This window comes from Sprattus sprattus (assembly GCF_963457725.1).
Source record: "Sprattus sprattus genome assembly, chromosome: 1".
Classification (NCBI taxonomy): domain Eukaryota; kingdom Metazoa; phylum Chordata; class Actinopteri; order Clupeiformes; family Clupeidae; genus Sprattus; species Sprattus sprattus.
Window position 1 is genome coordinate 13,424,322 of NC_137920.1, and position 72,089 is coordinate 13,496,410.

The 72,089-nt window shown below is 41.4% G+C and overlaps 3 protein-coding genes across 3 annotated transcripts in view; all 3 read left to right on the forward strand.

Moving 5' to 3' along the window:
* LOC308367536 (NACHT, LRR and PYD domains-containing protein 3-like) overlaps positions 1 to 17,097 on the forward strand; it is a gene marked incomplete at both ends in the record, with an annotated part of 45,607 nt that extends 28,510 nt beyond the window's left edge. The window contains 5 exons of the mRNA XM_080841471.1: positions 9,522 to 9,692; positions 11,030 to 11,200; positions 15,210 to 15,383; positions 16,036 to 16,082; positions 16,565 to 17,097. Of these exons, the coding sequence (XP_080697597.1) occupies positions 9,522 to 9,692; positions 11,030 to 11,200; positions 15,210 to 15,383; positions 16,036 to 16,082; positions 16,565 to 17,097 (1,096 nt within the window). The remainder of the gene's footprint in view (positions 1 to 9,521; positions 9,693 to 11,029; positions 11,201 to 15,209; positions 15,384 to 16,035; positions 16,083 to 16,564) is intronic.
* A 19,041-nt stretch (positions 17,098 to 36,138) lies between these two features.
* Positions 36,139 to 56,205, forward strand: LOC308367546 (NACHT, LRR and PYD domains-containing protein 3-like; the record flags this gene model as incomplete). Its single annotated transcript, XM_080841481.1, has 7 exons — positions 36,139 to 36,439; positions 39,081 to 40,836; positions 41,473 to 41,643; positions 47,264 to 47,434; positions 48,798 to 48,971; positions 50,295 to 50,349; positions 55,672 to 56,205. 7 exons carry the CDS (start codon positions 36,139 to 36,141, stop codon positions 56,203 to 56,205), a joined length of 3,162 nt encoding a protein of 1,053 aa, XP_080697607.1.
* A 14,499-nt stretch (positions 56,206 to 70,704) lies between these two features.
* The window catches only part of LOC308367554 (NACHT, LRR and PYD domains-containing protein 3-like), a gene marked incomplete at both ends in the record, with an annotated part of 30,442 nt that continues 29,057 nt past the window's right edge, over positions 70,705 to 72,089 (forward strand). Inside the window, one exon of the mRNA XM_080841494.1 lies at positions 70,705 to 70,856. Within this exon, the coding sequence (XP_080697620.1) occupies positions 70,705 to 70,856 (152 nt within the window). The remainder of the gene's footprint in view (positions 70,857 to 72,089) is intronic.

The following is a 72,089-nucleotide window of genomic DNA, read 5'->3' on the forward strand; positions in this document are numbered from 1 at the left end:
GTTTGATAACCTGGTTGGGCTTCCCGGTCATTTGGCAGGTGTGACAGGACTTGATATACTTGGACACATCGCACTTGAACCGTGGCCAGTAAAAGTAACGCATCAGATACTCATACGTTTTCTTAACCCCCACGTGGCCCATAGTGTCATGTGCAGTTTTCAAAACAAGTGGACAAAATCTTTCCGGAATAACAACCTGCACCAGGAGTTCGCCACTTTTCTCACCCGTGTGTGAAGTCCACTATCTCACCAAGAAACAATCATGCACAAAGTAGCCAGTGGACACATGGTCACTCTTTTCTTTTGAGTTAACCCGGCTAAACAGGGGTTCTAAGGAAGGGTCTTGTCTCTGCTCCTTCGCTAGTTCGCTACCTAGTTCACTCCCTAAACATGTAATCTTTCATACTAGCATAAAGAAAATATCCTAATTATTCATTAATGTGTATATTTATTCTCATTTTGTCTGTTTGCGGCGTTAGAATTCCTGGAAGTTAGCATTCTAACGTAACGTGCAGTATATCGTGGTATGGCTTGACACTTCCTTGAATCTTTAAAAGGGATTTTCTCAAAATTATTTTTTTGTCATACTCCAAGGATTAAATCTCCACTTCAGTTCAACCTATATACACCAAACTTTCCAGTCTTGTACCCAACTATATTATGAAGACATTAACAGTGGGATTTGTAAATATATTATTCCTAGCCTGAATTATATAACATTATATCCCCAAAAACATGGCGAAAATTGATTTTGTAAGGCTATTGACAGTATTTTCTGATTTACAGGAAAACAAAAGTAGATATCCATAAATCCCTCTGTAAATTGTTCCCATCTAATATGCCAACAAAAGGGAAAAGGATTTTTTTCTTTTAAACAATATGCAAATTAGCGCATATATAATATATATAATGCCTTAAGAATGTACTGTTGATGACTAATCTCTCTCTCTCTCTCTCTCTCTCTCTCTCTCTCTCGCTCTCTCTCTCTCTCTCTCTCAGGGTATGTCACTGTCAGATCTCCAAGGCGGGTTATGTTTGTCTGGCTCTCACACTGATTTTAAACCCTTTCTGTGTGGAAGAACTGGATACACGCAACAATCATCCCGGAGAATCAGCACAGAAGCTGTTGTCTGCTATACTGAAGGATCCTCATCATGAAGTTGAAGCGCTTCAGTACGTACTCCATCAATACAGAAGCATCTAGTTCCACTCTTGGTTTTACACCTAAAGTTTTTATTTTTTGTTCTTTTTTTTTCTTGAGAAAGTTGCATTCACCTCAGAGAGTGTAAATAAAATAACATTCACTAGACACGCTCCTATTTTCTCCAGACTGAATAGAAAATTTGATTGGCAGATACTGAAAAGAAAACACATAAATAGCAATTTAAAACACCTTAAGAAAGACATTGCTTATTTGACATTTCAGAGAAATATTTTTTTCTTTTGTCACAATGTTTTGCAGACTTTCTGAATGCACACTCACAGATAAGTCATGTGGAATTGTGGCTACTGTTCTACAGTCACCAAACCTCCTGACAGAGCTGAACCTGACTAACAATGACCTGGGAGATTCTGGTTTTCAGCTGCTCTCTAAAGGCCTGTCTTGTCCCCACTGCAAACTACAGACATTAAGGTTGGTGTTATACATGTCATTTTTCACAAATGTCTTGATTAGTTATTTAGGCCTTAACCCCTTGTTGCCAGCACCTAAAATGACCGATTTAGGGTGCTTTCAATAAATGCAGTGGTGTAAGAACAGTTTGTAACATATATTAATGTGTGATACATCATTTTAAAGCTAAAAGTATGGAGTACAACACAGCACACAGTTTTTTCATTTTTGAAAATATATATTTTTATTAAAAAATATAATTTACGCAAATTTGTATTAATTATTATCTGAAGATCAAAGTATACAGTTTTATTAAAACATTTCAACGTCAAATCAAAGCATAATCAATCAGCCATATCACTCTAAAATTTCAGCTTGATCTGAGCAAAACCTCAAATGTTACAGCCCAATATCTGGCCTCCTCCACATTATTTACATTTCAAAATTCCAGTATAATTCAGTGTGATCAAATATGGGAGATTGCGTCACCCCACACATAGATTTGAACCTGGGGCTACAGGGTGCCAACATGCACTCTGACTGCCATACCAATGAGCCAGGCAGTCATAGTGCATGTTTGGAGTCCTCTAGAACCAGGTTGATTCATATGGAGGGAGGGAGGGAGGGCGAGAGAGAGAGAGAGAGAGAGAGAGAGAGAGAGAGAGGTGACTTAAGTTCTCTGTTTGCTACAAATGGTGTTAGAGGTGGGATGGCATGCCGTAAGGGCATTGGAGGCGTACCCGTAAAACTGTATGAGGGGAGCCGCTCAAAGCCCTTATGGCCATGTTACATGTAGTAGATCCCAGTGCTTAGGATGGAAATGATAAGCTGAGAGAAGTCAGAACTTTTCTTGACCATTTCAAAGAGCGCTGCAAAGTTCTGCATCAGCACTTTCAAAATGTGTCCATTGAAAGAGAAAGTCCAGATCTGGAATTTGTCAATATATTAAAAGATCCAACTCTCCTGGCTTGTAGGCCTCTTGGCCCTTTCCCTCTTGGTCTCACACCTCTCCCCCTCACTGGTCTTGGGTTGGCTGGCAGATTTTCAGGAGCACCATCATCGCTGCTCTCCCCGTGGCTAATATTGCCATTACCTAAGCTGAAAATTAATTCAGATCAGAAAAAGGAACAGTTCATTTTCTATTCTTCACTTACACACATATATATATATATATATATATAAACTCCTCAAAAATAGTTCGGAAACATTTCTTCAGTCGATTATCCCTCCCCTTTAATAATACCAATTGGTATTGTATTGTATATCGTTGGAAAACCTGATTAGTCACCTTTTTCAACGAGGTATAACTTGTAAGGATCGTGCATTCGTGGAATGAGCAACACAGCTAACCGTGTGGGTAGCGGCCCACATTGTTTTGCCAAAATCCCCTGCAATATTCTTCTGTTGGTATTCACTCTTGTTTTGTGTTGTTTGGTGGATTGGATGATTCTCCCACAGTATTAAGGAAAAAACAACACATATTGACTATTTTTACACTTTATTCATTTTACACTGTCAGGGACCTCAGTAGCATGTGGAAGATCCATACACAGCCACAACAGCTTGGCACCTCCTGTGGGATGGCATCACATTCCTGAACCAGAATTTGTAGCAAGTCAGCCAACATGGTTGCGATGGTCACTCTGGCACGTACTGCACGCCCAAGCAGATCCCACAAGTATTCAATTTGGTTTAGGTCTGGACTCATGGCAGGCCTTTCCATCCTCTCCACTCCCAAGTTCTTGAGGTACTCAGTGATGATCCTGCCTCTGTGGGGGCGAGCGTTGTCATCTTGGAGGATGGAGTTAAGTCCCAGATTCTGGAGATATGGGGTCGCCATTGGCTCCTGAATCTCATTCCGATATCTCACTAAATTCCAACAGAAGAATATTGCAGGGGATTTTGGCAAACATTTTTGGGATGCTACCCACACGGTTAGCTGTGTTGCTCATTCCACGAATGCACGATCCACATGCTACTGAGGTCCCTGACAGTGTAAAATGAATAAAGTGTAAAAATGGTCAATATGTGTTGTTTTTTTCTTAATACTGTGGTAGAATCATCAAATCCACCAAGCAACTCAAAACAAGAGTGAATACCAACAGAAGAATATTGCAGGGGGTTTTGGCACATTTTTTTGGGCCACTACCCACAAGGTTAGCTGTGTTGCTCGTTCCACGATTGCAAGATCCTTACAAGTTGTACCTCGTTGTAAAGGTGACTAATCAGGCTTTCCAACGATACACAATACAATATCAATTGGTATTATTAAAGGGGAGGGAAAATCGACTGAATAAACGTTTCCAAACTTTTTTTTAGGATTTTGGCAAAAAAATGTGGGCCACTACCCACACGGTTAGCTGTGTTGCTCATTCCACGAATGCACGATCCTTACAAGTTGTACCTCGTTGTAAAGGTGACTTATCAGGCTTTCCAACGATATACAATACAATACCAATTGGTATTATTAAAGGGGAGGGATAATCGACTGAAGAAATGTTTCCGAACTTTTTTTGAGGAGTTTATATATATATATATATTAGGGCTGGGCAAGTTAACGCGTTAATCTTGCGTTAATTCATCAATTAATTAACGCCGACAATTATTTTAACGCGCGTTAACGCAGGTTTTATTATTTATTTTATGATTGTAAAAGTCTTTTGCCAATAGGCTTTTATTTTGACTGCTGCGCAACCGGAAAGGAAAAAAATGGCCGGATAAACATACCTGGAGAGGAGAAGGGCACAGACATAAATACAGTTATACTTGAAAGGTTGACCACACGCAAGTTAACACACGAAAGCTAAACTTCTCGAAATAATGTGGCGATGAATTGCCTGTGCATCACCTCCAGCAAAGTTAATGTCAGTGGGCGTTAACCAGTCAGCTGTTTAGCTAGGATAGTTTGTTGTCTCTGAATGATGCTAGCAGAAGCTAAGCAGCTGGCTATCCTAGCCTGTCACCCTACTGGATCTATCATTAAGATCACATCAGGATGACAAGAAAATCAACTATCGAAAATATTATTTCGAGCTTGTTGTGCAATGATATCCCCTGTCCGCCCAGCTCCCGATAAGTTAAGCTAACTAATTTGAACGTGCTAGCTGTCGCTAGCTAGCATGGGGATTTGCCATTAACTAGCGAGCTACAAACGCCAGAGGGCTATGGCAGAAACAACATCATAACCAGGCTGACTAGTTACATTACAGGGAAACCAGCCATCAAGTACATGGAATTGAGTTGTAATATTGTCAACATAACTTTCTGGTGCTTCACCACACTCTAAACATCAATGCCCTGGCAGTGGCAATAAGCTTCCGTTTTGTATTTGTTTTGTCGTTTAAGTTGAGAATTACACAAAGTATTAATTTTATTAAACTGCTACTATATAAAAATGCTGATGTTAAGTGTTTGCACAACAAATGTTGTGGCACTTTTGTTCATATGGCACAACATTTAAAATAAAGTGCGCTATACACTACTTTGGAATTGGTTCTTGGATTTTGTGTAAAAAAAAGGCGATTAATCGCGATTAATCAGGGAAATCATGCGATTAATCGCGATTAAACATTTTGATCGTTGCCCAGCCCTAATATATATATATTATATTGCCCAAAGCCCAAGTTATTATTAATTATTGTACAGGGCTGAAATAACAAGCACACAAAACCTTGAGGTCTCAAATCAACAACAAAATATTGACAGAACTACACTAAAACCATAAGTAAGTCACATGTTTTCATGAATTAGGTAAGAAAAACATCTTGAAAAGAAAATAAATACTCCTTTATCTTTTCTTTTAAATGTCTTGTTAGTCCCTGCTTGCTTATGCCTTTTAAATGCCAAAATGTAAACCCAGTAACATGTTGTTTGCTATTAGTACAATGTCCGTTTGCGTAAGCATTGCGGTAAACGAAACACATGTGAATGTTCGCCCTCAAAAATGTCTTATAAATCTACAAATCTAGCCAAATTGATAGCCGAACACAAAACTAAATACAAAGGTTTGATAAAGTTAATTATTTACTCCGAGAGACAAATGAGGAAAGCTAGCATGCATTTCAGTGACTACTTGTTGGGTGTGTGTATTTACAATGAAACGTACCTTGTGATAGAAACGCAGTCGGAGTAGCCTACTTTTCTCCGGCGCTTTCTCCTTCCAATCCTCGGCAAAAGGTTTTTCTCCACTAGAAATCCATCCAGGACCACTGTGTACATTGGTTTCTTGTTCACTCGTCATTCATTAGAAATGCTGCTTCTTCTTGTGCTGAAAATCGCTGTTTCTCACTGAGGTGTTGCATACTTGCGGACGCCATGTTTGATTTTTCTAACTTCAGTCACGTCACTCACGTAGGTTGATTTGACAAGCTCTGTGAGACTAGCCAATCAATAAAATGGATTTAAAAAGCATGCAATCTGATCGGATGGGTCTTGAGGAGATGTAAAACATTTTTTTTTTCAAAAATATCTACATCACTTGCATCCACATGAAGTTGGAAAGGTTGATCCATGCATGGAGCTGCAAGAACAGGGGTTGAGCAGAGAACAGACTTCACATTATCAAATGCTTGCTGACAGGACAATGACTAGATGCATTTTACTTTACCCTTGAGGTGGTCAGTCAGAGGAGCAACAACCGTAGACAAGTTCCTGCAAAAACTGCGGTTGTAACCCACAAGTCCAAGGAACTGCTGGAGCTCCTTTTTAGGGGTGGGCACTGGGTAGTGCTCAATGGCAGTCACTTTAGCCTGAAGGGGCCGCACAATCTCCTGCCCCACTACCTTGCCCAGGTATCTAACTGTGGCCTTAGCAAACTCAAACTTTGCCAAATTTACAGTCAAACGGGCCGTCTGCAACCGGGAAGGGATCTTTTCTCGGAACTGGAAGAGTAGTCTTGATATAACCAGACCGTGCACAGGTGTGGCTCATCAGGCCAGATGACCCATCACTCCAACAGGACACCTGAAAGACAACCAGCAATAAAGAGAGAAGACACCTAGTGGAGTGGAGGGTCGTCACAATATATGTAATATATGTATAATATATGTATATTATATATGTATATGTGTATATATATATATATATATATATATCTCTTAGGAAGGGATGACATTAACAAGCCACACTCTATCAATCACTGTTTAATCTATTTGCAGACCATTGTTCAAAACTGTTAAAAGTGTCAGCAATACCCTATATGAGCAAATTTGATGTGAAAATATTTGTATCATAGGCGAAAGTTTCATAACGGTAATTTACAGTGTAAGATGTACGATTCCCAGACGAGAAAACTGTCATGCATGTCAGAATTGACAAACAAACTTCGTAAATGTCAATGTCTTCTTAACTGCCATCCAAAATGAGGTCCATTATTACTACAATATACAACTATACAATAGTTATGATTATTTTTATTTTATTTACTATATCAGTATGCTAGTTATGCACTCATTTCCCAAATAGGCTACCAATGCAAATTATATAGGTAGGCTACCCTCAACACTGCATGAAATGTGGGATTTACGACAGTCACCGACCCTGTGTATTGCCATGGAAGCCCAAATTGGTGTGAAAGCCCCCCCCCCTTCCCCTTGCCCAGGCAGAGGTTTTCATATGTTAATTGAATTGACCTGGATTGAAAACACCCCCTCCCCCCTTTGAGGCTTTGATTGTTTTTCTCTTTTACCAGAAAAGAAAAGGAAAGGAACACATAACAAATCATTTCCCATTTTGTAATCTTTAATGTGTACAACATATTTGAATTAATTCCTTTAAATGAAGGTGTAGATGTATGTAAGTTGTGCAGTGCAATGACTGGGCCAAACAGTTCAACACATTTGTCTAGAAATGTCAGTAGGTACCCATCCGCCAGTTCCAGTCTTTGGATAGATACAACTCTGGAACAAAGTACAATGCATGCCTAAACAAAGTCAAACCACATATCATAATGACTTTTGCTAATAAGCCCCTTCAGACAAAACAAGGAGTATATGGTTGTCCAGTTTTTCCATTGATCTGCTGTAAAACATGTGAAGCCAGATGAAATCCGCAAGGGAATTCTTCCGACCTCATATGGTACTAGTCCAACGATAATCATATTTTCCTCCTTAAAACGGTCTTCACAAGGTAAATTCAAAACAACCAAGAAGATGGCACCAACTGAATAAGGCGCATTTTTGAATGGTTGAAACCAGTACACATTCAGCATCAAGGCCAAATGATTTGGCTCTGCTAAAAAAAGGATCTCCATTCACATATTGATAATCCTGCCATACCTTTCCATCATATACATCCGCTAAAATGTTTGCTGGTATTTGACCGATTGGAAACCGTGACCCGACAAAGGAGGCACCCCGTCACTGCTTCACTGATTTCAAAAACCGGAAAGTCACAGGTTCGATCCCCACTAGTGGCAACCATGTCCCAAGTTGCTTCACGACTGTTAATGACTCTTAACAACTGTTATCAGAGTAAGCCTGACTCTGTATAATTACATGCCAGAAACGAATCTCAAGAACATTAAGGTGAAATTAAAGCTGCAAGCAGCATTGAGCGGGCCCGAGCACGCGCGCGCACGTCGGAGAAGGCGCTGGTCGATGGCCGACGCGCACCGCACACCCTTCCTAGTTATACAGTTGAATGGAAAGGGAGAGAAGAGGAGCCTTGGAACCTTGGCGCAGGTGTTAGTGAAGCATAGGTGCAAGCCAGTTTAATGACTCTATTATGATGTCATAATGCCACAGAGTTCTGCCATGCAAGTCTATGGAGAAAAAAGGGGAATAATAGTTGAACAATAGAACAATAGTTGTGCTGAGTAGTAAAGGTTTGAGGGGCTACCACGCCCACACCTTTGAGATTTTCAAAAATCCGTACATACATTTTGATCCCCCATGGCTGAGGAGTATCCTGACCAAGTTTGAAGGAAATTCCATTAAATCTGTAGGAGGAGTTTGATCAGATGTGAGGTGTGTAAAGGGGCAAAAATGCAGTCAAAACGCACATTCCACTCAAAATTGCCGACTTCCTGTTGACCTGCCACCATGGCGTCAATACACTTTTTGGTACGTCTGGTCATGATAAAGGTGTGTACCAAATTTAGTCGAGCTATGCCAAAATAACCCCAATGCAGAGGGGTATTTGCAATTTCTAGGGGGCAATACAGAGCCATTTTGCCCCGCCCGAAAATTCTTTCAACGCAAAAGATCTTAGAATTCCCGGCATAACATCCCATTGGTGTGTTTTCGAGGAAGTTTCGTCAAGAATAAAAATAATAAACTGAGCAATCCTAATAGGGCCTCTCTGCTTTCAGCAGCTCGGGCCCTAATAAACAGTAGAATAACAATAGAATAACAATAGGGCTTCACTGCCTTCAACAATAAATGCTTCTCACAGTCCTCTCCTAAATGCTTCTCACGTCCGTTCTTTATTTTCCATCAAAATATACTCCAAACAAACATAGCAAATCAAATCACATAGCAAATCAGACCGCACCTGGCACACAGAAAGTGAATGAAGGGGCTATTGTAGGCCTTCAGACAATGAGAAAGTCAGGAACTCTTCAGGTCACGGTGAATGCAATTAATATTATGTACAATTAAGAATTGTATATTCAAAACCTAAGGTATTTGGTGGAGAAAAACTAAACTAGTGAGTTGTGCGTATTATTCCTTTTTACAAGCTGCTATGGACAGTAAATTGAGGGAGGTATGCTATTACTGTCATGTAAAATGGAGCAGTGTAATCACAAATCTAAGGTAAAAGTAAGCACCACTTTAACTGGAATGTTTTGCCTCCACCCTTTGATTTATTTCTCAGAACACACCATTGATTTCTCAGAACACCTTAAGAAAGGTATTGCTGATATTTAATTTCAAAGGAATATTTTGTCTTTTGTCACAATGTTTTGCAGACTTGCTAAATGCACACTCACAGATACGTCCTGTGGAACTGTGACTACTGTTCTACAGTCACCAAACTCCCTGATAGAGCTGGACCTGAGTAACAATGATCTGGGAGATTCTGGAATTCAGCTTCTGTCTAACGGACTGTCTAGTCCCCACTGCAAACTGCAGATATTAAGGTTGGTGTTATACATGTCTTTATTGTCATCACTATGTAACAATCCTTCCTTAAAATAACAGCTTGAAAAACAAATTGTCTCGTCAATCACTTTTAATATGGAGAATGGCCTCTCCTCCATCACCATCTGAGGTCTGTAGGGAAATAACTTCAGAGATCAAACATGTAAATTGATCTGACGATATGGTGGGGAGGTAAGCTATCACCTTAATTTCATAGCACCCTCTGTAAAATGCAGAGCATCCCCATAGCACCTGCAGAAAAAAATCTCTGGCACCGCCACTGCCGTCCTCTATTATCCCGTTCTTAGTTTGACTTTAAAATCTATTTCAGTTTTTATGCTTGGCCTTGTCTCTGTAAATATTATACACACATAGTGGATCACACTTAACCAGGCACTTTTTAAGCCAATCAACACATTGCTTCTGGAGCATAGAAAAAAGGAGTATAATATGAATGTATTTTGAGCTCAGTTATCAACAACCTTTCACCAGAATTGCGGACTCTTCCTTTCATTTTTACTACAGAAAGGGAATGAAAGGGTTTATGTAGACCTTCAGCCATTAAGAAAGATCAAATTAATTAGGAGTTAATGTAACAATAGCATGGGAGCTAGTTATCTGGAGCTTGAAGAAGGAGCAGGAAACAAATATGGGACCATGCAGTCCGGAGCTTGACAAAGGTACAGAAGTCCATACACAACAAGACCAAACAATAAGTGAGAGAAGTGAGAAGTGTATTGAATCTGGAGGAAGGAGTGACATGTGCTCATGATTATGCACTCAAGGGACTGGGAATATGATTTAGGCAGGTGAGTTTGATCAGGAGGGTGCGTGGCAGGCTACATTTGAACTTCAATTTTTTGTAGACTGCTAAAATCTGTATCGCATAAATAATTAATTAATCTAACTGATTAAATTTCAAATCCAATACAAATGCTTCTCGCAGTCCAGTCCGTTCTTTCTTTTCCACCAAAATATACTCCAGTGTTTTTATGCTGTCCTGGCTCTGTAAAAGTGAAACAAACATAGCAAATCAGACTGCACCTGGAACACAGAAAAGGAATGAATGGGCTTATTTAGGCCTTCAGACAATTAGAATGCCAGAATATCTTCATGTAACGGTGAATGTAATTAATATAATGTACTTAAATAATTGTATATTCAATACCTATTGTATTTGGTGGAAGTGGCAGCACCACTTTAACTGGATTGTTTTGCCTCCACCCTTTGATTGATTTTTCAAAACACCATTGATTTCTTAGAACACCTTAAGAAAGGCTATTGTTGATATTTCATTTCAAAGGAATATTTTGTCTTTTGTCACAATGTTTTGCAGACTTGCTAAATGCACACTTACAGATAAGTCCTGTGGAACTGTGGCTACGGTTCTACAGTCACCGAACTCCCTGACAGAACTGGACCTGTGTAACAATGATCTGGGAGATTCTGGAATTCAGCTTCTATCTAACGGACTGTCTAGTCCCCACTGCAAACTGCAGTTATTAAGGTTGGTGTTATACATGTCTTTATTGTCCTTAATTTTCCATCATCAGTCATATTGATCTTAACTATGATGTATACTATTATTTTGAGCATATTGATGACCTTTCTCTTTTTGTCTGTTTTCCTCTACGTAAGACTCTATCCATCCATTTCCACAAAAAACTAAATAAACAAATCAATGCAAATTACTTATGGTTACAAATCGTACAATGGCAAAGGTAAAACAGTCTTAGCATTAGTCCAGTAGTCACTATGCTATGGTAGCTGTAAGGTGGAGCAGAGAGAAAATAGTCATATCAATAGGTAGTCTGTGTGAAAGGCTGGAGGAGTAGGTAGTATGTGACTTGTTGTGTTGTGTTGTGTACAACATTCGTTGTTTCCTTTCCCCTTCTGCCAATACAATGACAGTGTAGTTCCTGATTAAACAATACATAAGTTCCTGATAAAACCACAGGTAAGTTCCTGATTAAACCACGGGTAAATTCCTGATTGAATTACAATAGAAAAATTCCAGATGTACCAACAGAGGTGCTGCTCCTGAAATGGATAAACATTGTGAGATGCCAGTTACTATATAGATTTGATTGAATATCAAATATAGCAGCAATCGATGAAGGTCCCTCCACCTGTCACAGAACAGAATAGGAACCATGACATGTTGTGGGAAAAAAGTGTTTAATTAGCAGAAGGATATACAGCACAGAGAACTGAGGATACCGAACGGCTAAACAAGGCACGTTCACTCCAGGGTAACAGTCCAGCCCAGGAGGGTCGCAGGCTCACAGCACTGCGTTGACTAAGACACGGGTACACACGAACACAAATACAAAACAAAGAGACAATCTCTGAAAGTAAAAGGATAAACTTACACAACCAGGAGGGTAAACAAAACACGAGTCACTTTCGGCAAGGACTAACTAATACTAAAGTCGAACACGAACAAAACAAAGAGGGTAGCGAACAAAGGTAAGCACGGGCGAGGGTTCAGTCAAAAACCGTTTGAGCAGCGCTATAACGTGTGGTACCTGTTAAAGTGCGCCCACCAAACAATAACCGACACCGAGTGCAGGGAGAGTGGGGAATATAAAGGGCAGTGACAGGTGTGGGTGATTATGAATCAGCTGAGTGCAAACGGGGTGCAGGTGATCGCTGATGCAGGTGTGAAATGATAATCCCTTGCGTGATCGTGAATGTGGTGGAAACGCTTACAGGTGCAGGTGTAAATGATGAGACCTAATGAGAGTGAAGGTGGTGCGGGTGATTGAATCAGCTGAGTGCAAACGGGGTGCAGGTGATCGCTGATGCAGGTATGAATGATGATACCTAACGTGAATGTGAATGTGCAGTTTGGGATAGTTAGTGAGCTAAAGGGGGCGTGGCCAGAGCAGAGCTCCGTGGGGACCTGACACCACCGACCGACCGCAACCTATAACATTCTACCCACAAGAGAAGGTAGAATTGCGTGATTGGTTGCTGACAACTCTCAATCTCACTATCAAACCAACCCCTTCTCCAGACACGCCCTCCGTCATCCATGTATGACTATCACAATCTGTTGTGCTTCGCGTACTACATTGATTACATAATCTCACATGACTGACAGATAGGTTAATTTCAGCCTATTAATATACCGCTACAATCGATGGGACAATATGCAAGATTGAGTACAATATTAATGCAGTGAAAGCTTATAAGAGGTCATTTGTCAAAGTTTTTACAAATCAGTTTCGGTCTGTCACAGGTGAGTGTATAATATTTGATGTGAACTTACTTTGAAGCAATTATAATAAGTTAAACAGTTTACTGGTAACACAGAGCACTGAAGGGGATCCCTCATCATAAAAAGGTCATAATTGAATATACCAGGTATGGGCAGTATTTATAATAGATGTACACTACCGTTCAAAAGTTTGGGGACAGCCATACAATTTCGTGTTTTCCATGAAAACTAACACTTTTATTTATCAAATGAGTTGCAAAATGAATAGAAAATATAGTCAAGACATTGACAAGGTTAGAAATAATGATTGATGTTCTTCAAACTTTGCTTTCATCAAAGAATGCTACTTTTGCAGCAATTACAGTATTGCAGACCTTGGGCATTCTAGCTGTTAATTTTGTTGAGGTAATCTGTTGAAATTTCACCCTAGGCTTCCTGAAGCACCTCCCACAAGTTGGATTGGCTTGATGGGCACTTCTTCCGTACCATACGGTCAAGCTGCTCCCACAACAGCTCAATAGGGTTGAGGTCTGGTGACTGCGCTGGCCACTCCATTACAGTCAGCAAACCTTCTGCCTGCTTCTTCCCATCATAGTTTTTCAATAATTTGGAGGTGTGCTTTGGGTCATTGTCCTGTTGAAGGAGGAAATTGGCTCCAATCAAGCGCTATCCACAGGGTATGGCATGGCGTTGCAAAATGGAGTGATAGCCCTCTTTATTTAAAGTCCCCTTTACTTGGTACAAATTTCCCACTTTACCAGCACCAAAGCAGCCCCAGACCATTACATTACCTCCACCATGCTTGACAGATGGTGTCAGGCACTCCTCCAGCATCTTTTCCCCTGTTCTGTTTCTCACAAATGTTCTTCTGTGTGATCCAAACACCTCAAACTTCGATTTGTCTGTCCATAGCACTCTTTTCCAATCTTCATCTGTCCAATGCCTGTGTTCTTTTGCCCATACCAATCTTTTCTTTTTATTGGCCAGTCTCAGATATGGCTTTTTTCTTTGCCACTCTGCCTAAAAGGCCAGCATCCCGGAGTGGCCTCTTTACTGTAGATGTTGACACTGGTGTTTTGCGTGTTCCATTTAAAGAAGCTGCCAGTTGAGGGCCTGTGAGGCGTCTATTTCTCAAACTAAAGACTCTAATGTACTTGTCCTCTTGCTTGCTGAGTTGTGCACCGGGGCCCCCCACTTCTTTTTTTACTCTTGTTAGAGCCAGTTTGTGCTCTTCTCTGAAGGGAGTAGTACACACCGTTGCAAGAAATCTTGAGTTTCTTTGCAATTTCTCGCATGGAATAGCCGTCCCCTCTTAGAACAAGAATAGACTGGCGAGTTTCACACGGAAGTTCTTTTTTCTAGCCATTTTAAGAGTATGATCTAACCCACAAATGTGATGCTCCAGAAAATCAAATAGCTCAAAGGAAGGCCAGTTTTTAGCTTCTCTCATCAGCAAAACGGTTTTCAGCTGTGCTAAGATAATGATCATGATTGGGTAATTAGCATGCAAAAATAAGCGCAAAGTGTCCTCCTTTTCACAAACTCAATTTTGCGCAAAGGGGGCCATGGTTTCATAATCCGTCCATGTGTCCATGTTTGAGACAGAGTGCAGAGAGCACAAACAGGAACATGTGTTACAGATTAATATGATACAAAATAATTAAAGTCACTTCAGTTCCTCTGTGACAAAACAGGAAAACAGCAATATTCAGTTATATCATAATTACGTCAATGGAATATTTACTTTGGTGTTCAGGTTAATTGGTCACAAATCACTTAAAACACAAAATATGAATGGCATATCTTTCATGACTCATCCTTATATCATTTTGAATATAAATAAGTTACATTTTATATTTAAAAAGCTATGTATACCAATGTATTTGACTTGATATATTAGGTTCTTTGTTCTCAAGCTTACCCCCCTTTAAGCTCCCTGAGACCCCCTTTTGGGCCCTGGTCCCCCTGTTGAGAACCACTAATTGAAACGGCACCAGAGCATTTCCTTTGAAAACATCAGTCCTAGTTCAAAGTGGTTATGAAGTTCATTCATATTTCAATCAGGTGTTTAATTATTTTTGATACAGATCTTTTTTTCAGTACTGACTGTATTTAAATGTATTGTACAATTATGTTATGAAGGTACTGAAGAGATATTATGCTGATAAGGCGCTAGATAAGGGGTCTGTACTATATTCACTGGCTATCTCCATCTCTGTCCATTTTACACCTGTCCCTGAAAAGTTTTTAGATCATATCAAATTTAACAACTCTCTCTCTCTCTCTCTCTTAGGCTCTCTGATTGTCTTATCTCAGAGAAGGGTTGTATTTGTCTGGCTTCAGCTCTTTCTTCAAACCCCTCCCACCTAAAAGAGCTGGATCTGAGCTACAATCATCCAAGACAATCAGGACTGAAGCTGCTATCTGTAAGACTAAAGGATCCTAACTGTAAATTGGAGTGGCTAAAGTAAGTGTAGAAATAAATCCTAATGTTGCATTTTTCTGCATTGATGTATTTAAATAGCTACTTTATCAACTTAGATATAGGTACATTTTTTGACACAGTGTCTAATATTGCAAATATAAAATGTAATTGTCCAGTTTGTAAAGTGGTCCAGATGAATGATGGAATGATAAGAGGTTAGGCAGGGAATGTGGCAGGCAGGTCAATGGAAAAAGTCTAAATCAATGATATGGTAGCAAAGGGATTAGTCAATAAAAAGGCAGTTGGTAAAGGTAAAAAAATAGTCCAAATTAGACAAAAGAATAAGCAAAATAGGTGTAAAGAACTATATTTAATTTACATTTTCCTGATTACTCTGTCCTTGTTTCTCTGGTGTCAAAGGTCAAGGTCCATCTTAACCTGACTGCCTTCCTTCACATTATTAAACTAAGAGTACAACATGCACAAAATGCAATGAAATATTCACCAGTGCTCCTATAGCCATTTCAATTACTCATTAATCAGATATAACATCTCACAGTAATAAATATTCATCTTTCCTTAAATTATCATTTAGTTTATCTAGTAACTATGAATCATTCAAGTGAAAAGAATGGCAGATCTTATCTGTTTTAGACGAGTATACAGTATGTGTGACCGTGTGTTTCTGTTACAGAACTGACCATGCGTCAGTCAGCAGAGCACGACCACGTTTGCTGAGATGTAAGTCTTAATGGTTAATTGTATTTGGGTTCATTCTCAGACATCTGTTCTGTGTGTTCAGTCTGTAGTCTGTCTTCACTGAATGTTATGCCTGTTGTAGCTGTTATCACTGCATACTTCACAAAGATGCACACTAATGGATGTGTGCGTGTGTGTGTGTGTGTGTGTGTGTGTGTGTGTGTGTGTGTGTGTGTGTGTGTGTGTGTGTGTGTGTGTGTGTGTGTGTGTGTGTGTGTGTGTGTGTGTGTGTGTGTACATGTGCATTGGTGTGCTCTGTTTGGAATGTGAAGTAGCGTGTGTGTGTGTGTGTGTGTGTGTGTGTGTGTGTGTGTATTTATATCTACTGGTTAGCTATGTTCTAAATATGTAGGTGTGTGTTGTGTTGGTGTGTTCTGTGTCTGGAATGTGAAATAGATATTGTGTTTCATCAGCAGCTGTCACTCTCCATATTCTGATGAGATGTTCTCTCTTCTTGTCTGCAGATGCCTGTGAGTTCACACTGGACCCAAACACAGCAGACAGACGTCTCTCTCTCTATAAGGGGAACAGAAAGGTGACAAATGTGAATGAGGAGCAGCGGTATCCTGACCACCCAGAGAGATTTGACTGTCCTCAGGTGTTGTGTAGAGAGGGTCAGTCTGGACGCTGCTACTGGGAGGCTGAGTGGAGTGATCGTAGGGCTGATATAGCTGTGGTGTATAAAAGCATCCAGAGGAAAGGGACGAGTGTTAACAGCACACTGGGACGTAATGACAAGTCCTGGAGTCTGAACTGCTCTCCTAACAGTTACTCTGTCTGGCACAATAATGAACACACTGACATACCTGCCCCCTCCTCCAGCTCCAGAAGAGTAGGAGTGTACCTGGACTGGCTGGCCGGAACTCTGTCCTTCTACAGCGTCTCCTCTGACACACTCATTCACCTGCACACGTTCCACTCTACATTTACTGAGCCCCTCTATCCTGGCTTTTGGGTTCATTCTGGCTCCTCAGTGTCCCTGTGCCCGATCACATGACCTCCCCATGCTGCAGGAACACAGGGGTCACCCATTCTTATTCATACACGTGTGTGATGCTATGATGCCATGGGAATAGTGATATGTGTATTCTGTTTTATACACCACAGCTTTGATGATACTTTGTAAATAGCGATGTAGTATTTTTATATATTTTGTGGATTTTCTGAATTGAATGTGTGGGTTTTAAGAATTGTTCAGCAACAATATGTATTCTGATCTCCTGAAGGTTAAGTTATTTGCTGCATTTGTCTTAAAATGATGCGCTGGTCTCTGGTCTGTGGGTGTGTGTCTGTATGTGTTTGCTAGGCATAGTTATTGTGTAATGTGTGTATGTGTGTGTAAGGCATAGTTATTATGTATTTTGTTTATTATTGTACATCACCACATGACATTCTGAACTGGTTTAACTTGGCTGGCGTGTGTAGAAGCAGATGGGTGCACAAATATTGTGGTGAGATGGTGAGAAGGAAGCTATTGTTGCTGCCTGTTTTTAGTGACATCTGTCCCAAGCTATTGTAGTGGCTGTGCATAATCAGATGTTAGATAAAGTTATGTTATCAGTCTGTTTGACTCTTGCGCACAAGGGGGTGCAACGGCGGACTCGTGAATGTCCGTACAGGAGGCCATTTTAAGGACGGAATAGTTCCGGGAGGGATCAGTGGTACGTTAGGTAATGTCAGTGATCTTCACAATCGTTTACACTCATATCTCGCGGAAATCTTGACGGATTTACAAAGTACTTGATCTACGAACGTCATTACCTTAGTAATAATTCTCGATGCTTGAACATGTTGAAATGTGCAGCTTTATTGTGTATCACGGCTATTGTGTTTCAATCATTTTACATCAATTGGCGAGGCATAATTGTTCTTTCTTTTTAATACAACTTAAGTTGCACATAATAAAACTGATGTTGCACATGATTTCCAATCGGGTTGGTTTGTTAAACATCTACATTATGATTTCCACAGGACTTCATTGCCAATGAAGATGCCAGAATTTTGTGCAGTCTGTTCAAGTGAACGTTCCCTTAAAACGAGATCCCGTGGGATCACCGGTATTTTATTATATCAGTAATATTGCTTTTAAAACGGTGATAATAAAAGTATACATGTATCTCCTGTTGCCATTCTGTATGCTGAGTTTTAGTAGCCTATTGATTTTACATAAATAGCTTGTGCATGTGTATTTATGGCACCTATCTGAGCGAGCTATTCCGTCTCAAAATGGCCGAATTGTGCTGACATTTGACTCCCTCGGCCAGCAACGCTGACAACTTATCTAGCCTTTATTATAGATATCTATGCTTGCACATGGATACTCTAAACCCCCTAGTGGTGGTTGAATAAATTGCAAGCCATTTAATTTTTGTCTTCATGTTGCCTTTTTGTGCCAAAAGACCCTCAACATGTAACCCTGTGGCAGTGTGTTTTTCTGTGTGTGTGCGAATGTGTGTGTGTGTGTGTGTGTGTGTGTGTGTGTGTGTGTGTGTGTGTGTGTGTGTGTGTGCGCGCGTGTGTGTGCGAGTGTGCATGTGGGTGCATGTGTGTGTTAGGGATACTTATTGTGTAATGTTTTTGTGTGACTGTTATAAACCAGCTGTTCTCAACAAATGAAGGACAAACAGAATGGGCTCGTCTCTAGGGAGGGGTTTAATAACAAAAAGGCAACAATAAAACAGAGGAGAATTTGAACGTCAAAATAGGACAACGAGGAAGGCCTGAATAGCGTGGCGGCACGCAGTTTTAGGGAGTGGCTTTACAGTGTTGGATGTGTCTTTATAATTTGAGTTAATTAATTATTAAAGCCAAAACAGTGAGTATTCATTTGTTCTATTTCCTGTCAACTTCAAATGCATAACCGACTTGGCCATCACATGCATTGCAGTAGAACACAAATTAAGGTTACATTTCCACTAGGGCTGGGCAAGTTAACGCGTTAATCTCGCGTTAATCCGTCTGTCATTTAACGCCGACAATTATTTGAACGCGCGTTAACGCAGTTTTTATTATTTATTTTATTATTCTAAAAGTCTGTTGCTTTCAGGCTTTTATTTTGTAAAAGTTTGCTGGTGGCTGCTGTGGAACCGGAAAAGGAAATAATTCGCGATTAAAGACCTGAAATGTGTAGACGGGTACAGAGTTTTTACATGGTACTACTAATGCGGCTGCAACACACCACAATGGTAATCTCACTTAAACATATCGGGTAAACACATTAGAGTTAGGCTACTAATAGACACCACAGTAACGAATACATCCATTATCACACGCTCACTAGTAGACTAATTAACATCCATGTTGCCAACTACTCATTTTACACATAACATTCACATACGCAAGGCATTCTGGGAAGCACACACACGCCAATGTCGCAAATGCAGGGCTCCCTTTCATTCATTCAACGCTGCTCTACATGCAATGTTAGCCAATCAAAGTTAAAAGAAGACCTAAGTTCACCTTTCTAATACATCTTATTACCTCCAGCAAGGAGGTTATGCGATCGGGTCCGTTAATTTATTAGACTAATACACGATCTTTCTCTCAATGTCCCAATACGATATTGATCCTAACATTGCTTCGCGTGACTAACTAAACGTATGTGATACGTTGTCACTGTAATCGAAAACTGTGCATTGGGATCGAGCAAGTGCTTGATACAAGATTTACACTGAGTTTTGGGTGTATACAACGTCACTTTGTGAATACAACGTGGTTGAAACGCAGTACTGCAAATATGCATACGTCAGCACAATGTATGGGAAAATTGTGGTTACCGAGTTTGCTGTTGGTTGATGTAATCTGATTGAACTGTCAATCTCGCTCATAGCCTACTGTAGGACTTTACAAAGGGAAGAGCTATGTAAGAAAATAACATTTTTTATTTACAATCATAAATACAGAACTTCCTTCTATGTTTGCTGTTTCTGGTTGACGTAAATGTAATCAAAGTTTTGGTGCTTCACCACACTCTAACATTAATTCAGTGGCAATAAGCTTTAGTTTTGTGTTTGATACAATTGTTTAAGTTGAAATTAACACCAATTATTTATTTTATTTAACTGCTACTATAGACAAATGCTGATGTTAAGTGTTTGTTTGCACAACCAATGTAATGGCACTTCAGTTCATATGGCAGTACATTTAATATATCGCTATACGCTACTTTTTAATTCATTTTTGGAATTTGCGTATAAGAATGCGATTAATCGCGATTAATCGCGATTAATCAGGGAAATAATGCGATTAATTGCGGTTAAAATTTTGAATCGTTGCCCAGCCCTAATTTCCACACAATGCAAAACTGTAGCATACAGTTAGATGATGGTGGGCAGATGTGAGTGTGTCTCCAGAGTTACTCTTCAGGCAGGTGTTGGAAATAAATGTGTTTATTTCACGTTTAGATGGAAAGCTTCTCCTGTGCTCTGTGGTTTCTCAGAGATCATCTTCATCTCTTCAAAGTGATGTCAGACATCTTTGTTCTTCAGACATGACCTTGGAGAAAATCCATCTCTCATACAAGCTGTCATCATTTCTGTTTTATTATGAAAGACTGATTGTATGTTTTTAGTCCTTGTATGCAGCAGGATGTGTTGGCAGTCTTTTTGATAAGCACTTTGCAAAATAAACATTCTCTCTACTCTCTCTATTAGATAAGGTATGAGGAACAATTCAAATGAATCACACAAAAATCTAAATAAACTACCCAAATGTCTTCAGACACAAACTACATGAGGGCCTTAAAAATGACATTCATTTTCAAATAGAGAAAAAGAAAAACATGAGCATAGAGGTGCTGCAGGTGACAGACTATCCAGCAGTTTGACTGTGTTTGGGTACATTTACAAATAAAGTTTTACACAAACAACAAAGAAACCAGTGTTCATTCAACAATTTTAAACTCACTATCACTATCAAAATCATCATTCACTGCACGAAAACCAAGTTATCGGGCCCGTACACGCTGTGATACAGCCGCAAATGATCACCATTCCTGGTCGATCACGGAAATTCCCCCGAAATATCCATCTGCCGCATATGAACGGAATTTCCCGGGAAGGAACCTGCGAGGGGAGGGGGGGCGATGTGTTTAGCATTCTCACCTCCCGCTGACAGAGGTGCGAAATGCTCTTATTAGCATATTGACTGTCAACAGTCTAGCCAAACACACCCTGCTGCAGCCATTGGTTGAAAACGACAAGGATTTGAATTAAAACGTCGTGTGATGAGACGGAATGATATTCTGTCTATTGGTCAGCTTTCAACTGACAAAACGTATCCCCTCCCATTTACAACAATTGCCCCATAAAAACTAAATTAAAATGTACAATCTACTCGATAATAATTTCATTGATATTCTGTCTTTAGGGTTTTGCTCCGGGGTTATCACAATTCTTGATTTGCCTTCCGTTTTCAGAGTTTCAGAGTTCTGTCTTTAGGGTTTTGATTCCGGGGTTATCACGATTCTTGATTTGCCTTTCATTTTCAGAGTTCGAGGGTTGCAATGTACTTACGAGGCTATTCCACTCATACAGACTGACTGACCCCCAGCAGGTTTCGGGGGATGTAGCCCTCCTTGTCCCCACAGCGGGGCCCACCACCACTGCCTCTCCTCCTGGTCCTCCCTGCGCAGGATGGTCATGCAGTCCCCCTCCCTGAAGGACAGCTCGTCCTCAGCCTCCACCTCATAGTCCCACAGGCCATACATCACCCCTCTGTTCATGATGCCCATCTTCTCCTGAACACCTGTAAAACACACAAACACACACACACACACACACACACACACACACACACACACACACACACACACACACACACACACACACACACACATTAATAAAATCCGGCCATACACCACCCCTGTGTTCATGATGCATTTCCAGCACACAATGTACACCGGGCCAGATGAATACAACCACAATTCACCACTGCTTCTCAAACACACACACACACACATATGCATACACATGCACACAACCACACACACACAGTATAACTCTTAAGAGAGAGGAACACACTTTATGTTAATGGAGTAGTAACCAATGCAGGAGCGTCTTAGCTGCCAAACCCAGCCAGCATCAAGCAGAGAAAGTGCTGCAACGAATGAGAGAAGGGAAACAAGAAGCACTTCAGCAGCACTGTCTGACGCCACAGATTGCCCAGTTCACTCCTACAGGGAGTGCAGCAGTGGCGGTCCGTGCATTTCACGACTAGGCCTTCAGCGATGTCCTACACGATGTTAAACTGAGTGAATCCACCTCCTAATACCATCATTATGACGCCATGGCTCTCGAACCAGTATATTTTATACAGAAAGGCAGTATAAGTGAGCATTGCATCACCTTAACATAGTCGAGTACAACAGACTTTATTAATATTTCCGGAGCATTTCAAATCAATACACCCGTATTAACAATACATTAAGAGTAGTAAACTCTAAGTTATATGATCGCTTGGATATTACTGTCACAACTTAAAAATAAAAGGCGATTTTCAGGGATTAGTCTACAAAGTTTTATTAAGTCCACCAAAAGTAGCCTATGTGACTCAATGTGAGGTTTAACAAGTTTAACAAGTAACATCGCATTGTCCCACCTGCAAAGCAGTTTCATTAAACTTCCCATCCTCACGATATCCAGTTTTTCTTGAAAGTTCCGTCTTGAAAATGGCGTTGTAATTGTATCAAAAACTGAAATTATCAAGTTTGTGTAAACTAATTTATTTGAGTTGGTTAATGTAATTATATTTAGTCTTACCAATTGAAACAACTAGAAGAATAAGCATTGAAACCGATGTACGTCGTTTTAGCCAGCTAAACTGAGCACTGAAGCACTGCACCGGTCTGCCTCAGTATCCAATCAAAGGACGTTTACGTGTCACGTTCAACACGAGGAAAGAAATCTTCCGGGCCTTCTAGAAGGCCCAGTGTCGCCAACTCGAAATCTGATTGGTTGTCACAACTGTCTGTTTCAGTTCATTCAACTTAAATGAACTGAAACAGCAAGTTGTGATAGCCAATCAGATGTACACGGGCCTTCAATGTGAATTCTGACGGCCTCAGGGAAGATTTCTGTTCTCTGGGAAGATTTCAAGGAGCGTGGCAACACATGATAGCGGAAATATGATTGGATGAAAGCTCTAACATAAATGAACAACGCTGGAAGCATGAAATGAAGATAATGGACTATGGGGAATCATTTAATACATATTTATGAAAAGAAAATATTAAAATTAAATTTATTTTATTACATTTATTTTCTGATGATGTTTAGGCCAGCAGAGAAGGCCTTGAAGGCCCTGACGGACCGCCACTGGAGTGCAGAGCATAGTTACGTCAACATCTCACTCTATCGTCCCTATGAAAAAAGCAAGTGAAAGAGAACCTACCGACATGCTGCCGACAGCTGACATGGAATGCAGAACGATGTGAGGAACAGGCGCTACGTTGGCCAATGACGAGTCGTTTCACAGACAAGTGAGCAGGTGGAGCTGGAGTCGCGGCTGACAGGTACGCAGGGAACCCCTCACAGACACACACAGAGACAGCGCCAAGATGCCCAGATGGCATCTCCTTGCTCATTTATAGATTTGACAACCGTATGGGGTGCCAGTTATCCACTCAAAGAATAAGTGGGGAGAGAGAAAGAGCTAACAAGCACAGCCACGGTGCAAAATCAGTTCCACCAGCTACAATTTACCCCACACCTTTACCACGACGATAGGCCACATATGCCCTGACGGCCTGGACAAGACAAGCATAAAATAGCGTTCACAGTTATTGCTTGGATATTACTTTCATGCTTTATCAGGTAATTGTGACAGGAAAATAACATAAATATGTCTGTCATGGCAGATTCAAAAGATAGAATGAAGATGACTTATTTGGGTGGGCAGAGCAAAAATTTGGGTGGAATTTTTCTGCTAGATTGAAGACAGTGACCCTCTCACAGATACACCCTTAAAAACCCACTCAGACAGAGATGGTGCCAACCAAGGCTGGATCTAGAAGTGGGCAGTTCTCTCCTATGCAACACATTCCTCCCCTGACCCAGGCTCCCCATCTTATGTGTGCACACAGGCTCTGGAGATTCTCTAAATACTTCTTGACATGTTCGTCAAATGGCAGGAAACACAAAAAGAAACATTTATAATAATGTCCTTCAAGCGGTGCTCTGGTTTCACAACAGAGTGGAGAGGAAGGGAAAAGCTGAACTTGGGGAAATAAAGAGCTGAGCCCACTCCCTCTCATTCCTGCCACACTCTTGCCATACATCCTTGTAGGTCGCTTTGGATAAAAGCTTCTGCTAAATGACAAAATGAAATGTAAATGTAAAATTGTTGCTTGCCGTGCATCTGTTGGTGCCCTCAGCCCCAAACGCCACCCATGCACATACGCACGCTCACGCACACACACATGCGCACACACACACACACACACACACACACGCGCACACACACACACACACGCGCACGTGCACACTCACACCCATGCACGTGCACACCCACATGCACACACACACACACGTACAAACACATTCACGCGCACACACACACATGTGTATGTGCACACACACACTCACACAGATACATGCGCATCTTGACTGTCATCAATCAATCACTAACCCAGAAGCTGGGTTACAGATAACAACCCAGCATGAATTAAAATAACCCAGCTAATTTACCCAACAGATTCAACCCAGCATTGAAAGAACAGCGCAGCTTTTTGCAGCAACCACTAATGTGTCCCAGTCCAATCTCACCCTGAAGTCTATGACAAAAATAACCAGCAGGTAAACAAACCGTTAAATATAGGTCTGCAATTCTGGTGAAAAGTTGTTGATATTTGAGTTCAACAGCCAATCAAACTGCGTACGACCCTCCCTTTCCATGCTCCTGATTGGCTGGGATTGTCCAGGAGCAATTTGACAGAAGTAGAACTGTGGACATACCTTGTATTTGTGTAAAGATGGCTTTTCTGGGAAAGAAATGAAAAACACATCTACATGTTTTCACAAACGTTCTTCAATAAAATCAGACATACAAATAAACGTACATATACTGTACATGTAAACGTATTTAACACAAATGCATATGGAAGAAACAGAAAGAGGGGGGAATACCATTGTAGTATTTTACCTTTCTTGTTACTGTAGAGAGAGAGATGAGTGTGAAAGAAAGAGTTAAACATTTATGACAAGATATTAGTATCGCCCTCGACACACCTTAAACTGTGAACCAGTCCAGCCAGTTCTCTGCAAGGAGAGTCTTAGCTTCAAGGAACTGGATTCCTGTAAACCAAGCGAACGGTACCTCAAACATACTCTTACTATACTCATACAAGTTCGATTCACTAAATACAACTGGAAGCACTTGAAACTCAAAGGAAATGGATACCACTACATTAAAACAGATGGGTGAAGTTTAAAACACACTGTAAGTACCATTTATTTGTGTGTAATTGTCCATGTATATTGTTATGGCCGGCTTGTGGGCAACATAAAAGAAGGGAGACAGACGACAAAGCTTTATTCCAAATTATGTTTGTATTAATTAAATCCATGCTAAAATATAAAGAATAGGAAAACTTGTCTTGGGGTTTGATTTATGTATGGATTAGAGTGTGGATCAGGCCACTTTTTCTGTCCTAGCCCGGTCCGCGTCCGACAGAGTAGGGATCGACAGCCAAATATTTTTTTCCGAACCCTACCAGAGCCCGATGGAGTCAATGTTGTAAGTGTTCATTCTAATATCACATTTACGTATGTTTTTTTATGGATAGCCTGCCTTTATTAAACTGGGCATCAACAAATAAATGTCCTGGGTTGGGTATCCAACCTCTGGTAGGAATAGGTTTAAGCGGTGTGAGGGTGGATAGGAATGGATTGAAAGTGTGTGTATGCATCAATAAGAGGAAATTTAAGAATGAGGTGAGCTGAGAGAGAGGGAGCCACAGGTGTTTCATCTCCTACACCTTCCCAGTATGTTTATTAAATCTGTGTTACAGGAAGACACTCTGGCTAGAGTCTACTCTACACAGCTGCGTGACCATGAAGAATGACCAGGACATGGATGATCCTGGAAACATGAGCAGCACATCAGCACAGACCAATGCAGGGTGAGTAAAAAAGCATGAATTCAGTCTCTCAAACACAAACCTGCTTAAAGACGCATTCAAGCATGCACACACACACACCAAACGCATATTGAGATGAAATGTAATTACAACTGCCAGTGAAGAAGAATTTCCATCAAATAAACTTTTTCCAATAACTGGCTGGGATTAGTGTGCAATTCGGCAGCCAATCCTCTCTCTGCAAGTACTCACACCTAACCACCTCTTCTAGCCAATAAAACAACTGCCAAGCCATAGATTCTATAGTTTGAGTTCAAGTTAATTAACGACCCCAAGTAGTTTGTGAGCGCCTCAGCCACAACCACTGGTACGCTCAGCTTCAGACAACTTCTCAGAAGCCTCAGACAACTCCTTTAGAGCTTGTTTTACCTCGGTTAAGTTGTTTGAACTTCAAATAAGCGTCCAGGCCCTAGTCTCAATACCCAGCCCAGTCGACAATAAGTAAAACCTGTGTTTTATCTTGATTATGTTGAAGTTTACTACTAGTCTCAGTACAATACACTGTGGAACTTGATGTTGTCTTCCGACATCGGCCAGCAATGTCCAGTCCCATGCTTTGCCCCATTTACCAGTACTGTTTGTACGTGCCTGTTGGTCTCTGCCCCTCTTACTTCACTAGTCCACCCATCAGAATGCTTGATTTAGAGAGCTGATAGTAATCATATTTGGCTTGGTAGCTGGCCGTGGGCTTAGATGCCGTTATCAGAGATCTCTTGAGAGCGATGTCCACCGACATTTATTGCACAATAAGTCAAATCCATGTGAACCTTTTTTTCTTCTTTACTTACGATACATATTAAAGGAAAAATATAATAAAAAGGCTTAAGGCCTTAAAAAAGGTAAAGGCTGAAGCTTCCCATCCTGTGAATGAGTGAGTGAGTGTGTGTGTGTGTGTGTGTGTGCCAGTGGAGGCTTCTCCATTGAGGAGAGGGAGGAAGATCCTCCTTAACATTTTGAGAATAAAAAGTGTACTTTGCCCAGACTACTGTGATTAATTAAAACCCTTAGATATGACTACTTTAATACCTTTGTATATGTAATGTTAGTTTCCCTGGGTAAAGATGACATTAGCACCCCCTATCGCTATCGAAAATTACTGCCGGAGGACCTTCCTCCCTCTACCCTCCATTGACTCCCATTATTTTCTCTGCCTGCGCTGGCGGCTGGTGGAATGCGTTGACTTCAATGGCAGAGAGGAGGATCGTAAAATTCTAGAGGATTCTGAGAGGGTGTGACTAGTTAAGGGGTCTGGATAGCGCTAAAATCTATTAACGAATAGGCTGGAGTCACGTCTGCGCTATGAACCAATAAGCAGAAGCCCTGGATATGGTGGGTGGGGTTATCCCCTCAAATCTAGCAAATTAGCAAATAAAGTAAATTATGGAAACCGAGGACATTGTTCATGTTTTATTACAGAAACTATTCCATGGGGTGAGTTACAATGACAAGTTGGCCATTAAAGCAACAGGTAGACCAATTCCAAAGATTGAAATCACCAAAAGCAACGGCAGAGTCAGTGTCGTGAGTGCTACATGGTTTGCTAGGTGACTGGTAGCATTACCAACAATCGGTTATATTGCTGGCCCTGTCTACTAATGAATGTCAACTCTCCAACGTGGTCTTTTCATGGATTTACTGATATAAAAAATATTGACAGGGCAACCAAGCGCCACGACAAATGTCAAGACCACGTTGGTGCTGTTATCCGCCTTTCATTGCTAGGCGGCACCATGCCTATAGAGCTGTTAGTAGGATGAGGGTGTGCGGCTGCAAATTCAACAGCACAACGCTAAAGTGCGTGGCAATAGGGAGGTGGTAAAACGTCTGTTAGATGCAACGACTTACCTAGGCATGCTAGAGTTGTCATTCAGGGGGCATGACGAAGGGGAAAATTCTGACAACAAGGGCAATTACAGGGAACTTGCGGAGGTGATAGCTAAGTATGACCGTGTTCTGGCAGAACATCTGGAAAGCTCCACCGTCTTCACAGGCATGTCATAAACAATCCAGCAGCCATTCACCATTCGATTGAAACAGAGCTAGAAAAGGAACTTAACCGGGCACACTTCTTTTCCTGGCAAATTGACGAGACCACAGACATTAACTGTCATTCTCAGCTGTCTGTCATCTTGCGCTATGTTGATGACCACGGTACAATTCAGGAACGCCGTTTTTCTAGCCAATAATACTTGCGCAAAAGGATGTAAGTGAATGATTCAGAGCATGATGCATTTGAAATGGCATCAATTATGGTCTTGTGTCTTCATTCTTCTTAAAACAATTGTAGCTGAAAATATTCATTCATTCAATTACAACCAATAGCTTCAGTCATTGAGTGGAAAAAATAGGCCCAATGATTGGCCCAGAATCTTTTATTTAGTTTTACAAATCAAGAGTAGTCCTGATTTGACTTATTGGCTTTGCATCCTTTCCTTCTGGCCTGGACTAGTCCTTCAAAGACATGCTGCCCACCAGCTTTCAAAGTACAATGCTGCCACTTGTGAATTTATCAATTTTATTCACATAATTATCCCTCCCGGCTATTTTGTGCTGTAGTTCACCAAAACACCCTGAAACAACTTGAGTCTCACATACTTATGCCACCAACAGTACAAACGGGCCAATGGCAACCAAGCGCGCAGTCCTTCCTCCCTCACTTTAAAAACCACCAGCCGCCACTGGTGTGTGCATGTGTGTGTGTGTGTGTGTGTGTGTGTGTGTGTGTGTGTGTGTGTGTGTGTGTGTGTGTGTGTGTGTGCGTCTCTATGTGTCTATGTGTGTGTCTGTGTGTGTGTGAGATGGAGAGATGTTCATTCTCCATTGGTGCAGATATTGTTTTATAACATTAAGTGTGAACATATTCAATCATTCCACAGACAAATGAGTGTAGGTTGATTGGTTTCTTGTATCTTGTTGTGTTTGCAGACGACACAAACACAGACCTCCATCTCCAGTTACCAGCTGTGTGTCCATGAAGAGTGGACATTCTATGCTTGATCATATTAACTTCAGCAGTGAACCAGTTCCATTAAATCTAGAGTGAGTAGTTTTTGTAGTTATTCAGACATGTCAACACAAACACAAACACAAACACAAACACAAACTCAAACACACACACACACACACACACACACACACACACACACACACACACACACACACACACACACACACACACACACACACACACACACACACACACACTAACACACACACAAACAAACACACACACACAAACAAACACTGTTATGAAAGAGGATCAGTAAGAATAAAAGCTAAAGGCTGAAGACTGATCCATAGCAAAACGAAGGTAAAACCTAAACTCCATTATGGAAAACATGTAAAAGTGTATCTGTTAAAGTGTGTGAGAGAGATAATTAGATGTGTTTTATGTGTGTGTGTGAGAGTGAGTGATTAATGAATTATATATTGGTGCAGATACTGTTTCATAAAGTTACGAGTGAACACATTGTTTTATTCCACAGAGAAATGAGTCTACATTGATTGTTTTTGTATGTCTCCTTGTGTTTGTAGACACACACACATCCCTCCATCTCCACTGCCCTGCTCTGTGTCTGTGAAGAGTGATCAGTCCATGCCTGAACCTCTTAACTTCAGCAGTGAATCAGTTTCATCAGTTCTAAAGTGAGTTGTTTTGTACAAGTTATTTAAACATGTCAGTGTTGTCACATACACACACAGACACACAGACACATGCACACTGATGTGAAAGAGGATGGGTAAGATCAGATAAAAAGCTTTAAGGCTGTAGACTGATCCATAACATGGCAAAAGTATAACCTAAACTTCATAAGGGAAAACATGTGGAGGTGTATCTGTTATAGAGAGAGAGAGAGTGTGTGTGTGTGTGTGTGTGTTTGTCAAGTCTATGAAGGCCATGTAGAGAGGCAGTCCTTGTTCCCGACACTTTTCCTGAAGTTGGCGAGCAGAAAAGATCATATCAGCTGTTCCCCTGGATGGGCGGAAGCCGCACTGTGATTCAGGGAGTACCTCCTCAGATAGTGGTAGCAGGCGGTTGGCGAGGACACGAGCAAGCACTTTGCCCGTTGTTGATAAGAGCGAGATGCCCCTGTAGTTTCCACATTCAGCCTTGTCCCCTTTCTTGAATATGGTGACAATTTGGGCGTCCCGGAGCTCTGAGGGGAGCTCTTCCTTTTCCCAGATCTTGAGGAGTAGATTATGGATCTGGTGCCAGAGACTTGGTCCTCCTTCCTTTAAGATCTCTGCAGGGATCCCATCAGGACCAGCGGCCTTGTTGTTCCTGAGATTCCTGATGGCATTGTGAACCTCAGTTAGGGTAGGTGGTTCCCCCATGTGTTCTCTGATGGGACTCTGCGGGATATGGCTGGCGATGTCTGGTTCGGCTGAGCTGTCACGGTTCAGAAGTTCCTGGAAATGCTCCTTCCAACGTGCGTTGATGGAGTCATTGTCTTTCAGAAGTGTCTGTCCTTCATTTGAGCGCAGGGGATTTAAGCCGCGGTGGCTAGGGCCATAGACAGCCTTAGTGGCACTGAAAAAGCTTCTGGTGTCACCCGAGTCTGCCAGTCTCTGGAGTTCTAATGCCTTTTCTGTCCACCAGTTGTTCTTGAGCTCCCTCACCAATCTCTGAACGTCAGCCTTGGCTCTAGAGTGTGCTGCCCTTTTGGCCTCACATGTTAAGTCATTTTGCCACACTCGGAAGGCTTTTCGTTTTCTGGAGATAAGTTGTTCTATCTCTATGTCATTTTCATCAAACCAGTCCTGATGTTTCCTGGACTGATACCCCATGGTGGTTTCGCATGAATTAAGGATGGTGGATTTGAGAAGGTCCCAGTGCTCTTCGATGTTATCAGGGTATTCTTGCTGAAGGCTTTCTCCGAGAGAGCCCTGAAGTAGCTGCTGGGTGGCGGTTTCATTCAGGCTGTCAAGGTTCAGTCTTCGCCGGGTCTGCTTCTTCTGAATCCTCCTCCTCTTTTTAAGTTTGATGGACATTGTGGATCGGATGAGGCGGTGGTCTGTCCAGCAGTTGTCAGAGTCTATCATGGCCCTTGTGATGTTCACATCACAGCGGTCCCTGGCTCTTACGATGACATAGTCAATGAGGTGCCATTGCTTGGAGCGAGGGTGCATCCATGATGCCTTGAATTTGTTTTTCTGGCGATAGAGAGTGTTGGTGATGACGAGGTCGTGCTGAGTGCACATACTCAGAAGCAGCACTCCGTTGGAGTTGATGTTACCAATGCCCTCCTTGCCAATAGTGCCCTTCCAAAGGTGTTGGTCCCGGACGACCCTGGCATTGAAGTCTCCAAGTAAGATGATCTTGTCCTCCCTGGGGATTTTTGACAGGGTTTCTTCCAGGCAGGCGTAGAAGGCTTCTTTTTCTTCCACGTCAGAGTCTAGGGTAGGGGTGTAGGCACTCACTACAGTCGCTGTCTGGTTGTTGACCAACACCAGACGGATGGTCATGAGGCGCTCGCTGATCCCCACAGGAAGTTCGGAGAGGTGGTTGACAAGCTGGTTGTTGATGGCAAGTCCAACTCCATGATTTCTGGCCTCATCGGCTGGCTTTCCTTTCCAAAAGAAAGTGTAGCCACCTTTCTCCTCCTTCAGCTGCCCTTCACCTGCCCGTCGTGTTTCGGAGAGAGCAGCTATGTCAATCCGGCATCTCTGCAGTTCTCTGGCGATGATGGCGGTTCGTCTCTCAGGTATGTCACTGGAGGTGCTGTCCGTCAGAGTGCGCACATTCCAGGCTCCAAAGTTAAATTTAAATTTTCTTAGTTTTCGACCGCGAAATGGGGTGTTCCCTCTGGATGCGGTAATCCAGTCGGGAGGTATGAGGCAGGCTATTTTTAGGGCACCTTTTCTAGCCCCTTCCCCATGTGGGGTAAGCAGAGCGGATCCTGAATAGGGCTGCTTAGTCATGGGTGCAGCTGCCGAAGAGCTCTTCTGCCTCGTTCCAGGAGCCCAGCGACTGAATCTGACACCCATCGCCTGATGTGCCAGCTCATGACTAGGGGCTTCCAGACTACACAACCCTGCCCCCGTCGCCACTTGCTGGTCGCCATAGGACTTAATCCGGGGTGGTAGGGTGGATTCCCTTTGTGGAGGACGCCTATGCGTGGCGTTGTTTAACGTGGGGAGGCTGGTGCACAGACAGCCACCGCACGGTCCTTGGCAGGTCTGGGTCAGGATCCAGTGGCATGGAGTCCAAGACGACTGGGGACCCATCTCTGCTGCAGCCTTCATCCGCCTTCCCAGCCGTTGTGAAGCTCCACTTAAGTCAGCCATCATCCTCCGCCTGTTCTGCCGTTGAGGTCTTTTGTCTTTTTTGTCAGGGATCCCTCCCTTAGACGATTGCTATGTCTTGCATGCTCACGAGCTCCATCTGCCCGGGTGCAGTTTAATGTCTTGCCCAGGACCTGTGGAGTATACTATCAAGGTATGGATGTCATGACAAGTACATCCGTGTACTGAGGCTACTGCATGACGGCATGCTAGCCACAGTGCTCAGCAACGGTGGCTCTGTATCTGAGCCATTTACCGTTGAAACTGGAGTAAAACAGGGATGTATCATTGCCCCCACCCTATTTGCAATCTTCATTTCAACAATACTCCACCTCACTGGCCAGGAGCTGCCACAGGGGATTCCAATCCTCTACAGGACTGATGGCAGGCTCTTCAACCTTAACAGGCTCAAAGCCAAGAGCAAGGTCAGGAATACCACCATCATGGAGCTGCAATATGCTGATGATAACGCCATTGCAGCACACTCCCCTGAAGACCTCCAGGGCATCCTAAATGCCTTTGCCAAGGCATACAGAGCCCTGGGCTTGGCCTTGAACATCAATAAAACTCAGGTCCTGTACCAACCACCATCCAACCAGCCATCACTCCAGCCCATCATCAAAGTGGATAACACCACCCTGGAAAGCGTCGACCACTTCCCCTACCTTGGCAGCCTCCTCTCTTCCAAAGCCGATATAGACTGTGAGGTTAACCATCGCCTGAGCTGCGCCAGCAGAGCCTATGCCAAACTCAGGGCAAGAGTCTTTGATGACCGAGACCTGAGGGCTGAAACTAAGCTCCAAGTCTACAGAGCTGTGATTCTCCCAACCCTGCTGTATGGAGCGGAGTCATGGACCACCTACAGCAGACACCTTAGAGCCCTGGAGCTATTCCACATAAGAGCCTTGAGAAAAGTCTTGAGGATCAACTGGGAAGACAGGCGTACAAACTCCAGCATTCTGGAGGAAACAAATATGCCCAGCATAACTACCATCATTATGCAACACCAACTCCGATGGACAGGCCATGTCATCCGCATGCCCAACAACCGTCTCCCTAAGCAGATCCTGTACTCCCAGTTAATAGAAGGACAGCGAGCCCCTGGTGGGCCAAAGAAACGTTTCAAGGATAATATCAAGACCAGCCTGAAAAAGTTCAACATCACATCTAGCAACTGGGAGGATCTTACGTTGAACAGGGACTACTGGAGGAAAGCAGTGAAAGAAGGTGCAGCACACCACGAAATTGAACTCCGCCGTGCCGCAGAGGCAAAGCGGCAACTCCGCAAGGACAAACAGAGGAAGGCTCCACCACCACACACCACCTCAACATTCCAATGCCCACACTGCAGCAGAATCTGTGGGTCACGGATCTGCCTTTACAGCCACCTGAGGACCCACAAATAAGAAAAAAAGACAACCCTATAGAGAGGACAGTCATACTCGTCTCGAGTGACCGCCGAAGAAGGAGTGTGTGTGTGTGTGTGTGTGTGTGTGTGCGTGCGTGTGTGTGTGTGTGTGTGTGTGTGTGTGTGTGTGTGTGTGTGTGTGTGTGCTTCATTCATTCTGCATTGGTGAAAGTATGGTTATCGGATATTTGTGATGAGTGAGTTGTATTCGTTTGACTAGCTCTTGTAATGAATGCTGTTGATTATTGACAGGGAGTAACACGCATGTCATATTATGCTCAGAGTTCTGAGTTTAAGCTAACAGTGTCAACTCTGCATGGCGATTTTGATTAATATTATTCCCTTCATGTCCCTAAGACTATTATACAGTAAAATACAATTCATGAACAGAGTCGCGTTAACTTGATTATCCTACATAAGTCGGTGTTCTGAGTTTGTTGTCTGTGCAGAAGTGAGTATTAGGCTCCTGTGATATAATTAGGCTCCTCTAATGTACACCAACCATGTTCACAAGCCATTGTCTTTGATAGAGCCATCAGCAGTGACATTGGGGAGGGGCAATCACCGGTGTGTTCACACCTATGTCTTCAATATTCATTGTGTAGGGACACTGGTTCTGGAGAAGAAAAATGTACTCTGAAGTTAATAATAGATAATAATATATTTTGTAGTGAAACCAAACACACTTTCTGAATGCTAAAATCGCCTATGTATAGCTAACACCTTTGTTTAAAAGGTTAAGTGTTCAAACATTTTTGCCCGAAATATTTACAAGGTGTTTTGGCACAAAGTCTGAAAGTAGGTTTTTGCCAGAGTTTGTTTACATTTCACGCTCATGTAATTATTTATGAGGTCTTTTACAATATAATCATACATGCCACTTTTGCTTCAATGTTTTTAGTTAGTTGAAATAGGCAAGGCAGGGAAATTGTATTTATATAGCGCATTTCATGCACATGTGCAACTCAATGTGCTTTACATCAACAATAGCAGGAAAGACAATAAAGAATTAAAATGATAAAAATTAAGAGTAAAATGAAACATGTAAAAAGAAGATGATAAACATAATAATATAAGATAAGATAAGAAAGTACTGGAAGCACATAATCATATGGAATATAGGTGCCACAACTCACAGTTTAGACAGGTGCTCCTGGAGCAAGCAAATCAATGAATCAAATCAGTGGTCATAGGCTTAATAAAACAAGAAAGTTTTGAGACTTGATTTAAAAGTAGCAACATTTGGGGCACATCTAAGTGTTTCTGGGAGTTTGTTCCAGGAAAAAATTAACAAACATATCCAGGCATGGAAGACTATTTGAAAGAGGTTTCAGTGTCCCGAGTGTTCAGTGTGACACTTTATTTATAGCCTATGTTGATTGGTTTCTTGTGTCTCCTTGTGTTTGTAGACGACACACACACAAACCTCCACCTTCAGTGCCCAGCTCTGTGTCTATGAAAAGTGGCCAGTCCATGCTTGATCCTATCAACTTCAGCAGTGAACCAGTTCCATCAGTTCTAAAGTAAGTTGTTTTTATAGTTATTTAACAGAAACAGGCATGTATGGCATGTATGAGCAGACAGCAGACACTGCCTAAGCGGCTGGTCTTGGCCCAGCAACGGCGTGTTGTACTGGTCCTTTGTTTGTCCTTGTCTTTGTGTGTTGTACCGTGGAGTTAAGGCAGACGTTTTGTTTACGTGGTTTGGGTTGGACCATTACTTGACATCTAAAATAAAACCATTGTGAAAGCTACTCCGTCCTCTTTGTCTATGTCATTTCTACACTAGAGGTATGACATGTGACACCTATCCATAACAAAGCAAAGGTATAACCTTTACTCTATAATGGAAAACATGTAGAGGTGTATCTGTTATATCTGAGAGAGAGAGAGAGTGTGAGTGAGGGAGTGTGAGGTCTGTGTGTGTGTGTGTGTGTGTGTGTGTGTGTGTGTGTGTGTGTGAGTGTGTGTGTGTGTGTGTGTGTGTGTTTGTGTGTGTGTGTGTGTGTACGTACATGGGTGAGTGAGCCTTTAAGCAAGTTTGGGTTTGAAAGAGTGATTCATTCATTCTGAAGTGGTGTACATATTGTAAACATTAAGTGTGAACACATTAATTCCACAGATAAATTAGCCTATGTTCTTTTTGGTTTGTTTTGTCTCATCAGAGCCAAAATAACAATTTCTTTATCAGTCAAATATTAAGTCTGCTCGATGTTTTGCCTCTGCAGTGAATTGAGTGCTGATCTGACCCAGGATCAGTCCAGGTGTGGAGTGTGTGAGAGGGTACTGAGGGACCCATTCATCACCACCTGTGGACACAGTTTCTGCAGGCAGTGCATCAGCAGCTGCTGGGAGCAGCCTGGTCTACCAGGAGACCAAGCCTGTCCTCAGTGTGGGAAGACACGCAGAACTCAACCTCCTCTACAGCCTCTTTTAGATGAACACACAGACATGGTAGAAAGCAGCAAACACCTGCACACTGAACACAAACCAGACAGAAGGAGCAAACAAGGTGAGGGTTCCTGATGGTTAAACTCTTATGAGATCTGATGAAGGAGTAGCTTAACAGAGGTTGGGAACTTTTTCAGCTGGCAGAGCCATTCAAAAATAGTGATATAAGATTTTATTTTACAAAATATGAATGATTAATGAATATATGTATATAATTTAAACCAAGTTGTTATTATTGTCATAGTGGTTATGGTTGTTGCCTCCGTTAGGAAAGATTATGCACACATGCCCTCTGCGCAGCTCTCCTGATGCGCCACAGTTGTCGCTATAGGTTACCCATAGACTTGCAATGATAACGAAGAACACATTTATGTTTACACAGAAATCACATTTAATTTGAACTTCAAATAGTTTGAATAGTGTTTGTTTAAAAGGGTTCTACATTGGCCCATACCAAGATGTGTGCTGTAGTGGGATTTTTAAACTGGGAGAAGTTAATGTTGAATCTAAATGGTTCTCATGCACACTTTTTTTTGTGTGCACACAAATTGCATGAGAGCTCATGGTAAGCTATTGAAGAGGGAACGCAATTCCCTTGCATCCTACAACCACTACACCCCTGATAAAAATGGAGATTGAAGTATGTAGGCTACTCATTAATCATGACACAGCCCTACAATGAAACAGGAGTATGTGTTGGCTAACTAACAGTTTTATTTTTCACATCTGTGCCCGAGCCATATGAAATTTTGGAAAAATCCCTGTCCCTGACATAACACAGTAAACACTGTTAACCTTCATATGACAATTTGATGATTTTTAGATGGAACTGAATATTTAGTTTTCTTTAACCCTCATGCTGTCACAGTTTTGGCACAGGACACAAAGATTACAGGTTGATGTAGTTTAATGAACCAGCCAGTACAGGGTTAAAGCATTCCGGATCAATTGCTATTCGCTAACGATATGCTAGCGGCTAAAGCTAACGAAATCTCTTGAAATGTGCTGATTTTGACATTATGACAAACTAGTTACTCAACAACTGTCCTAACACAGACAAACATCAAGCAAGTGCAACACAAGACAAAGCAAGACGGCAAATAAGCTACTTACTAGTTCGGCAGACAGTAGAAAGCCGGGCGGCGTCAGGCAATCGTACATTTAGCAGTTATATGCCTATGGACCCTGGTATGGCAATGGCACAGAGACGATTCCCCACATTAAAAGTCATTGTAGCGCCCCAATTTTTTTCAAGCTGCTATTTTAAGGTAAAACTGCTTATCCTAACCCTAAGTATAATTGTTGCATACAGTTACTTTAACAGAGGGTAAGATGGACAAAAAACATAAAACAGGGATAATTATAGATATTAGATATTAGTAATATATTTATCAGTCTTCTACAGAGGATCAGAAACACATACAGTGTACAGTCAGCAGTCTGTGAGAATCAGATGGATTCTTTTACAGGCATTGTCTATTTTACTGAACACAAACACGACAAAAAAAATCACCTCATACAATATCACACGTACCCTTAAATCCATTTTCCTGCCCTTAGTTTAATCCTTGCATGGAAAATCACAGTACGAAAACCAGAGACAAGTGATAGAGATATTAACACAAGCAGGGGTGTGAGAGGAAATATTCAAGACATTCAAGAGTTGAAGCTTTTTGCGCCCCACACAAATACCCCCCCCCCAAAAAAAATCTTGGATATCTCGAAAGGTAAAGGTTTTAAAGTCTAGAAAACCTTCATAGTGCATATATAGACATGCGCATTCCGGTCATTTTGAGGGCATATTCAAGTGTCTACGACCTGCAGAAGCTGAGATACGGACAAGTACACATGCTAAAAGTGCGTGGCAAAATCTCAATGTTCGCTCGGGTGACAGTAATGGGTCAATTTAGCCAGAAACCATTGAGAAAAGTCGTGCCACTCATAATACATACTCAACTTGAGCCTGCTAGTAGAGTACTTTTTGCGCCCCATGCAAATTAAGAAAAAGAAAAAAATCTTGAATATCTCGGAAGGTAATGGTTTTAGAGCTTAGAATCATAATGCATTTGTAAACATGCATATTTCGGTCATTTTGAGACAGTGTATTTGACCATCAGAAGCTGAGATACAGATCCGCTGGACTCACCCTAAGAGGGCGTGGCACAATCTTGATGTTCGGTCGGGTAACAATAAATTACAGCACCCTAGTTTTGTTCCTCATGGACAAAGTAGCCAGAAACCGTTGAGAAATGTCATGCCGCTCATACTTCATACTCAACCTATGGGATGCTACTGGAGTATCGAGTAGGAGAATTCGTAAATGCATTATGACAATTTAGTGGACCAAAATATTATGTAATACTACAACATCATTACTGTAACTAATGTTTTAAAGTATGCTATCTGAAGTCATGGAGGACCCCTAATTACTTTGTAAACTCACATGGCTCTTGGTAGGAGAAATATTCCCCATCCCTGATCTAGATCATCAGACAGGGTTTTAGAGTGTAGTCCTACAGCAAATCAGAAAAGTACCATCTTGATGTGTAAGTAGCAACAGTTGTGAAAAGCAAATAAATATTTGTGTCTGAAATGTCAGTGATAATTTGGCTGAAGCAATCACTAATGAAAACCAACATTGTGATCTATCATGCAAATGATAATAAAACGTTTCTTTGTTCATCTTTGTTCATGGTAAACAGCTGATGAAGTCCTGAGGAGAGTTAAAGAGAAGCATAAAGCCAGTCTGAAGAGGAGGTTTGAGAACATATCTGAAGGCATCATCAAGCCAGGAGCTGAGACACCCCTCAATAAGATCTACACAGAGCTCTACATCACAGAGGGAGAGAGTGAAGGGGTGAATGAGGAACATGAGGTTTGGCAGGTAGAGTCAGCATCCAGAGTACAAACCACAGAAGACACACCTATCAACTGTAATGACATCTTCAAGCCCTTACCTGGACAGGAAAAGAACATCAGAACTGTGATGACCAAAGGTGTTGCTGGCATTGGAAAAACGGTCTCAGTGCAGAAGTTCATTCTTGATTGGATAGATGGGGTAGCCAATCAGAATGTAGACTTTATGTTTCCCCTTCCTTTCCGTGAGCTGAATTTGGTCAGGGATGACCAGTATAGTATTCACAAGCTCCTGCTTGACTTCCACCCTGAGCTGAACGAGCTGAAGAATGTTGAAGAATACAAAAACTGTCAGATTGTGTTCATCTTTGATGGTTTGGATGAGAGGCGAATTTCACAAAATTTCCAGCCGAATATGTTGGTGTCTGATGTTGAAGAAAAATCATCAGTTGATGTTCTCATGACAAGCCTAATTCAGGGGAGTCTGCTTCCCTCTACACTCATCTGGATAACCTCACGACCAGCAGCAGCCGGTCAAATTCCTGCTCAGTACATCAACCAGTTGACAGAAATACGAGGGTTCAATGACCCACAAAAGGAAGAGTACTTCAGGAAGAGAATCAGTGATGAGAGTCAGGCCAGCAGGATCATCTCACACATTAAGGCATCCAGGAGTCTCCTCATCATGTGCCACATTCCAGTTTTCTGTTGGATTGCAGCCACTGTCCTTCAGCAGATGCTGGGACAGCACAACACCCAGGAAATCCCCAAAACTCTGACTGAGATGTTCATTCACTTTCTGCTCATCCAGACCTGCAGGAAGAATCAGAAGTATCAAAGTGGAGTACAGATAAATCAAGAGGATCTCCTGGAGTCACAGAAGGAAATCTTACTGAAGCTGGCAAAACTGGCTTTTATCCATCTGACAAAAGGGAATCTGATATTTTATGAAGAAGACCTAAAAGAGTGTGGTATTGATGTAAGTGAAGCTTCAGTGTACTCAGGCATGTGCACTGAAATCTTTAAGGAAGAGTCTGTGTTTCAGAAGAGGAAGGTCTACTGCTTTGTGCATCTGAGCATCCAGGAGTTTCTGGCAGCATTTCATATCTTTGCAGATCAGACCATAGGGGCATTTTTCGGCTTGGAAGAGTTGCTAAAGTTGACAGTAACCAAAGTTTTGGAAAGCAGGAATGGACACCTGGATCTTTTCCTTCGCTTCCTTATGGGCATCTCTCTGGAGAACAATCAGAGACTTTTGAAAGGTCTACTGAAAGACATAACCAGCAGTTCAAGTGGCATTAAGTCAATTTGTCAGTACATTAAGGAGTTCAACAAAGAGGATCAGTCCCCTGAAAGATGCATCAGTCTTTTGCAGTGCTTATCTGAAGTGAATGATCATTCCATTCATGAAGAAATTCAAGAGTACCTGAAATCACCAAAGGGGTTCAGACAGAAATTGTCTTCTGCTCACTGTTCAGCACTGGCCCACATGCTACTGATGTCTGAGGAGGTGCTGGATGAGTTTGACCTGAAGACATACAACACATCAGATGAGGGACGCAGGAGACTGGTCCCAGCCCTGAGGTGCTACAGAACAGCAAAGTGAGTTTCTGTTTCTTCACTTTTAATTTCATGCACTTACATTTTTTGGTAAATAGATAGATAATATGAGTTTGAGTTTAATGAAATAGACCTACTGCTGCCCAAATAAAAGTCTGAACTTTGTTGGTCATTTTGAAGCAAAGTGAAAGAATAGTCACCCCACCCAGACTTGAACCCGGGTGTAGAGGGTACCAAATCTGCACGCCAAAGAGCCAGGCTCGATGATATGGATCATACTCGTGTGTAGTGACAGCGCAGACTTCCACAAAAATTATTTCATTGAAATTGTTATAGCAGCATCAATGTTTTCCAAAGCATTGACGGCACTTGGGTTTGGTAAACCTGGCTACTTGAAATGCACTGTGGTCCTACTATCTGCTTTACTAACTGCAATTATGATGTACACAGGTACAACTACAGCCCCACAAACATAAATGCAATTTGGTACTTATGTCTGCCATAACAACTGAATTTATGTAGAACTACACCACAAACATAAATGCAATTTGTTATACTATTTAGCAGCTTAATACAGTTGTAATTGTGTTTGCAAAATATGTCTGTGCTTTAATCATGAAAATCAATTTTTAAGTCTATAATGTAAGTTTACAAAAACCTGTTTTCTCTGTCTAACAGACTTGATGGGTGTAAACTTAACAAGATGTCCTGTGAAACAGTGAAGAGATCTCTGCAGTCTGGTAACTCGTTGTTACAGCTGGATCTGAGTTGTAATGCCCTAGGAGATTCTGGAGTTCAGATTATTTCTTCAGGACTAACTAGTCCTCACTGTAAACTGAAAACATTGAGGTTTGTAGACTTCATTATTTTAATATCATGTATTCACTGAGGCCTTAGATCATTGGGAGCATTCCTGTGCATCATTCCTGTGCATCAAAAATGCTCTCCTCTCCCTACTGTTTTACTTGTGTCTGTTCATTATTTTTCGGAATATTATCGTCCATGATTCTAATCCCAGATTCAGCTAATTGTTCCTCATCTTGCTGTCAAAACAATTCAATTCAAATCAAATATATTTATATATGTTGCACCAAAACAATACATTTTCTCAAAGCGCTTTACAGTGCACAGGGCATGAACTCCCTCAGAGCAAGCAAATGCACATGGTAACAGGGACAAGGAAAAACTCCCTGTTAAGCAAGGATAAACCTTAAGTAGAACCACAGCACATAAGGTGGGTTCTACTTAAGGTTTGATGTCGACCTGGTAGAGATAGAAAATTACATCTGCCCCAAAACAGATATTTGAACACTGTACAAACATTAAGCAAAAGGACAGCACAAATATGTGGTCAAAAATGTGACTGTTTTTGTCTCTGTATCTTGGTCTATGCTCTCACGCATGTCCAATCTGCCCCCCCCCCCCCCCCCCACCCACACACACACACAAAACAGTAAGGTACATTAAATAAGGCTTCCCATGGGGCTAAATTGGTCCAATTAGTTCAATTGGACCCCTCCACTGATGTGGGGAAACCCGGACCCTTCCATTGTGGTGGGGGAGTCCAAGTCCTTCTCCCCGTTTGGGCCATGGTGAGAAGAGGGAGGGATTTGCATACTGTGCCACATAAATATCCTATTAACTGATTGTCAAACTCTTAAACAAACGCCTCTCACGGCCCCCTAACGGTCCATTCTTTGTTTTTCATTACAATATACTCCAGTTTTTGTACTCAGTCCTGGCTCTATAAATGTGAAATCAACATAGAGGATCAGACCAAATCCTGCACTATTCAAGACAATCAACAAGTTGCTTTAGGAGCATGGAAAAGTGGAATGCAAAATGATAGAATGTTGAACTCAACTATCAACAACCTTTCACCATAATTCTCACTAGAGAGGGGAAATTAAAGGGGAAATTAAATTGATTATTTAGGCATTCAGCCATTAAAAATGTTGTACTTACACCAGATTTTAATGCTCTTAGCTTGATTGTTCTCTCCCTTGTACGTCGCTTTGGACAAAAGCGTCTGCTAAATGACTAAATGTAAATGTAAATGTAAACTTAATCAGAATCTCTTCATAAAACAGTATGTCATTAATATCATATTAAGTTTAGAATTCCATATTCTACACATTAGGGATTTGGTGGAGTAGTGTGCACATTAATGAATGTACTGAGATGAGTTTGAGTTGTGTGTGTTACTCCTTTTTACAGATGGCTGATAGAACTCTGAGATCTTTGGCAACATATGACCCTGTTTGTGTATTAGTATGCAACAGTATGTCATTAATATCATATTAAGTTTAGAATTCCATATTCTACACATTAGGGATTTGGTGGAGTAGTGTGCACATTAATGAATGTACTGAGATGAGTTTGAGTTGTGTGTGTTACTCCTTTTTACAGATGGCTGATAGAACTCTGAGATCTTTGGCAACATATGACCCTGTTTGTGTATTAGTATGCCATTACTGTCATTTAAAATGTAGCAGTGCATTTAGAAATATATATTTTCTGCCCCTAGCCTGTGCGTTTATTGATTTCTCATGACACCTTCAGAATGACGATTATCTATCATTTTAGAATAATATTTTGTCTTTTTTCACGCTGTTTTGCAGACTTGCTGAATGCACACTCACAGATAAGTCCTGTGGAATTGTTGCTACTGTTCTGCTGTCACCAAACTCCCTGACAGAGCTTGACCTGAGAAACAATATCCTGGGAGATTCTGGGGTTCAACTTCTCTCTAATGGATTGTCTAGTCCCCACTGCAAACTAGAGACATTAAGGTTGGTGTTGTAAATGTCTTGCCATGAATACCCAGGTTATTATATAGCCCTTAACCTGTTAGTTCAAACTTCGGCAACCTTTTAGAATAACTTTTGTTAATAAACCATTTATGAAGCATTTGCTCCTAGTCTGTTCATCATTTGCAAATCATTATTACAACATTCATAAAGGTTATTTTGCTATTCATAAATGACTAGTAATGTATTCATGAACATGTTTCAAATTATTTACTAATGCTTTTTTAAGACTGTTTATAAGGTATATGATAATGGTTTGCTCACATTTAATAAATCCTTTAGAAATGACAAATCAACCAGTTATAAATGATGTACTAATGATTTGTAAGATAATGTATAAAGTATGTGATAATGGTTTACTCACCATTCATTGGTCATTATGAAGAACCTTTATCATGCATTAGCTATTGTTTTATTCATGAGTGAATTCATAAATATTAGCACATGTAGCAATACCTCAGTTGACACCTAACATAGGTAGACAATCTTTACTTTATAATCATTTATAAATGGCCCGTTACTGAGTGACATACTCTATAGAAACCATTTACTAATCATCCGTGAAGTGTTTTGCAGTGCTGGATCTAAAGCTGCACTATCTATACTTTGTAAACATTTATAAAAGCTCCGTTACTTAGGGATTTACCATTAGTACACACGAGAGGAGGCTCTCCCATTGAAGAAACGGAGGAAGGACCTCTAAAAATGCAGTTTGATATCAGTATTTAATACTATGCATATTATAACAAAAGCACCCCCTATCGTACCCAGAACATTTTGCACAAATGACGTCCTCCCTTTTTGCTCCTATTGAAATCAATGGACTCGGTCTCTGATACTGGTGGCTCGTGGGGCGCATTCACTTACATTGCCCAGGGGAGGAAAGACCTCCCTAGCGTCTGAGTCTGTGCCAACATTGCTTAACCAATAAACAACGGATTTGGCATTGGAGGGAGGGGATTAGACATTAATACCGAAAGAAGTTTCCCTCTTCAACAATTATGCTGTAGGATATCGATAGAACTTCAACCTTAAAGATTGTAGTAGAATGATGCTAATAAAGAGATGTACAATGGAGAGGTATTGTACATGTTTTATTGAACAAACCGTTTCATACATTTAGCTACAGAGAGAAGGTTAGTATCAAAACAACTGGGAGACCACTTCCAAAAGTCCAAGTTAGTAAACCCAATGGTAAAATCGCTGCCGTTAATGCCTACTGGTATGCAAAATACTCATGGCTCACTGGTACAAACAATCGGCTGTACTGTTTTGTTTGAATTGTTCATAGGTCTATTTGTCTAACTGTTCTTGTTCAGCTAACATTCTGAATGGAAATTGTTAATGAATGTTTCAGAACGCGATGTGTTTCGTATATTTTCTAATTAGCCTACGTTGTCACTTGGGCATTGGCCTCATATTAGGCTACTTTGAGTAATAGCTGTAATAATATGGCATAATCTGAGCAACAATTATAGGAAGTTTTTGTTTTTGCAATTTTAGAGAAACAAAGGTAATTTACTCAGGGTTTGTACTTTTTCAATAGGCCTATTTGTTTTATATAGGCTTAAACGTCTGCAAAGACAGACACATAGCCTAAACATAAAAAAAAGTATTTGTGTTTAATATCAAACTTAGTTAAAGTGAGTCCACCCCTAAGTGATCAATGCACATTGACCAACATTCATTAACATTCATTAACATTCACATTTGCCGCAAACAATGTTAGGCTTACAGCCCATGTTAATAGTTGCGAAATAATGTTCTTTTACTTGTTGCCTTTGTTACTTGTTGTTTGATATTGTGGAAAGGATGTTAGTGAATGATTCAGAGCATGATGCATTTTAAAAAGCATCACTTTTGGTCTTGTGTCTTTTTAGTTAAAATCCAGTTTGAAGTGACAGAGGAATCACTTTGTGTAAAAACAATGCAAGGCCCAAAGCTAATGAAAGCTAAAGATGTATTTGAGCAACTGTTTGATGCAATATGAATTATGAATACATTTATTTAATAAAATGTTTCTGAGTTTTGCTGAAACTTTATTCAGTTTTCTGCTCTGTTTTGTTTGTTTGCAGCCTTGTTACCAACTAAACAATAGTGGTAAAGTACAGCATCTACTTTGAAATGTACATGTATGAAGGAAAAATATAAATGTATTTGTCAATTAAGACAATATCCCACTATTACTGCTGTATATGTAAATCATGGGCTATCAATGAGACCCCCCCCCCCCCCCCCCCCATCCAATTTTCTTGCAAAAGTACCAGTGAAAACCCTACCCTGCTAACTGGGGTGTGAACAATTTTTATTTCCTTACGTTCATTTCTCAGGGCACTTCAAGACAGGCTTATTTTCATTTCTGAGAAATGTTTTGTCTTTTGTTATGCTGTTTTGCAGACTTGCTGATTGCACACTCACAGATAAGTCCTGTGAAATTGTGGCGACTGTTCTACAGTCACCAAACTCCCTGACAGAGCTGGACTTGACTAAAAATTACATGGGAGATTCTGGAGTTCAGCTTTTCTCTAACGGACTGTCTAGTCCCCACTGCAAACTGCAGACATTAAGGTTGGTGTTATGCATGTCTTTGGTCAGGTGTTTTTTGGTTAGTTATGTAGCCCTTAATTATAATGTATACTGTTATATAAGCGTACTGATGACCTGACTGTACTAATGTTTCGGACTTTAACAGTATCTCTTGTCTAACTTAATATCCACCTGTTAATTCTGTGTCTATCATCACTCTTCGAGCTTCTGCACTTTGTTCCCATTCCTTCAACTTCTCAAATTGAGGATGATGTGTTTCTGGGAAATTATGTCTTTTAGAGTCAAATTAAATTGATGAAAAAGTTATTTAAGCAATACAGTTTCAGTATAAAACTATGCCCTGTCTCAAACAGATATATTTGTTGGTTGAACAGATACAGATGCAGATAATGTCTCTGTACACCTATAGTGTGTAGGTATAGTGTGCACATGAATAAACTGCATAATGGCATGATGGGGGATGAAGCTCTTGATGTAACATGTATGTCATTAATGTAATGTTAAACATAAAAGTTCATTTTTAAAATGTAATCCTTTTTACTGGCAGATGTGGATATTACATTGAGGGAACTCAGAGGACTATATAGGGATAGACCCTGCTTGTGTATTAGTATGCTATTACTGTCATGTAAAATGTAATCAGAAATGTAAGGAACAATTCAGCACCACCTTAATTTTTTGCCTCCACACGTTCATTGTAATGATTTTTCAGAAAACAAGCATAACGGATCAATTGCTAATAGCTAATGAGATGCAAAAACTAGCTAAATCTCTTCAGATGTGCTGTCTTTGACACTATGACAAACTAGTTAGTCAACAACTGTCCTAACACAGTCAAACATCAAGCAAGTGCAACACAAGACAACGCAAAACGGCAAATAAGCTACTTACTAGTTTGGCAGACCCTCGTATGGCAATGACACAGAGGCAATTCTCCATATTAAAAGTTATTGTAGCGCCCCAATTGTTTTAAAGCTGTTATTTTCAGGTACAACTGCTTATCAGTACCCTGACCCTGAAGTACAATTGCTGCATAATGCCACTTTAAGAAATGCATTGCTATATATTTCATTTCAAAGGAATATGTTGTCTTTTGTCACAATGTTTTGCAGACTTGCTGAATGCACACTCACAGATAAGTCCTGTGGAACTGTGGCTGCTGTTCTACAGTCCCCAAACTCCCTGACAGAGCTGGACCTAAGTAACAATGACCTGGGAGATTCTGGAATTCAATTTCTCTCTAATGGACTGTCTAGTCCCCACTGCAAACTGCAGATATTAAGGTTGGTGTTAAATGTTATGGAGAGACCTTGTGAGAAGCCGCTCTGACCATATATAGAAGGGCTGGGCAATTGATTGAATATGAATCAGCAACCGATGAAGAGGCGCTCCACCAGCGTTCTGCAACCTATACAATTCTGTCATCAAACAGTACACTTACACCACGCTCATACCGCTGTCAGACTGAATTGTGGCCAATCAAATTGCACTCATGCAAATACGGCAGTGGAGGTCCCAAATCACGTTCATGCTAATGTCCCACAAAGAGCGATGCTGAAAAAAAAAGAGAAATAGACACTGTACAATGTGAAAACCCCCGTAATTGTAACTGAAGAATACGTTTTAAGGGATTTGCAAGGCGTCTGAACCAGCTATCTTATGTTAGGATGTTTAGCAAGGTAACTACCAACAATGTGCACGCTAGCGGCATGATTGGTTGTTGACAAACCTTAATCTCACTATCAAAACAACCCCATGCGGCAGACACGCCCTCCGTCATCCATGCCTAACTATCTCTACTCTTTTGTCATTTGCATACTACATTAATTACATAATCTCACATGACTTTAGATTCTCAACCATGCTAACATAACACAGGCTAAATGCTGTATGTATTAGTATAAATTATAGGTTTACATATTTCGTGTCTTTAGATGTGTGTGATAAAGGTCATGAGTTTACATCTATGGTTACTTTAAATATGTGTGAATAAGGTCATGAGTTTACTTCTATGGTTACTTTAGATGTGTGTGAATAAGGTCATGAGTTTACTTCTATGGTTACTTTAGATGTGTGTGAATAAGGTCATGGGCACATTAGAGGTATCAGTGTTTTGTTGATGGAAGGCATTGGTATAAGCAGAACACATGTGCCGGACTGAAACAGAACAATATAGCAATTTATCTACACTTGCACAGCTCTACAATGAATGGGATAATATGCAAGATTGAGGACAGTACTAAGGCAGTGAAAACTCATCAGAGGTATTTTGTCAATGTTTTCCAAAATTCAGTATGGGTGTGTTGCAGGTGAGTGTATCACATCTGATCTGGACGTTCACAAACAGATGGGTTATTTTGAATTGCAATTCTATTAGGCTTGACAGTGTACTGGTTACGTAGAGCACTTTAGGTGATCCCTTATCATAAAAGGTAATAGATGAATAGTAACAGTAATAACAGTGTGTACTTTTTTACTGGATACCTCCATCTCTGTCTCCATATTACACCTGTCCTAACTCATTAAATGTTACATCTCTCTCTCTCTCTCTCTTGCTCTCTCTCTCTCTCTCTCTCTCTCTCTCTCTCTCTCTCTCTCTCTCTCTCTCTCTCTCTTGCTCTCTCTATCTCTATCTCTCTCTCTTAGGCTCTCTGACTGTCTCATCTCAGAAAAGGGATGTATTTATCTGGCTTCAGCTCTGTCTTCCAGCCCCTCCAACCTAAAAGAGTTGGATCTGAGCTACAATCATCCAGGACATTCAGGACGGAAGGTGTTATCTGTTAGACTGGAGGATCCTGTCTGTAAACTGGAGAAGCTTAAGTAAGCATTGAAAGAAATCCCAATGTTGTACTTTTCTCCATTAGTCATTTGAGATCAAAACAGTTTCTCTATAACTAGTGTAGTGATGCTTTTTCAAAGATGTATTGAAATTAGGGCTGTCAGCATTAACGCGTTCATCTATGAGATTAATGTGACCGCGATTAACGCGTTAAGATATTTTAACGCCGTTAATGCAACTTTTTTTACTTCCGGTGTGCGGAATTAATTTACACGTCGAAGAGGAGTTTTATTTCGACACACGCACACAGTTCCCTGGGTGGTCTGAGTTCGTGCCCCCCTCCTTCTCCCGCTCTAACGTTACTCTTCTCCCTGTCACCTCTTCTTTCCCTGTTTCAAATCTTTTATGGAAGAGGTTTGCTATCTATTTTCAACCCTGACATGCTAGGTCTCGCTAGCATTTATGCTAACATGTTAGCTGGGCTAACTAGCTACCTGTGTGGGGCATGACCGTGTTTCTAGCATTCTCTGGAGGGGGGAGGTTGGAAAACTCAGAAGCCAGAGCCGAACAGCTAATTCATTTTGGTGTCGTTGGTGTTTTACAGAAGTCACAACAAAGAACGACCGGCCATTAATGTTTTGTCCGAACCAGAGTCTGAAGCAGTCAATGTCACAGCTGTTCAAAACTAATCACATATTTACGTACGTTTTTTATGAATAGCCTGCCTTTATTGAACTCGGACAGCAACAGATAAATGCACTTGTTCATATAAACAAGCACAAGAGCATGAAATCAAATTATTCACATTGCAAGAATGGAATGAAATAGCCTACACATTACACACGACCGGCATCTGCCAAGCCTTCACTCACGTTGTATGCTACACCGGAGGAGGCACAACAAACGAGAAGATCTTTTTCTTTCTTGCGGCAACGATTGTTATAAAACTACCATCATAGTCCAACCATCGAAGTCTAATCCATGTTGTTGTGGAGAACAGCCTCATTAGAATCTGCATCGACAACGTAGCAGAAATATCTTTACAGTAGATTTCCCTTCGTTTATCCCTCTCCTGATGACATTTTATTTTAAACTTCCCATGATGCTTTGCCGATAGTAATCGCGTTGTCACAAAAGTTTTTTCAACATTGTCTAAAATACACTGTCTGGAGTGATTACTAGTTTAAAAAAAATTATAATAATAATTTAATCGCGATTAATCTAGATTAATGAATTTCAAAATGTGAGATTAATTAGTTATTTTTTTTTAATCTATTGACAGCCCTAATTGAAATAGCTACTTTATCAACTTAGATGTACGTTACTTATTGCAAATATGAATTTAAATGGTCCCTTTTGCAAAGTGGTACATTGGCAGGATATGAGGATTATAGGTCAGGCAGGGAAGGTGGCAGGCAGGTAAGTGGACTCCAAAGCAATTATATGGTAACAAAGGGATAATGAATAAATGGTTGGTTAAGGTAAAATCTAGTCCAAATGAATAAGCAGTTGGTAAAGTTAAAATCTAGTCCAAACTAGACAAGACGTAGGCAGAATAGGCTTAAATAACTATATTACTCTACATCTTACTGATTCCTTTGTCCCTGTTTCTCTGGTGTGAAAGGTCGAAGTCATAGCTCCCTGTGCAGGGGGATGGGGAATTGTTTTTAAAACTATTTTGTCGCAGAGACATACAAATTACACCCCCAGAAACCTTAAACCCTTCTCTTTTCAGATATACAATACTCAGTTTGAAACAAAAATAAAAATAAGCACTTCGTAAGGAGAATATGACTAGTCTCTGGCACCTTTAAGTCTGTGAGTGAGGTTTTAGCTCCTAGCGACCCGCCCATAAGCAAATTACAGTTATTCATATGATAAGGGGATAGTAATTTAGTGATCGCTATTGGGTCATGATGTGGAAAGAAAACCTGTCTGGAGAACGGGCCACAAAGACATTCCAGGGCCATTACATAATGGTCATGGTCTCTGACCAAGGTGTCCCAAGGCTGTTTACACCTCTACATCAATATGCATTTGTAGGGACAGTAGTTTTGAAGAGGTACAGGTCACTCTAAAATTGTAAATATGTAGTAGTGAAACAACACACACTTTCTGAATGCTAAACTCACCTTTGTAAATCTAACACCTAAGTGTACAAAGTCCAAAGAGAATTCAAATGCCTTGTTCCAAAATGTTTGCCATGTGTTTTTTGTACAAACTCTGAGCACCTCTGAAAGTATGTTTTTGTAAGGGTTTGTTTAGATATGATTTAAATTAAACCTTTTTTACTACATTCCTTTCACTCCCATTATTATTGCTGAGGTATTCTAGAACATAATCATACATGCCACTTTTGCCTCATTGTTTTGAATTAGGTGAAATAAACAAAAATACCAAGGCATGGCCTAAGAGAGTGAAAAACAGGCTCAGACTCAGTAGTGCTAACCTGAATGCCTTCACATAATGAAACTAAGAGCACCAGTAAAACATACAACAGCATACAATGCAATACAATATTCACCAGTGCTCCTATAGCCATTTGAATGACTGATTCATCAGATATAACATTCCTCTTGCAGTAATACATATTCATCTTTCCTTAACTTATCATTTAGTTCATTGAGTTACTATTAACTATTCAAATGAAAAAAATGGCAGATCTTATCTGTTTTAGAAGAGTTTATGTTTGACCGTGTGTTTCTGTCGCAGAACTGACCATGCTTCTGAAGACACAGCACGACCACGTTTGCTGAGATGTGAGTCTTAATGGTTAATTCAGTAACTGTATGAATTGGGATCATTCACAGACATCTGTTCTGTGTGATCAGTCTGTAGTCTGTCTGAGTGTTATGCCTATTACCACTACACACTTCACAATGATGCACACAAATGTGTGTGTGTGTGTGTGTGTGTGTGTGTGTGTGTGTGTGTGTGTGTGTGTGTGTGTGTGTGTGTGTGTGTGTGTGTGTGTGTGTGTGTGTGTGTCTGTGTGTATGTGTGTGTGTCTGTGTCTTTGTCTTTGTCTTTGTCTTTGTCTGTGTCTGTGTCTGTGTACAAAGTAACGTAAATTAAATACAAATATGTTGTGTAAAATAAGTGATTGTATACATTTTCACCCTCTTTAAAGTGACTGACCTTATAAAACAGAGGTCCAGCCAATTGGTGCTAGCACATTTACATTACATTTACAATACATTTAGTCATTTAGCAGACAATCAAGCTAAGAGCAATAAAAAAACCTGGTGTTACAATAAATACTACTTTACATAAAAAATAGAAAACGACACAGAAAGAAAAAGAAGTGCAAGTTAAGCAGTCGTCCAAGTGCCAGTTAGGAAGGGAGGTGCTCTATGAAGAGTTGAGTCTTCTTTAAGGTAGAGAGGGATGCCCCTGCTCTGGTAGTACTAGTCAGTTCATTCCACCAACGTGGAACTACAAATGAGAATAGCTTGGATTGCCGAGCTTGCACAGGTGGCAGTGCTAGACGACGCTCACTAGACGAGCGCAGCCTCCTGGGTGTAACATTTTCCCTTACAAGAGCATTTAGGTAGGTGGGAGCAGAACCAACAAGCACTCTCTAGGCAAGCATAAGTGACTTGAACTTAATGCGAGCAGCTACCGGCAGCCAGTGGAGCTCAATGAGTAGCGGGGTGACATGTGCCCCCTTTGGTTGGTTGAACACCAGACGGGCCGCCACATTTTGGACCATATGCAGTGGTTTTACCACGCAAGCCGGCAGGCCCGTTAGGAGGGCGTTGCAGTAGTCAAGGCGGGAACTCCCCAAGGTTTGCGAGTTATTTGCGATCGCCAAGATCCCTTTATCCATCATGATGTTCTTGTATGAGCGCTACCGATTCACCCAACAAGGAATAATGAATTTAAAAGACTTTCTCGAGTAATTTATTGCAAACTCCACAGTCGAACATTGAATGTCTTCACTTTTTTACAAGCGCTAGCCTTCATTTTTGTAATGGCGGCGATGCGGAGAACAGAGCACTCATAATTATATGACAGTGGTATTAGTACAGTTGAGACATGGGTACAGTTGATACACCCGAAATAACTTGCATGCGCAGCAATCCTGAGACGTGATTTTTGGTTTGCACATGAATACTAACATCTTCTTTGATCCCAGGAAATGTGAACACATAACCCATATCCCTTACGGAGATATTGGCGAAGGTTGTTTTACCTACTTTAACTTACATCATTGCAAACGTATAGTTTTGCAAATGTGTCTAGTTTTTGTGCAGTAGTGAATACTGTCTCAGTCTACTACACCATACATAACATATCATTTTTGTAGAAAATGATTAAGGTGGATGCATGATAAGAAGAGAGAAATACACACAATTTCTTTTCATTGCTTCAATTTATTTAATTTCTTATTAATACATTTACATTAAGTCATAGTCATTTTATTCAAAGCGATGTACAAGGATATGTAAAACTTTAATTGATATGGAGGAGAGGGGAATTGAACTTCACTCCATTGAGTTCAAACCGTGAGCTCTATCCACTGCACTAAAAGTCACATATTACAATTATCGATAGATATCACCCAGTACAGAGCCCATAAACAGTTTCTTGTATTACTCTTGCAGCGAGTATTGGATGTTGGATGTTGGATTTTGCCATGATTATGGTCTTGAATTCTTCATAACGCATTCATGGTCATCTCCTGCCTTAGCGGAGAAAAAAATGAGTCTTTTTCTTTGAGTTTAGACTATTGTTGCGTTAAAAAAATCATGGTTTTGGTGATCAACCTTTCCTGCCTTTTGAAGCAGGACGTGCACGCGCAATTTAGCTGATGAGTTTAGTCTGGCACACATTAACTTCACGATTAAGTAGTTTAGCACCCGTCGGCAGACTGGTATAGCCTGTTCTCATTTAGCGATCTAGATCTTCTCATTTAGGAGCTAGACTGATTAACTGACACCTGGCTAATCAGTATTCATGGCTACCGTTACACCATGAAGAGAAAAAAGAACACTCCAAGCAACTTAGTGAAAAGGTTCTTGAAAAGTCAGGGAAAGGATACAAAAAAAAATTCCAAGGCACTAAACATCCCCTGGAGTTCTGTTAACTCCATCACAATTTTTCACACTTTAGTGCGCACTCGGTGAAGGATACATATTTTTTTTTACCAACTGCAGAGTATTGTCTCCTTGCTGCCTTTTTTTGCCTTCACTTAAGACCCTTGGCTCGGTTACCCTTTGACTGTGTGTGTGTGTGTGTTTTTATGCGTGTGTATGTGTGTATATGCTGGTGTGCTGTGTTTGGAATATGAACTTGTGTGTGTGTGCTGGTTTGCTGTGCTTGTAATGCAGTGGCGGCTCCTGAAACAAATGGATTAACTCAACCCATTCTGTAGGTACATTAAGCAAGAAAATTGTATCAATTTGTTGTTAGCTTATTAACTCAAACAGCATTACCCTTTTGTCCACTAGATGGCAGCATAAAACAGAAAGATGTCCCCTCTAGCTACATACTGTAGAGTAGCTAGTTACAGGTGGGAAGCTGTGGAAGAAAGTTCCATCTAGGAGCCTTCGTAAGCAAACATGATGTGGCTCCACATTAAATGATGCCACTTTTTCATGATCCACACGTCTCAAATGTTGTGCGATGTAATATAGCTTAACAGTACACATGATATGTCCAGTAACAATATAAAGAAGGGGGCAACATGTAAGTCAAAACCAACAATATTTTACTGATCTTGAAAGTATTGGCTTACAAATGCAAAATAAGTAATCACATAGAAAATAACTGAGTGTTAGTGCAAGTACTGGACATTCACACTGTGAAACCTATGAAAAGTGACAGAGATATGTAGAAATACAGACCGCGTTAGCCACTACACAGCCTGCTAGCCACAATTTTGTTTCGTTCCAATTCTTGGATGTAGGATTTCCCCCCCTTTTTAGAAACCTGTTGAATGTATACATTTGGTCTAGGAAGTCCTAATTGTTCGGTTGTCAATTTATCTTCATTAGTACACCGGCTAAAAAAGGAGTTTCTTTCAAAGAGCGAATCAAGTTGTTGCACTGAACGTTAGCCATCTTTAAAGAATATGCCTTGACCGAAGCCGTATGGCGGTCGTATACGCTTATACGTCCTATTATGTATGAAGAAAGCATGGAGGGGCGAGCTCTCCCGGAAGCCATAGTGAATGCATCGAGAGCCCTGTTTTGTGAAAAAAATGGATTTAACATGAGAGACAATGAGAGAGGTCTAGGGCGATTTCCATTTCACCCCAAATCGAAAAAAGAGGCGAGCCGTTTGAAGCACGACTTTTGCCTTACTGTTGCCTGATTGGACAATGACATTCAGAGGCAGATCAGACAGTCTAGTGGTAGAATCCGACAGAAACAATTATCTCCTTTTCCTGTAGGGAGTACGTCACCCCACTCGCCCTGTTGGACAAGTCGCCCCTGTTGTAATGTGTAGTTGTGTGCGCTTGTTTGCGTGTTGGTAATTTTGTGTATTAGTGTGCTGTGTTTAGAATATGTTAAAAAAAAATAGTTTGTGTGTGTTTGTATGTACTGGTGAGTTGTGTTTTAAATAAGTAGGTGTTATTTGTGTTTGGAATGTGAAGTTGTGTGTTGGTGTCCTGTGTCATGAAATAGAGAGAGAGTGTGTGTGTGTGTGTGTGTGTGTTAGTCAGCAGCAGTTGTCACTCCCCATATTCTGATGATGACTCTCCTCTCTCCTCTCCTCTTGTCTGCAGATGCCTGTGAGCTCACACTGGACCCAAACACAGCAGGCAGACGTCTCTCTCTCTCTGAGGGGAACAGAAAGGTGACATGGGTGAATGAAGACCAGCGGTATCTTGACCACTCAGAAAGATTTGATCAGTGGTGTCAGGTGTTGTGTAGAGAGGGTCTGTCTGGACGCTGCTACTGGGAGGCTGAGTGGAGTGGGGATTGGGCTCATATAGCTGTGGCGTATAAAAGCATCCAGAGGAAAGGGGAGAGTGATGACGACCTGCTGGGACATAATGCCAAGTCCTGGAGTCTGAACTGCACTCCTGACCAATACACTGCCATGCACAATAATAAACGCACTGCCCACATATCTGCCCGTTCCTCCCGCTCCAGAAGAGTAGGAGTGTACTTGGACTGGCCGGCCGGCACTCTGTCCTTCTACAGCGTCTCCTCTGACACACTCACCCACCGGCACACATTCCACTCCACATTCACTGAGCCCCTCTATCCTGGGTTTTATGTTTGGGGTTATAACTCCTCAGTGTCCCTGTGCCAGATCACATGACCTCCCCATGCTGCAATAACACAGGAATACCCCACTCCTATTAATACACATGTGTGATGCTGTAATGCTATGGACATAGTGTGTATTCTGTTTATACACCACTGCTTTGATGAAACTACAAATAATAAGAATTGTTCAGCAACAATAAAACCTATTCTGCTCTCCTTAAGGTTTAGTTATTTGCTGCATTTGTTTGAAAATGATGCACATGTGTGTGTGCGTTATGGCACCAGATTTTTTTTTTTGCACATTTAAATAGAAACTTTTAAATGGTGACTTCTACATTCATTATTGTCCATCACCTCATAACATTCTGAACTGGTTTAACTTGGCTGGCGTGTGTAGAAGCAGATGGGTGCACACATATTGTGGTGATATGGTGAGAAGGAAGCTTTGCCTTCTCCAGCATCCTCAGATGTGAGAGTCCTGTAATATTTTTGGCTGCCTGATTTTTAGGGACATCTGTGCCAAGCTATTGTATTGGCGTGCATATCCAGCTGTTTTGTACATATCTTTTTTCAAGTTATATTATAAGTCTGTTTGTTTCTTTTGTTTTTCTGTTTTTTGCACATGGATACTCTTAATATGGTGGGTGAATAAAATGCAAGCTACTGAATTCTTGTCTCCATGCATCTTTTTGTGTGTGTGTGTGTGTGTGAGAGGCATAGTTCATTTGTAATGTGTAATGTGTGTGTGTGTGTGTGTGTTTGTGTTTTTGTGTGAATAAGAGCCATAATTATTATGTAATGTGTGTGTGTGTGTGTGTGTTTGTGTGTGTGAGAGTGTGTGTGTGTGTGTGTGAAAGAGAGACATAGTTATTGTGTAATGTGTGTGTGTTAGAGATGCGCGGATGGGCTATTATTTCATCCGCAACCGCATCACAAAACGCATGATCCGTCCGCTATCAATCCGCACCAATTTTTTTAACCAATTTTCAAAACCGCACCCGCCCGCCATCCGCCTGTTGTTTTTAGGTATAGGCCGCTGCTGACGCGAGGCTAGAAAGTTCTTGAAATGAGACTGATCCAATGCCTCAAAGATATTTAAAGGATAAAGCCCCTAGTATGAAAGCCTTTTGGCTATGTTGTAGCCTATCCCCAGAATATTATCAGTGAAGTGACGTCTGTCTCCGATCGATGCACAGGGAGAAACTTTAAAATAGCCAAGCACATCGGCAAACCTGACCTTACCATAGGCTAGTAGGCCTACACTTTTTTTATCATTGTAATAAAACGCAATTTGGTACACCATTTTAATATGCTAATATAGCCTTGTTTTTAGTTTAGAAGGAAACGCAGAGTCTGTTAGCCTAATTCCGAAATTTCACCGCATTGTAGGCTTTATACTGTAACAACCCCAACACTTGCCTGCTTGCCTTGCAAATCAAAGTTTTCCGACAATTTTTCTTACCTTCTTTCTTAGCTGGTGATGTTACTGAGCTAGAAGTTACTGAGCTAGAAGTTTAAGTTGTTCTGAACATCTCGCGCTGCCAATGCCCAATGTCACTTCTGAGTCAAATCACTCCATCAGCTCTTTGAAATTCCTTATTCCACGAGTGGTATAGGCTACAATGACTGGCTGTTTTAAAATATAACTAATAGCCTAACGAAACAAAATAACCCAGGCAGTTTCATCTACGACACGTTAAGGCTTCTTCCAATACTGACAGCTGACTCATAGCTTGCAGGTTTGCGGCGTTGCAAAGAGACGCGACATGATAGGGGTCATCACTTAATTTGAACTTTTTTGCTTCCTTTGTTTGCTTTGTATGCATACACGGAACTAGGCCAATTTACTGCCTGATGAAAATTTGATTATTTAAAAATGTGCTTGGATGTAGGTAACGACATTTAACAACGTGTAGATATTTTGAATTCCGTTGGGTAAACCGCCACCCGCCCGAATTTAATTAAAATATTATTTTTTGTCACGTCACCCGCCCGATCCGCGGTTTAACCGCGGAGTCCGCGGGTGCAACCGCCAACCGCGCATCTCTAGTGTGTGTGTGTGTGTGTGTGTGTGTGTGTGTCTCTCTCTCTCTCTCTCTTTCTCCCTCTCTCTCTCTCTCTCTCTCACATAGTTATTGTGTAATATGTGTGTGTGTGTTTGTGTGTGTGTGTGTGTGTGTGTGTGTGTGTGTGTTTGGCATAGTTATTATGTTGTGTGTATGTGGTTCCTGTCCTCTGTGCATCTGTTGATCTGCACATGCAGTCTGTTGAAAATGAAGAAAAGTAAGACAGAACCTCACAGCAGTGAAGAGTGATGTTTTGGACACTGGACTATTCCAACAAGCTCTTTTTTTCCTGAAATAAAATGTCAAAATAAATATGTTTAGAGAATAAATCATGGGAGGGGCTACACTGTGATGTATGTATCTTCATAATTTGAGTTGATTAAAAGTAAAAACAGAGAATATTGATTTGTTATTTACCCATGTGTCAGCTAACTTGGCCATCACATGCATTGCAGTAGTATAGTAAGTAAGGTTACATTTCCCCACAATGCATCACTGTAGCATGCAGGTATATGACTGAGGGGCAGATGTGAGTTCGTCTCCAGAATGACTCTTCAGGCAGGTGTCAGAATGAAATCTTTTATATCACTTTCAGTTTAAAAGCTGCTCATGTGCTCTGTAGATTTTCACAGATCATTTTCATCTAGTCATTAAGATGTCATCTCTTCAAACATGACCTTGGAGAAAATACATATCTCATACAAGCTGTCATCATTTCCGTTTCATTATGAAAGACTGATTGTATGTTTTTTTTGTCCTTGTATGCAGCAAAGGATATGTTGGCAGCTCTTTGCAAAATCAACATTCTCTCTACTCACTCTCTATTAGATAATGTGTGAGGAACAATTTAAACTAGAATGCGTTTCGTGAAGGAACAGCGAGAGTGTGCTTGCTCTGTTGCGGCCATGACAGAGAGAACAAGAGCCTTGGAATTGGGGCAGGTGTCAGTGAAGCACAGCTGCAAGTCAGTTCAAAGACACCATTATGATGTCACAAAGCCACAGAGTTCTGCCATGCTGTGTTTGTGTGTGTGTGTGTGTGTGTGTGTGTGTGTGTGTGTGTGTGTGCGTGCGTGTGTGTGTGTCAAAGTCAAAGTCAAAGTAGCTTTATTTGTCAATTACTTCAAATGTCAAGACATACAAAGTATTCGAAAAAACGTCTCCCACTCTCCTACGGTGAAACATATAAGTGCACAGGCACAACAGAGAGGACATAAAAACATACAGACAAGACATTACATAATACAAGTAGAACATACAGATAAACATATAACAGCATAAGTTACATAAAGTGAGGTTATGTAGTGCAAAAAAAGGGCAATTTGGTACAGTGAGTGGTGTGGTGTTACCATAAGTGATAAAAGTGCAGAAGCAGATTGTTACAGAGTCCTGAGTGATTTTAGGGGGGGTGGGGGAATTTGGATATGGCTGGGAGGAGTGAGGGGAGAGAGTTTAGTGTCCTGACAGCTTGGTGGATGAAGCTGTTGCTGAGTCTGGTGGTGCGGCAACGGAGGGTCCTGTATCTTCTTCCAGAGGGTAGTAGGCTAAACAGGCTGTGTGCGGGGTGGCTGGTGTCACTCGCAATTGAGGTGGCTTTTCGTGTGAGCCGGGTGGTGTATGTGTCCTGCAGGGAAGGGAGTGAGGCACCAATGATCTTAGCTGCTGTGTTCATTATGCGTTGCAGTGCTTTTCTGCTGTGTACAGTGCAGCTGCTGCCCCACACAGTGATGCAGCTGGACAGGATGCTCTCAATGGTGCCCTGGTAGAAAGTTCTCAGGATTGGTGTCGGTGCTTTCGCTCTCTTGAGCTTGCGGAGGAAGTAGAGGCGCCGCTGGGCTTTCTTCGCCAGTGATGCAGAGTTGGTGGCCCAGGAGAGGTCCTCACTGATGTGCACCCCCAGGAATTTGGTGCTGCTCACTCGCTCCACAGCAGCACCATCGATGGTCAGTGGTGGGTGTTCAGTGTGGCTTCTCCTGAAGTCAACCACAATCTCTGACATTCAGCAGGAGGTTGTTGTCTTTGCACCACGTGGTCAAGAGGTTGACCTCCTTCCTGTAGTGGGTCTCATTGTTCTTGGTGATGAGACCCACCAGAGTTGTGTCGTCCGCAAATTTCACCATGTGGTTGGTGGTGTAGGTTGGTGTGCAGTCGTGTGTCAACAGGGTGAAGAGCAGGGGACTGAGCACACAGCCTTGTGGGGCCCCTGTGCTCAGTGTGATGCTGCTGGATATGTTGTTGCCGACCCGTACTGCTTGTGGCCGCTCACTGAGGAAGTCTAACACCCAATTGCAAAGGGAGGTGTTGAGCCCCAGCTGGTCCAGTTTATAGATGAGATGTTGTGGTATTATAGTGTGAAAGCTGAACTAAAGTCTATGAAAAGCATTCTCACATGTGAGTCTGCTTTTTCCAGGTGGGTGAGGGCTGGGTGGAGAGCAGAGCAGATTGCGTCCTCTGTGGAACGTTTGGCCCGGTATGCAAACTGAAAGGGGTCCAGGGTGGGGGGGAGGATGGACTTGATGTGTGACATGACTAGCCGTTCAAAGCATTTCATTATGATGGGGGTCAGTGCCACAGGGCGATAGTCATTGAAGCAGGATGGAGCCGGTTTCTTTGGCACAGGTATGATGATGGAGGTCTTGAAATGTGATGGAACAGCAGCTTGACTCAGAGAAGTGTTGAAGATATCCGTGAAGATATCCTTAAGCTCCTCTGCGCAGTCCCTCAGTACACGGCCTGGGATGTTGTCTGGGCCTGTTGCTTTTCGGGGGTTGATAGTGGAGAGTGCCCTCTTCACACTTTCTGCAGATAGGTACAGAGCCTGGTCGTGGGGGGGCAGTGGAGTTTTCTGTGGGCTTGTGTTGTTGGTTGCTTCGAACCGTGCAAAAAAGCTGTTGAGGTCGTTGAGCAGAGAGATGTTATCGTCGCAGGTCTGTGATGCAGGCTTGTAGTCTGTGATGGTCTGGATGCCCTGCCACAGGCTGCGCGTGTCTCTGCTGTCCTTGAAGTGGCTCGTTATCTTTTTTGTGTAGTCCTGTTTTGCTGTTCTGATGCCACGGGACAGGTTGGCTCTTGCTGTTCTTAGGCCAATCCTATCCCTGGCTCTGAAGGCTTTGTCCCTGGCCCTCAGCAGCTGATGGACAGCTCCTGTCAGCCATGGCTTCTTGTTAGCCCGAGTGATGATGGTCTTTGTGTGAGTGTGTGTGTGTGTGTGTGTGAGTGTGTGTGTGTGTGTGTGAGAGAGTGCGTGGGAATTAATGAATGAGTGTCAGTGGGATAATTCAAGGCAGAAACCCAGATGGAGACTTCAAACAAGTTTTCTTAAACAGAAGTCAAAAGTACGAGTCAAAAGGGAGAATCCAAAAAGCCAGAAGCAGGTCAGAACAGGTTAGATCAGTCAAACAGGCAAACTATCCAAAAAGGTTTGAATCCAAAGACAAACAGGTAATATGAGAAGGATAGGTAACACTTTATTTGAAGGTAGCGTCATAGTAGCGACATGACACTGTCATAACTGTGATATGACACAGTCATGAACGTGTCATAAACATTATGTCAATGTCATTAACGTTAATGACTGCTGTCATTAAGTGTCATTATTATGACAACTTGACATTAATCAAAGTGACATGACCAGAAAATGTCTTTGTCATGACAACTTGACATTAGCAAAATATGCTAATATCTATTTTTGTGTTTATGGCAAGTTGACATAATGATTATTATAATTATATGTGCAAGGTTACAGACTAGTCCAACACCCAAACACTTTTCTTCCTCAGCCATGCCTTTGAAATCTGTGCTGAATGTGGTTTTGCATTGTCTTGTTGAAAAAAAACATGGGCATCCCCGGAAAAGATGTTGTTTTTAAGGCATCATAATGTTGCTCAAAAATCTCTATGTACTTTTCAGCTTTAATGGTGCCTTCACATAACTGTAAATTACCTTCGCAAAGGGCACTGACACAACCCTATACCATGACAGACCCTGGCCTTTGGACTTGTTGCTGATGAGTCTTTTTCTTCTTTGGTCCGGAACACACGGCATCCATTTATTCCAATTTTACACTTTTATTTACACTTCTGTGAAGGCACCATTAATGCTGAAAAGTACATAGAGATTTTAGAGCAACATATGATTAATTAAAAACCACATTCAGCACAGATTTCAAAGGCCATAAACACAAAAATAGATATTAGCATATTTTGCTAACGTCAAGTTGTCATGACAACGACATTTTCTGGTCATGTCACTTTGATTAATGTCAAGTTGTCATAATAAGGACATCCCAAACACATGTATTGTCAAATTGTCATGACAAAGACAACTTCTGGTCATGTCGCTTTGATTAATGTCAAGTTGTCATAATCAAGACAACCTAAACAATGTCAACTTGTCATGACAAAACCCGAATGACACTTAATGACAGCAGCCATTGACATAATGTTTGTGACACGTTCATGACTGTGTCATATCACAGTTATGACCGTGTCCTGTTGCTACTATGACGCTACCTTCAAATAAAGTGTTACCGAAGGATCTTAGATCAAGAAAGGCAAACGCAGTAAAACAGCTCTGAGGAGTGTACTAGACATCTAGGGAACCGTCTACAAGTGTTAATAATCTGTCTTTATAAAGCCCACAGCTAATTGGTGTTGATATCCAGGTGAGGTTCATCAGGACTGGAGTGGGCGTGGCTGTGAGGGCTGGTTAGGCTGATGAGGTGATACAGTGAGAGAGACGGAGGGATGAATGTGAGGTGGGGAAATACAGCACACTAGAAAATATTCTACTGTCAAAGACTCGGATGGAACAACTTGGACCCATTATTTAATGTTATTCAGAAATAAGCAGTTTGTTTGTGTGTTTGTGTTTGTGTTTGTGTGTTTGTGTTTGTGTGTATATGTTAGTGCTTGCTCATTAGTCATACATGTCACCTTTCTGTTCCTCTCAGACAGAGAGAGATGTCTGCCTGTTGTGTTTGGGTCCAGTGTGAGCTCACAGGCATCTGCAGACAAGAGAAGAGGAAAGGAGAGAACAACATCATCACATAATGTGGGGAGTGACAGCTGCTGCTGACAACCTGACCACCCAGAGGGACTATCGGTATCAGTTGTGGTTTAGAGAGGGTCTGTTTTTAAGGAGAATAAACAATGACATGAGAGTCAAAACAAATGTTTAAGGCAAAATTAATGATTATAAATAATCAAACACAAATCGCTGTAGCAGTACTGCTCTGCCGGATATCTCACACTACTGACATCTGCTGAGGCCTGACACCACACAGGAGTGTCTGCTTACCACACTGGCCTCCCTTAGAATGACAACCGCACTTTTACAGAGGTGGAATTCACCGCCCCTTTTGGACCACACCACCTGCATAGGTATACAGACTGTAGGAGTTGATCTGATGACACTAGAGGTGAGGGACTGACTCCATGTCATGTGACCCCATACTGTACCATGTCTGTCCTCATGACTCTGTGACTCTAAACATGGTGCCTGGAATCTATCAGATTTCCATCACTTTTTTTTACCAAGTAATAAATTACAGAGGTAGAGAAGAGGGATTAGGTGTATCCTGTGGTCACAGAGACCCTAATGGTTAAACCTGTCCAAATAGCTAAAGCAGGGCTGTTCAGGGCCCACATACTGTGCTGAAATCAGTGCAGTTTGTCTGTGGGAGTTTATCTGGTAGTATCAAAGAAGAGAGGCTGACTCCAGATCAGCAAGGTGACTCATGCAGTCTCTCTTATCAGCATATCCTGCCAGTGAGTTCAAAGGTCATGTGGTGCTTACCCTCTCTGCCTGTTCTCACTGGGCAGTCACTGCTGCATGAAGTCTGTTTGCTGAGGTCATTGCTGTGTGAAATTAGGGCCTAGTGTATGTAAATGCACTGAGAGTATAAGTTAAGTGGCTAATCTACTTTTGTTTGTCAATACTAACTTGAATCTCTACCAGAATCATGGTCACCATTCTACAAGCAGCACAGTTATCAAATTACTGTGGGCTATCTGATCACATGACTCTGTTAATGATTCTCATACTCTGGCAGTGGGCATGATTGCTGGTTCCAAACACCTTTGGTGATAAGGAACAAGTCAGATTTCTTAGCTCTGCATTAGTTCTAGTTGTCCACAATGACAAGTACCTGAAAATTACATTGTTACAAAATGGTTCAGCTGGAAATGAACCGATTGCAATGCCACTGCTTCTGGATATGAAGCAGTCTAAATAAGGCATGCACCAACAACCAGAAACATTAATGTCCTTTCAGTGGCATCTAATAACAACTAACATGAACAAACATGTACAAAACTGTTGGCAATAATAGCTTAGGTTGATTATTTGAAGATTGTTGCAAAGGTTGATGGGAATTCATTTGTGACATTGACATTGTGGGTGTTCCCAAGATTCCAGGTTGTGACTCCCTTTAAGCAATGAGTCCCCAGGATGTGACTCCCTTTAAGACCCCAGGTTGTGACTCCCTTTAAGCAATGAGACCCCAGGTTGTGACTCCCTTTAAGACCCCAGGTTGTGACTCCCTTTAAGCAATGAGACCCCAGGTTGTGACTCCCTTTAAGACCCCAGGTTGTGAACTCCCTTTAAGCAATGAGACCCCAGGTGGTGAGCTCCCTTTAAGCAATGAGTCCCCAGGTTGTGAGCTCCCTTTAAGCAATGAGACCCCAGGTTGTGACTCCCTTTAAGGCCCCAGGTTGTGAACTCCCTTTAAGCAATGAGACCCCAGGTGGTGAGCTCCCTTTAAGCAATGAGTCCCCAGGTTGCGAGCTCCCTTTAAGACCTAAGGTTGTGACTCCCTCTAAGCAATGAGACCCCAGGTTGTGAGCTCCCTTTAAGACCCCAGGTTGTGAGCTCCCTTTAAGCAATGAGACCCCAGGTTGTGAGCTCCCTTTAAGACCCTATGTTGTGAGCTCCCTTTAAGCAATGAGACCCCAGGTTGCGAGCTCCCTTTAAGACCTAAGGTTGTGACTCCCTCTAAGCAATGAGACCCCAGGATGTGAGCTCCCTTTAAGCAATGAGTCCCCAGGTTGCGAGCTCCCTTTAAGACCTAAGGTTGTGACTCCCTCTAAGCAATGAGACCCCAGGTTGTGAGCTCCCTTTAAGACCCCAGGTTGTGAGCTCCCTTTAAGCAATGAGACCCCAGGTTGTGAGCTCCCTTTAAGACCCTATGTTGTGAGCTCCCTTTAAGCAATGAGACCCCAGGTTGCGAGCTCCCTTTAAGACCCCAGGTTGTGAGCTCCCTTTAAGCAATGAGACCCCAGGTTGTGAGCTCCCTCTAAGCAATGATACCCTTGGTTGTGGGCTCCCTTTAAGACCCCAGGTTGTGTGCTCCCTTTAAGCAATGAACAAAACATAAGGATCTCGCCCCAGAACCCACTAAGGCAAAGTAAATACAAACCCACAAGGAGGATTTTCTTTCCCTTGCAGAGCTACACCACATTATGACTGCAGATCACAATTTAGGCCACAGTACAATACTTATTGAATGAATATGATGGGAATACATTTGTGTGTGTGTGTGTGTGTGTGTGTGTGTGTGTGTGTGTGTGTGTGTGTGTGTGTGTGTGTGTGTGTGTGTGTGGGTATGTGTGTGTGTGTGTGTGTGTGTGTGTGTTTGTGTGTGTGTGTGTGTGTGTGTGTGTCCTGTTTGGTTCCACATACACAACAAAATGACCGCAGATCTGAGATCAGTGGCGATGTGTGTGTGCCTGTAGGAGTTAATCTGATGACACTAGCGGTGAGGGACTAACTGCAGATCAGCCTATAGGAGTTCATCTGATGATACTAGAGGCGAGGGACTGACTCCAGATCAGCCTGGGTGACATTCACCCTCTTATGGCCTTTTCAGTTAGTGACCAATGGTGCCTGTGTGGATTGCTGGGTTTATGCTACTGTGAGTGTGAACATGTATTAAATTAACACCCTGAACAATGTCTGCAGCCTGAGCTGACACAGAACACCCAAAGTTTCAGCCCCGAACACTAACAGTACCTAAACCATGTTACTGTTTCTTTAAGGGAATGAACTCAAGGCTGAAGGAGGGTGTTCTGATGGTATCTAAGCTATAAAACATTTTATAACGGCTCGTACAGAAACACAAAGTTCACTCTGTCAGAACCAGTACAGGTGGGACAAGTCTTAAGTGGCTACACTGACCTCACGGTAAATCGTTTTACTTGTTTTGTTGTTTAGTTGAAGTGGATATGGGTCGAGGGTGAAAATGAAAAATATATCTACAATTGAATCGATGATTTGTCTTGATTGTCAGGCATATAAACAAATGCTCTAAAAAGAGTGTTGTTTAGAGGATGGTCAATGTAGATTAATGTACACGGAATCTGATGGTCTCTTAGATTTTAAAGTAGACTAGGTTTCACTATGAATAGTTTCATAATATTGTCCTTGTGCTGATTTCCTGCCTGTCGCATGTCATGTGACCCCATGTCTGTCCTCATGTCTCAGTGACTCTTAACATGGTGTCTGGGATCTATCAGATTTTCATTGCTTGTTTTTACCAAGTTATAAGTTACAGAAGTAGAAAATAGGGTTGAGGTTTATCCTGTGGCCACAGAGACCCCTAATGCTAAGACTGTCCACATAGCTAAAGCAGGTCTGTTCAGGGGCCACATAGTGTGCTGAGGTCAGTGCCGGGTGTCTGTGGAGTTTATCTGGTAGTACCAGAGGAGAGAGGCTGACTCCAGATCAGCATGTAGTCTCTCTTATCAGTGTATCTCGTCAGTGAGTTCAAAGGTCATGAGGTGCTTGTAGACACAGCGTTATCAAGACTGTAAATCAGGTTTTTACCAGCCCGTGAAAGTCATCCATGCTGAAAGGGTTAAGGTTTCCTTGTGCTGATTTCCAGTAAGCTCTATTTAGTGCTTTTTACAGCCCTTGGATGAGAGACATCTTTGTTACAGCAGGTACATGACAAACTTGTACATGACTAAGACAGTGAAAAGAATGATTAAGATTGAAACCTTTATCTGTATATAATACATGGGAAATGTGTCCACAAGGTCAGGTTGTACATTTGAGGGTGGGGTGATATTTACTGGTGCAGCTGAGGTCAGAGTCTGTATTAAAATAGGAAATCCTTCAATTTGATATTTCCTTTCTTCCATTGATGACACAGTGGCCCTAATTTCATTGATGGGCAACATGGCTGGCTACATGCAAAGAATGCTGTGTATAACCTAAAGCCATAACTTGGCTAAATCATTTAGCTAATTTAATAAAATTAGCATGATTTTAAGCTCAATCAGTATAAATTAGTTATTTCAAAGCAACATCTAAAACATGAATATTCTAGATTGTGTCGGGGCAACTCTCCCCCACAAGTCTCCTATGGTACACATCACTCCACAACATTGCCAACCGGGAACATGTAGTTTGCTCCATTATAGAACAATAACTAAGTTATATATGTCATTGTTAAGAGGGTATGGTTGAATAATTGTAATTGCCTAAATGATGTCATTGTCACATCCACTTATTACTCAGCCCATGTGTGCTTGATTGCTCCCTGCTTTGAGTCAAGCAAATAAGCAAGCATAGGGACCCTGCCTATTCACACTGGGCAGTGACTGCTGCATGAAGCCTGTTTGCTCATTGCCCTATGATATTAGGGCCCAGTGTATGTAAATGCACAGACCAATTACTGTGGACTATCTGGTCACATGACTCTGTTAATCATTCTCATGCTCTGGCAGTGGGCATGATTGCTGGTTCCAAACACCTTTGGTGATGAGACAGAAGTCAGATTTATTAGCTCTGCATTAGGTCTAGTAGTCCAAAATGACAAGTACCTGAAAATGTCATTGCTGCATGTCAATATTGTTCAGCTGGACATACATTTATTGCAAAGTCACTGCTTCTGTATATGAAACAGTCTAAATAAGTAATGCGACCAACCAGAAACATTCATGTCCTTCTATTGGTATCTTGCAACAACCAACATGGACAAACATGCAAAACATCTGTTGGAAACAATAGCTAAGGTTGATCATTTGAAGATTGTCCAAAATAAATAGTTGTTGACTTAAGAGGACAGACATTCTGTCTTGGTCTTTGAAATTGGAATTGGGAAGAGATTGTGAAAATAGCACTCTTGTAGGATGTCTAAAAGATGAGGAAATAAGGTCAACGTATTGTTGCAGTCTGATAAATGTCTAAATTTTGTATGTGTATAAAGAACTTGAATCATTTTCTTCAGGCATGCCATGCTGTGATAGAGATGGAAGTATGATGGAGGTAGAAATGGAGAGATAATTAATTATGCTGCAGCTTACTGTGGTATTGATTTCATAAAGGATTTGATGTGTGTATTTAAGCAACATGCCATGAGACCGAGTGGGATATGTGTAGTATGGATGGAACTGTTTTACCAGTTAATCTTTTTGTTCTTACTTTTATGGTTGTCTCAAGCTTCCATACCATGATTTTACAGATGTAACATCATCAAGGCATCTGTAAACTAGCTGAGTTTAAAATTCAAGGTTGAATGAATGTGTTTGTAAGACATGTAGATCAACTGTAGAGTATCTAATAGAGCTACTGATGGAGATTTGACACGTAATTTCTTCCAAATATGAATGTATATAAGGAAACAGAGTGCTTGGTCTCAGTGCTGTGAACTAGGGAGAGGTGGTGAAACAGTAGTGCTGTGGGACTTTGGACTCTCAGCATAAAGTCTGTTCCTGCTGTAACTCAGTTCACCACTGATATGTAAGACAATCAGTCCCATGTCACTGGTGTTATGTGTGTGTGTGTGTGTGTGTGTGTGTGTGTGTGTGTGTGTGTGTGTGTGTGTGTGTGTGCATGTGTGTGAGAGTGTGTGTTTGTGTGTGTGTGTGTGTGTGTGAGAGAGAGTGTGTGTTTGTGTGTGTGTGTGTGTGTGTGTGTGTGTGTGTGTGTTTGTGTGTGTGTGTGTGTGTGTGTGTGTGTGTGTGTGTGTGTGTTTGTGAGTGTGTGTGTGTGTGTGTGTGTGTGTGTGCATGCGTAGGAGCATTCATGCGTGCGTGCGTGCGTGCGTACGTGCCTGCGTGCGTGTGTGCGTGTGTGTGTGCCTGTTGTCACAGGTCTCTGGTGTTATGTGTTCTTGGGCAGAATCTGCTCACTGTGAATAGAAAGGGCCTTGCATGAGGTGTTGGGTCCAGTTTGAAGTGTGCGTTACATCTGAAGTGGTGCCCATGTGAGGTATGACACAGACTTTTGAGGGGATCTTCCATCTGTCTGTCTGGTGAGATAAGAGATCTGTATTATGTGTGCGTGCGTGTGTGTGTTACCCTAGTTGTCAGTAAGCAAAGCTGGTGGCAAATCAGCAAAGGTCAAGAGACATCAAGAGACAGCAGGATATATACAGCGGGTGTGTGCAAGTTAATCCATCAAGATAATTATGTGTGTGTGTTTAAATATGTAGGCTTGTGTGTTTTAGCTGTGTGTTTTCCAGTTTCATAATTTGTGCTATTTATCAAATATTTTAAGTGCTTTTTTTGTGTGTGCGTGTGTGTCTTTCATGTGTATTATTGCATGTGGTTCCATGTGTGTGTTGTGTGTTGTAGTTTGCCCAATAATGTTGTGAGTGATTAAAGTTTGCTTCTGTTTTTAATGTTCATATTCAGAATGTATATTGTATCTCCCTTGTTGTGTGGATATTAGTGTGTAATTACTTATCATTTTGAGTCTGTGTGTTATGCGTGATTGGCTGGGTGAAGTCTCCTGTCTCTTAACGTCTCTGTGTGGTGTCCCAATAGGAGACCGTCTACCTTCCCTGCCTTCTGTATCAGTTACCTGATGCGTGTCTGTGCACAATAAACGACAAGGCATCAAAGAGAAGCCTTCGGTCTGCTCCAGTTGATTGACCCAGTATATTTCAGAAGGCTGTGTAGATTATGAGTGTTCTTGTAAGACTTTGGACCATCAGCTCCATGCATGAGTCTGTCTGAGCCTGAGGTCAGCGGAGCAGGTGGCCTGGAGGTCTCAGAATTTGGGGAATGATTCAGTTGCTGTAGAGATAATCACTGAGTTGCTGTTCCTGGTCTGTTGTAGGGTCAATACTTTGCATTTAGGACATGCCAAAACGTAACACCTCATAGATGGTATTCATTTTATTTGGATGAATAAAATACCATATATTTGGAGACCCAGTCTTAGATATGATCAGTTCAGGAAACATGTTAAATCTTGTACAATGGTGGTCAACCAAGGGAGACAGAACTCTGAGTTCCACTTATAGCTTCACCTGAGACTCTTCTAAATTAGCTATTGCAACATTTCAGTTATATGCCCTCTGAGAGCAAGGCGTGAATTGCATGACATTTATTTATGAACACACACTAATGCAGAAGAAAGCAATATTTGTTTCAAATACTTACACTTTTTGCACAGGACTGTAAAATCACAAGCCTTCTTGTAAATCTCCATATTTCTCCTATTCAGGTCTAGTGAGACTCTGTCAATACTGCTAAGATGAGTGCCTCTCGGGTGAGAGAGGAGGCTGCAGGTCACAGTAAGACACTCAGACCAGAGTCTGCACTACACAGCAGTGTGACCATGAAGAAGGACAAGGACATGGATGAATCTCTGAAACTCAGTGTTGAACCAGCACATTCTGATGTGAGGTGAGTTCAGACACAGATGATCTTTGAAGAACCCCTGCATGGTCATAGAGGGTAGTAATGCTCTGGAAAAACAGAGTGGTTATGTGAATACATCCATTTGGAATTTTCCTTTGTTTTGAAAAAAATGTATTGATACTTGGTGTCACTGTATCGATGATGAAGTCTAAGTCGAAATATCACAACATCACCATCCTAAGTTGTTGTCCCACCCCTAGATGATACGACACAATAACCATGCATAATTATGGAAGGACCATATATATAGGATCATATAGGATCATATACATAATATAGGATCATATACATAATATATCATACCTAAACGCATGTGTGCATGTAGGCCACGTACATAAACATCACACACACACGTACACACACATACACACCTACACGTACACACACAGAAACAGTGGTGGACAGTAACGAAGTAAATTTAATTCGTTCCTGTACTTAAGTAACATATCTATGTATCTGTACTTTACTCAAGTATTTCTATTTGGTGAGACTTTATACTTTCACTCCACTACATTTCAAAGTGAAAATTCATACTTTTTACTCAATTACATTTAGTAAAGCCCCTCGTTCCTTTTTACCAAAGCGAATCAAATAATGAGAGGTCAAAGTGAGTTCACAATCACACCAATCAGGGATTAGCGCTATTTGCTCTGAAGTCCTTTCGGTTTTGACAGTTTCGTTCGTTCGTTGAGCGTGAGCTACATTGAATTCTGCAGCATTTTGAGGCTGTTTTATGCTCAAGCTTAGCCTACGCAACGCTACATAAATGATGGAAGAAACATACACAATCAACAGAGTTTCTGCTCAGGCTCACATTTAAAAATGCTTGCCTTTTATAAGGGCACAAGATGTCGCAAACTTTTATCATGCAGTTCTTGACAAACTCCCTCGGTGAAGGTATCACTACATACTTCTTTACAGTCTTCGGTGCAGACTGGTATGCTCTGTAGTTTTGTGCAATTTATGCAAAGACTAGTTCCTCTAATGACATTTTTTTTCTTCACGTTTGATCTGAGGTCAAGTGTTTTGTTTTTGTACCTATAGTTGTGTAGGGAATATCACTGCTATTACTGGTCTTCAGCACAAACTATTACAACACCACATGTATTCTCTGATTTTGTGGAACTAGTTCCTGTAATGGCATTTATTATTCAAACATAAATCAGGAATTATGAGTTTAAGGGTAACACAGACAGACAGATGTGATATAGTAAAGGA